Here is a 72,089-nt window from a genome sequence, read left to right as displayed (position 1 = left end):
GTAGTGAGGCGGATGAACCTAGAGTCTGTCATACAGAGTGAAGTAAGTCAGAAAGAGAAAAACAAATACCGTATACTAACACATATATATGGAATCTAAGAAAGAAAAAAAAATGTCATGAAGAACCTAGCGGTGAGACGGGAATAAAGACACAGACCTACTAGAGAATGGACTTGAGTACATGGGGAGGGGGAAGGGTAAGCTGTGACGAACTGAGAGAGTGGCATGGACATGTATACACTACCAAACGTAAAATAGATAGCTAGTGGGAAGCAGCCGCATAGCACAGGGAGATCACCTCGGTTCTTTGTGACCACCTAGAGGGGTGGGATAGGGAGGTTGGAAGGGACGGAGACGCAAGAGGGAAGAGATATGGGAATATATGTATATGTATAGCTGATTCACTTTGTTATAAAGCAGAAACTAACACACCATTGTAAAGCAATTATACTCCAATAAAGATGTAAAAAAAACAGGTTTTGGCTAAATACACTGAGCAGTTTTGTTCAGTACAACTATCTTCTCAATTTAAAATATTATCATCCATTTATGATAGATTTATCACTTAAATTCAGTGTGGTACAATTAACTTTTTCATACTAAGATCAAGATAGAATCAAACAAAAATACCTTTCTATATACAGAAATTTAAAAGGATTTTCAAAATAATTGTTGAAAGCCTAATTAGTTAGAATCTCTAATTGAAATCCTGTGTTTTAATTGAGGGTTTTTTTCTCCGTCCTTCTAAAATCATTCCTTTTATGTGACTATTAATGTAGCAAAAAAAAAAAAAAAAAAAGTCAGGGCTTCCCTGGTGGGGCAGTGGTTGAGAGTCTGCCTGCCGATGCAGGGGACACGGGTTCGTGCCCTGGTCCGGGAAGATCCCACATGCCGCGGAGCGGCTGGGCCCGTGAGCCATGGTCGCTGAGCCTGCGCGTCCAGAGCCTGTGCTCCGCAACGGGAGAGGCCACAACAGTGAGAGGCCCGCGTACCGCAGGAAAAAAAAAAAAAAAGTCAAACATTTGTCATTTAAGTTTGATTATCTATTAAGAAAAAACTTTGTATATATTTCTCTAGGTTTCACAAAATTAAAGTTTTTACTCAAAAAGCTTACATCTTTCCTCAGAACTTCAAATGAGTTTTTTTAACACATAAATTATTTGTAACTCAATTTCTAGTCTCAGTTACATGGCTGAAAGATTGAAAGTTCATTTTACTCAATGAACATCAAAGCAATACCAACAAAATGCTATAAGGAAAAAAAATTTCTAATTGCTATACATTAGAATGCCTTTGGAAGCAGCCATGAAAATGGAGGCATACATATGACCTATACAATTTATACACTTAAAACATTAATATTTAATTTCTCTAAATGACTACTCAACTATGTAGGTATATACTGATAAAAATAATTTTAGCTTACTGTACATTAAAGATTGTAGTAATTTTTTTGTTTTTAGAAATGTGTTCATATACACGTTTTTATATAGGGATAGATATAAAAACAGTGATTTTTTTTTAAATCCCATTAGTTTACATAATATATAAAACTTTATTTCTTTTTCCTATGGTCTCGATGTGAACAGTCCAGATTATTGTGGCAGCTCTGCTCCCTGTGGTCATTTAGGGATGCAAGTTTCTTCCATTCTTTAGTTCTGCCATTCCGTCCCTTATCCACATGGCTGAGACTGTGTTGCTACCACTTCTCTGTTGAAGCCAGTGGGCAGGGGGGAAATGAGCTTGAAAACTCAGTCCCAGAAAGGCCACAAATGAGTTTCTCAGTCCATTGATAAGTACTTAGTTACATGGCCTTACCTAACAGAACAGCAAGGCAGTGGCTCTAACGCTGTAGAAGAAACAGAACGTAGGGAACTCCCTGGCTGTCCAGTGGTTAGGATTTGGTGCGCTTTCACTGCCGGGGCAGGGTTTGACCCCTAGTCGGGAAACTAGATCCCGCAAGCCACCCACAACCCCATGGTTTTTATTTTGTTCTTATTTTTAAAAATTACAAAAAAAATTATTTTGGCCACCCGGCACAGGATGCAGGATCTTAGTTCCCCAACCAGGGATTGAACCTGTGACCCCTGCAGTGGAAGTGTGGAGTCTTAACCACTGGACCGCCTGGAAAGTTCCCCCCAATGTTTTTATATTTTGTGTTGTTACTATGGTCATATCTACACATAAACAATATGTAGGAAAACAGAGAATTGGCACAGGCCACTGGCTTCCTTCCACAGCTAAATTCTACAGATGCCAAAGAAATGAGGACAAAGTACATTCTATTTTTGTTGCTAACTTTAATCTTTCATTTCAGCATAACATTTAAGTTTTGTTTTTATTTTCATTTTTGTTTTCTACTATAGAGAAAATAAAACATATAGAAAAGCAGGAAGAACAGTAATCTCCCTGTACCTATTACCCAGTTTCATTAATGATCAATATTCTGCTCTTTTATTTCATCTATTGCACCAAAAATCTGTTTTTTGAGTATTTTAATACAAATTTCAGACATATACCATCTAATGAATATTTTAATATGCATCTCTAACAGATAAGGAAAATTTTCAAATGCAATCATAATACCATCATCATGTCCAATAAAATTATAATTGATCCCAAATGATCTTTCCTACACTTTTTTAAATCAGTAAAGTTTTTTTTTCTTCTTTGTAGCACTCTCATCTATTCTTGGTTAGAGAACAAGTTAGTAATTTTCCTGGAGATATAAACCTATGAATTAGGCAAGTGAGGAGAGGAAGGCATTGAAGACAGTTCATCAGGAAGCATTTTTTATGTTCCAGCCCTCAATACTTTGAACTGGTAGCATTCTTGGTCCCTGCAATGCAACTTAGCTCTTAATTATGAATTGTCTTTTTAATACTTCATCTGGGTGGATTTGTTTTCCAGCTATACAGTAAACTCACTGAAGCTAGGGTTATTTATAATGCCTTATTTTATACGGTACTAAACTCAACTGACCTCTCAACCACTGTTACCTCTTTCCAAAAATTCTTTGAAATCTCTCTTCTTTACTCATAACTATGTTTTCAGTATCATTTCAGGACACATATAAAATTTAAAAAGATAAAATCAAGTATCCATTTTTAACAGCAAGATTTCTGTTTATTTTTATAAACAGGAAAACAACAAAGCTTTCCCATTTGAGGGAAAAGTTTAATGTTTATTTTTCAGTCTGAGTCAAAATGAAAGTATAAAAACTGCAACATCAAAACCCCTATATCAAAATGTCAAGTGACCACTGTAGGATACTAGAGTAGGCAATTACTGAGAGATTGTCGGTTGCATTTCTCTCCCTCTTGTTGAAGAGCAAGGGCAACGAGAAAATCTAGAGTTCTTTTTCCTTAAAGAAACAAAAAAAACTACTCCTGAATAAATATGACAGAGGTCCTTTGTAAGCATCTTTTTATTCAGAAACTGCTGCAGACCAGCCGAATGAGGAAGACTGAGCCGACCAGGGTCAGAAGGGAAGGGGTAAGGAACTGAAATAGCACCGACGAATGGGGTCAGAAGGACCAAGACAACTGTTGGTTGCAAGGCAAATTTTATTGTGCTACAGCTGCAGATTATAAAGACTAGAAAAGGGAAGGTTGCCAGACGGTGGTTTACATTATCTAATCACTGTCTCGGCTCAAGGTTAACTTCCCTGGGAGAAAACCCATAAACCCAGAATCATCAAAAATAACCTGCACATGCAGGGGGGAGACAGCTTTGCTTATCTCATTTTACATTCTTTCTGATCTCTGGGCCCTGGTGATTTATCCCCCATGGAATGGAACAAGGAGGAGAACAAGTAGGGACAGTCCCTTCGAGTAGTGGCGGCATGCCTGGCACGTCCGCAGCCTGCTCTCATGGCTGACTGCTTCCCACAGGTCCCCCTTTTTTATTTTTTAATTTTTGCTGCTAACTTATTCCATGAAGTTTACTGCCGAGAGTAGTATATTGTTGCATGAGGATACGAAACAGACATGAGAAGATTATTAGCCATAATAGGCAAATTATGGCCAGGGTAATAAATCCTGACAACCTTCCAGTAATCCAAGACTGAGCGTTTAACCACTTTAAATGATCCAGTGAAGTTTGAATTACATTTTCTGGCGAAATATCATCAAGATGTGCATTTTGCATATCCTGAATTTCAGCATTTAAGTTCTTAAGATCAAGACTAATATTATTATCTGACCAAACACTCAGCAGATGCATTTTTACTTTCTCCCATTCCCAAATAGAGCCATTATACTTATAAGGAGTAACACAAATCCATGTATACTTTGCATGACAAGCTAAACGCATCCTCAATTTTAATGCTGCCATCTGATCTCCAATCCCCAAAACTGCGTTTTTAAATTCATCTAACTTGTTATTAATCTGTAAATCTATGTGACTTTGTAAAGATAAAGCAAGACTGGTATTTCGAGATAACTGATTAACAAAGTGAGCATCATTAATACTCTGTGAAAGAGCAAGACTGGCAGCAGCCGCGGCAGCAGACAGAGCAGCCAAGGCAAGTAAACTTACTATTAGCCACCCAATAAAGCGTCTCCCTCTCTGCAAGGCTTTAGAGAGTTCCACCCATGCCTGTACTCCAGTATTTTCATACCAAGGTTCTTTCAGATGTACAGGCACCATAACATACATGGGTTGCTTTAGTATAAGCACAGACTGCGTTCCTGCAGAAGGGAACATACAACTGCTAAAAATACAATTGACACAGCTAATATTATACCCTCCTTTGGAAGAATTAACAATGTTAATAGAACCAATCAAAAGTGTGTATGGAGGAGCAACACAAGTTATAACAGGTGTATTGGAATAAGTTAGAGCTAGTTTCCATATATCCCAGTTCTTCTGAAATGTAATAAACCTATCTATGACGGGAATAGAAGAGATAAGAACTGACCCCTTGGTATAATCTATAGTACATCATATTTGGTTATTATTCCAAGATGCAATGCAACGTTCAAAATTGGATTCAGGAAAGTTAACGGTCATAAAAGGAGGAAATTGATTTTTTGATTTTCTGTTAAGAATAGTAACCTTATGTCCAGCTATAAGTATCCCTTGTTCTCTAGGTAAATGCTTCATACAGAAATAATTTCCTGAATCTTCACCTGTAACCTTGGTTATAGTAATAGAGGAATCCCTAAGTGGTGAAGCGTATGAGATTCGACCTCTAATATTAATAGGTTGCCCATTTTTATACCAAATGATTGTATCCTTAAGATCCTCTCGTCGGCTGGTAGCCGGGCATGCAAGAGTAATGTTGGTTCCTGTAAAATGAAGGATGCCTGGAGAGCCTGACAAACCAACTAATTGATCCGTTTCCTCATAAACATCTGTATGCTCATAACTAATAGCCTTTACACATCCAGTTTCCAGATTCAATGGGCTAAGACAGACAGGATAGGTATTAAACCAGTTAGTATAATTTACAGACATATTGATTTGTTTTATATTCCCAATAAGAGGCCCATAAACAGTATCATTGTAAAATACAAGAAACTTTGCTTCAGACCAAGATATGGGTTGTAATAGTGGAGGATCAGGTACATAGGCCCAGTAAGTTGCTGCATTAACAGAGGGAACGCGTGAAATGGTTGCCAACACAGCCAAAAATAAAGTTATAGGTGTAACAGGATTATTCTGTTGTTTCACTAACTCTTGAGCTCGTGAAATCAATTGTTTAACTTGTCCCCAGGTTGGAACATCACTCCCTTGAGTCGTGCTGGCAAGTGGTCTCCTCTTCTTCTTCTTTTTCTCGATTGATACGGTCACTGTTGCTTTCTTTGGAGAAATGTGAAGTTTCTGCATTTTCTTTATCAGTCGGGCGTTGCGATGAGCCATCTATCTGCTTCACTAGACGTTCAGGAAGCCAACAAGGACCAGGCGCAGATCTGGGAAAGATACACAGGTGACCTTGCCCCCAGATCAAGACGGGATCCAGACCATACCAGGTATTGGTCAATGGATCCTGCCAAAGAACTTCTGGAACAGATGTTGTCAATGTTCGCTCAGCCAACAATCTTTCTCCTGCAGAACGGCCAAATTTATCAACAGTCAAAAATTTTTAAATAAATAATGCATGATTCAAAAGGCTGTATGGTGTGGTTTCATATAATTCCCCCTTTTTTATTTTTTCAATAGTTTTAGGGATCTGTGTGCACGTTCTACAATGCCCTGTCCTTGAGGATTATATGGAATACCTGTAATATGAGTAATTTGTAAGGAATCACAAAATTTTGCAAAAGCAGTACTGGTATAAGCAGGCCCATTATCAGTTTTTATAATTTTAGGAATATTCATAAATGCAAAACAATGTAATAAATGAGTAATAACATGTTTAGTAGCCTCTCCGGTCTGTGCTGTAGCACAGAGGAAACCAGAATAAGTATCAATAGTGACATGAACAAACTGTAATTTCCCAAAGGACGGGATATGAGTAACATCCATTTGCCATAAATGACTAGGTAATAATCCACGAGGATTAACGCCATAATGCGGAACAGGAAGGTGAGGTAAACACTGTGGGCATTGCTTAACAATTTGTCGGGCGGCTTCACGAGTAAGGGAAAATTGTTTGCGTAATGCAGCCGCTGACTGATGGTGTAAAGCATGTGATTGTTGTGCTGCTTGTGAAGCAGTTTGATCATAACTTACCATAATATGAGGGTGTCCAGGATATGGACCATGAGTATCAACAGTATGAAGATAATGAATGCAATACAATAACCATTCATGATAAGAGGGAGAATGGAGTGAAGGGGTAGAAGCTTTAGCATCAGGAGAGGAATGGATAGGAAAAAAATTCTATTTAGTACGAGTCAAACTATCTGCAGCTGCATTAAGTTTTGTTAAAGGACCAGGGAGATTAGAGTGTGCACGAATATGTAAAGCTGCAACAGGGCCATCATGAGAGCCTATGAGTTGCTGGAGTAGACGAAAAGAGGATGATAATTAAGGATCATTAGTATGTCCTATGGTTGCAGTCTCCAGAAGAAACAATAAGCTAATAAGATATTTACTATCAGAAGACAAATTAAAAGATACAGAAGGCAAATGTTTAAAAGCCATAATGACAGCATACAGTTCAACACGTTGAGCTGAAGTCAAGGAAATTTGTTCAATTAGTTTTGTTCCGTCGTCAATGATTACAGTAGCCACTCCTGAGGAGGACCCGTCCGTAAAAACCAAAGGTACATGTGGAATAGGGTGTTGTTGCATTACAGAAGGAAAAATGTAAAGATTATTTTTACTGAATTGAATTATGTTATCAGCAGGATAATGACATTCTAGGTTTCCTGGAAATCCTACAAGAGCAAGTCCCCATTCATTACTATGTTGAAAAAACCAATTTTGTTGACTAACTGAATAAGGGATAATAATTTGAGAAGGTTCTATTCCTGTAAGTTGTAAGCATCTAGTTCTACCTTGCATCATTAAATTACTAATACGTTCATAATAAGGATTAATAGCCTTAGAGGGTGTAGTCTTCATGTGACTCCATTCAGTAACTCCAGTAGTCTGCCATAAAACAGCTGTGGGCACATGGGGTGTTGGACAAATAATTAAAGAAACTGGCAGGTGAGTGTGTATTCGAGTTAACTGCACAGAGCTGATAGCTCTATTAACTATTTGTAATGCTTGGAAACCCTCTGGAGTCATGGAGCGTGATGATGAAGGATCTGAATCACCTTTAAGAATATCAAACAAAGGCTGTAGTTGAGCAGTAGTAAGTTTTAAGGAAGGCCTTAGCCAATTAATACCTCCAAGTAATTTCTGAAAATCATTTAATGTTTTTAAATTATCAACTCGAATCTGCAGTTTCTAATAGTAGTGTTATCTATATATTTACCCAAATATAAAAATGCAGATTGTCTTTGAATTTTTTCTGAGGCAATGACCAAGCCAAATGATTGTTAAGGATTGTTGTAAAAATTGAAAAGCAGTCTCTAATAAAGAACTATTATCAGTGGCTAAAAGTATATCATCCATATAATGTATGAGATATAACGCTGGAAACCTTTTTCTCACAGGAGTCAAGGCCTGAGCCACATATTTTTGGCATAATGTAGGACTATTTGCCATGCCCTGAGGCAATACTTTCCATTGAAATCTCCTCATGAGTTCTTTAAAAGTTAAGGAAGGCAAGCTAAAAGCAAAATGTTTTCTATCTTCAGGAAACAAAGGAATAGTGAAAAAACAATCTTTTAAATCTATAACTAAAAGATGATAATTATGTGGTATGGCTGTTGGAGAGGGTAGGCCTGGCTGAAGAGCTCCCATTATTAGCATAGTTTTATTGACAGCTCTTAGATCCTGTTATAACCTATATTTTCCAGATATTTTCTTGATAATAAAAATAGGAGTATTCCAAGGGCTATTGGAAATTTCTAAATGCCATAATTGTAATTGTTCCAGTACTGTTTGGCAGCTTCTGTCTCCTTTGTGAGGGGCCGTTGGTCCACCGATAAAGGGTCATCAGTCAGCCAAGTAATTGGATCAGCAGTGAGTGGAGGAGAATCCAAGGCCCCTAAGAAAAACCCAAACCTTGTCTATCATTTTTTATTTCCACATCAATAGGATAGGCAGTTCCTTGTTGATTTGTTCCCAGCCCTCTTGTGGGAAGAAATCCTTGATCCAACACCATATTAGAGACTTGAGAATTTGGACTGTAAAGCAATACTCCCATTTCTTTTAATATATCTCGGCCCCAGAGGTTTAAAGGCAGCCCAGGCAAAACATAAGGCTGGAAGTATCCTGAATGGCCCTCACTATCTTGCCATAATAATAACTGACTACTTTGCATAGGAGAAGAACTTTGTCCTATTCCTTGAAGTTCTGTAATAGTAGGACTAATGGGCCAACGTTTAGGCCAGTGCATCTGCGTCATAACAGACATCAGCTCCAGTGTCTAACAAACCTGAAAAAAACCTTTCCATTAATGGTTAATTTCATTTCTGGACATTCTTTCCCTATCTTCTGAATCCAGTAGGCAGCATTAGATGATCCAAAGGCCTTTGTTCCTCTCTTTTGATGTTGTAAAATTTGTCCATGAGGTACAAAGGACAAAAGTAGCAACTGTGCAATTTTATCACCAGGAGAAGTAGTTATTATATTTTTAGTAGTTTGTGCCATGATTTTTATTTCTCCTTCATAATCAGAATCTATGACTCCTGGCATAATAGTTAAACCTTTCATGGTGACACTACTTCTTCCCAATAATAGTCCCATCAAACCCTTAGGTAAAGGTCCATAGATGCCTGGAGAGAGGGCCTGAAGACCCATTTCAAGAGTTAATACATATCGGGCAGAGGTACCGAGGTCCAGTGCTGCACTTCCTGGTGTTGCTCTGGAGAGCGAGGATACTGTATGTTTTTGTTCTTGGTTAATATCTGAATGATAATTTGAGGAGGATACACAGACATCGCCCCTATTGTTTGTTGGGGCCGGGGAAGGCCCCGGGAGGAGTTTCCCGACAGTGGTGTCCCATCCTTGTGGGTCAGTGAGCAACAATCTCGTGCCTAATGTTTTCGCCTATTGCATCTAGGGCATAAACCGACCATCTGGAGGTTTTTGAACAGGGAAGGAAGGACTAGGGTTAGAATTAAAAGATCTACATTCTCTAGCAAAATAGCCTGCCTTTCCGCATTCAAAACAAGTCTTTGTTTTCTTTTGACTGTTTTTAAGCCCCACTTTAGTTAGTGCTGCAGCCACAGCAGCACCCTGTATATAAGCAGGCCCAATGTCCGCACAAAGGCGAATATAGTCCTCCAACGTTCCTCGTTTTCTCCAAAGTCGAATCGCAGCCTGACATGCATTATTAGCGTTTTCAAAAGCAAGTTGCTTAACTACAATTGTACCAGTGGGTCCATCCACAATGAAGTCTCCCCACCACCTGTAACAATCTATCTACAAAATCAGCATATGGTTCATCAGGTCCCTGTCTAATTTTTGAAAGATCTTCAGTTTTATGAGCAGAAGGTAGTTTTCTCCAGGCTTGCAACGCCAGATGATTTATTTGAGGATATGCAACAAACGGATAAGTCAACTGATCTTGTAACGATGTATACAGCCCTTCACCCACCAACATATGATAATCCACAGAAATATTATGGGAAGCACCCCTTTCTGCTTGTTCAGCAGCCCGTTCATAAAAATCAGACTTCCATATTAAATCATCTCCACTATTTAAACAAGCTCGTGCAATAGACTTCCAATCAGCGGGGGGAAGAGCTTCTCCTGCTATAGTGTCAACCACAGCAGTAGTAAAAGGAGCAGTGGGCCCATACTGAGCGCAAGCAGACTATAAATCTTTTAATACTTTAAAGGGAAGAGCTTGATGCTCCCTAATAGCTTGTTGAGGATTATTAGGATCAGGTCTTTCTATGACAGGACAACAGAAAATAGGATCTTCTCCTCGTTTTATTGCTCCTTGTACAGCGCGCTGCAAGGGACTGAGCATTTTTATAGATGTAGATTTTTGAGGAAGACAGTCCTTACTAATCTGCTGCTTTTTCACTGACTTATCTGCCATAGCCATTAGAAAATCATCCTGAGGATATTCTTCTCTTTCGTGTTTAAAATCCTCATCTGTTAAGTCGAAATATTCCTCTTCATCTGATACGTTAAAATTAATAAGTTCCCTAGATTTAGGAAGTGGCGGTGCAGAAGCCATTAAGGCAGTTTGATCTTCTGAAGAAGGCTTTTGTTTTTCTGACTTAACATTCAAATCAACACTATCATGAGAAGAATCTAAACATTCTTTTATCAGATTCCACAAACTAAATGTAACAACAGGAGTATGAGTAGGCCCTCGAGACTCATAATAATTTTTTAAATCTTCTCCAACTTTCTGCCAGATTTCTATGTGAACTGAGCCGCCATCAGGAAACCAGGGAGATACATCATAAATATTCTGTAAAAACTCAGTCAACTGTGAGGTAGAAACTTTATTACCCCGAGCTTTAAGCATCAAAAGTAAAACCTGAGCAAATCATGCTCCTTTGAGCCCTTTTGTCCCATCTTATTTTACTTCTGACTATTGCCTTATGCCGGTACTAGTTTCACTTTTACTCGTGGCCACACATGTTTTGCATAAGGGTTCTCTTACCTGCACTTTCTTTTTCTTTTAATTGCCTTCACGCTTCAGGTCCCTGTTTGGGTGCCACTTGCCTGCGGACCAGCCGGATGAGGAAGACTGAGCCGACCAGGGTCAGAAGGGAAAGGGCAAGGAACTGAAATAGCACCGACGAATGGGGTCAGAAGGACCAAGACAACTGTTGGTTAGTTGCAAGACAAATTTTATTGTGCTACAGTTGCAGATTATATAGACTAGAAAAGGGAAGGTTGCCAGGCGGTGGTTTACATTGTCTAATGACTGTCTCGGCTCAAGGTTAACTTCCCTGGGGGAAAACCCATAAACCCAGAATCATCAAAAATAACCTGCACATGCAGCGGGGAGACAGCTTTGCTTATCTCATTTTACATTCTTTCTGATCTCTGGGCCCTGGTGATTTATCTCCCATGGAATGGAACAAGGAAGGGAACAAGTAGGGACAGTCCCTTCGAGCAGTGGCGGCATGCCTGGCATGTCCACAGCCTGCTCTCATGGCTGACTGCTTCCCACAAGAAACCACTATTCACATGTGTGTCTAATTAGTAGAATTAGGAGGATGCATAATTTGTAGTTTTTGAATATCAAGTCCAAGAATAATTCTGCATAATGGATCAAAATAGAAGCCATATAATTAAGGATGACTGTAGCAAGACTACCCTGGAGAGAAGAAGCTTACAAATATTGTTCATAATTACAGATAGTAAAGAATTGTTTTAGCTAAAGCTAATAAATAAAAACATGATTCCCGGTATGGCGGTGCACCAGGAAAATTGGGATTTGGTGAACAGGTGTTCTCAAGAATTATGCACATCCTGAGTATATTATTTGGTATTGCCTGCGTTCTTACTAATTAGAGCTTTCCTTATTGCCTTTCATCCTTATTGCCATCATCCCTAGACTTGGCTACTGATGCTCTCAGCTCCAGCATCAAACCCCTTTCCCTTATTTCCAAACTTTCCAATCCAGTGTCAATCCAAGTAGGAGGCACAGACAAAATTAGCCTGAATCAAGAAATGTCTCAAAAACAATATAGTCCATGGTGAATATTCAGATAGATACTTCACTGGGAATGAAGACCCATATATAGAATGTACTAGTGCGAGAGAATGTTAGATTGGCATCTTCTCTCTCCCTTGTTTAATTCCTTTTCTTTCTTTATTAGGACTCAGGACTTCTCCCATGACTTCATTTGTAGTGAATTGGTTTGCCTCCTGCATAGCTCTTCTCTATCCCAGTATTTTTATATCAAGGGCTATACTGGGAATATCGATGAATGATATATGTGTATTTAATAACAAGCATATAAACATTCCTTGCAAGGCAACCTGGGAAGAAATGCGGATTTTAGTTCTGTTCACCAAGTATTTGCTGAATGACCATTAACTGGTTATCTACCTTCTACAACCCTTAGATTTTTCATCTGTGAAATAAAGGCATTTGACTAAATTGATCCCTAAAATCTATTGTCATTCTAAAAATCCTGAGTCCTTGGAAACTTAGTTTTGGGGGCAGGGGTCGGATTTCTACAAGATTCTTAGTTTGCTCATGGGCCAACAGTCATAAGAGATTAGATTTTCTTATTCATCGAAAGAACTTGATAAACTATGGAGATACAGAGCCACAGCATTAGAACTGCTCAAGAACAGAACTGAAACTCTATACATTATCCGATTTTCTTCAGGGTCTTAAAACACCTTTGTGTACAGAGAATCACACCTAGAGTAATTTGGAAAATCTTCCAATTCATAACTTTCCTTGTTAACTTAAAATGCCAAATGAAAATTGCCAAACTCTATGATTATAAAACACATGAAGCTTGAATGTATATTAATCTTCTGGTCAAAGACCACCCTCATTAGGGTGATATTTTTGGAAAGGTTCTGTCTTGCCAGTATAAAACTACATTTGGTGGCGCAGTGGTTGAGAGTCCACCTGCCGATGCAGGGGACACGGGTTCATGCCCTGGTCCGGGAAGATCCCACATGCTGCGGAGCGGCTGGGCCCGTGAGTCATGGCCGCGGAGCCTTGCTCCGCAACGGGAGAGGCCACAACAGTGAGAGGCCCGCATACCACAAAAAAAAAGTTTTACTTAATTGCTAAAGGACTATGCTAATACCATCAAACTGCCTTTTTATTCTGCTAATATTTAATTTTCACCGGTAGAAAATTTCCAGACTTTAGAATTTTGTTTGTTTTTTGTTTTTTCAAACCCTGGCTGTATTATTTGCCATGAGTCAAATGTTGAGGTAGTGTCAATTTTGAAATTCTGCCAGGCACAAAAAGGCATTCTGGTCTCTGGCTTAATTTACCTGGCCACCGACCGTATAGCTTATCAGCCTCAATCTTGTCATTTTTGGCTGTCATTTTAGCTATATTTATTTTAGCTATATTATCTCCCAACAGAGCTAACTGTTAATTTTTAAAGAGTAGGTAATACTGCAGGTAATACATACGAGCACGATACAAAATTTGAAATACATAAAATGACTTACAATGAAAAGTCAGTCTCTTTCTCATAATAATCCCCCAGCCACCCATTCTCCCACCAGGTCATGTAACCTGGTAGATAGAGATTAACTTATAATTCTTTATAAAAAAGGAAGATCTCACATGCCCTACCTTCGCTTTTCTTTACTGCTATCATCTCACATTATTTCAGTACATTTGTCACAACTGAACACCAACATTGATACTATTAACTAAACTCTACGGTTTATTCTATTTCACTAGTGCTATGGACTGAACGCTTGTGTCCCCCTTAAGTTCATATATTGAAACACTAGTCCCCAATGAGATGGTATTAGGAGGCGGAGGCCTTTGGGACGTAATTAGATCATGAAGGTAGACCTTGTGAATGGGATTAGTGCCCTTTTAAGAGATACAGGAGTGGGACTTCCCTGGTGGTCCAGTGGTTAAGACTCCTAGCTTCCACTGCAGGAGGCACAGGTTCAATCCCTGGTCACCGGGAAACTAAGGTCTCACATGTTGTGCAGTGCAGCCAAAAAAAAAGAAAAGGGATACAGGAGAGATGACTTCTCTCTCCACCATGTGAAAACACAGCAAGAAGGTGGCTGTCTAGAAACCGGTAGAGGGCTTTCACCAAGAACCCAACCTTGCTGACACCCTAATCTCAGACCCCCAGCCTCCAGAACTGTGAGAAATAAATGTCGTTTAAGCCATGCAGTCTATGGTAATTTGTAAAAGCAGCCCGAACTAAAACAACTCGTTTTTCCTTAATGTCCTTTCTCTGCCCCCCGGATGCTGTCAGGATACCACATTACATTTAGTTATCATATCTCCTTAGCCTTCTCTGGTCTGTGACAATTTCTCAGACTTTCCTTGTTTTATATAACGTTGATGGTTTTGAGGAGTAGTGGCCAGGTATTTTGTAGAAAGTCCCTCAATTTTGGTGTGGTGCTCTTCTCATGATTGGATCAGGGTTATGGGTTTTGGGGAGTAATATCACAAAGATGAAATACAATCTTTGTCATATCATATCACGGATACATTCTATGGACATGGCATTGCTGATGATATTGACCTTGATCATCAGGCTGAGAAGCGTTTGCCCAGTTTCTCCCCCTGTAAAATGACTCCTCCCGCCTCCTTTCCATGCCCTACTCTTTGAAAACAAGTCACTAAGCTCAGCCCACACTCAAGGGCAAGAGGAACTGAGCTCTGCCTCTGAGGGGGATGTGGGAGTATCTACATAAATTATTCGGAATTCTTCTCAATGGGAGTTTTGTTTCTTCTCCACTATTAATACACCCTATTTTATGTGTACTACAGAGTTCTTTGTATATATTTATTAGAAAATACTGGCTACATCTAAACATTTTTACCTGAGATATTTCCATTATACCTTTAGATGCAGAAAGTAAAGGCTAACAGTTAACTCTTCATTCATTCAACCAATATTCATTGAACATCTTTACACAGGCACTTGATAAACACAACATGACACACTGAATACTCACAATGGAGCTTATGGCCTAATAGTCAGTTACACTATAGTATGATTGGTGACTGGCTGAATGTAGGTATATACAGAACAGCCCACAAGACTTCTATACAGGAGGGGCTTAGCAAACATCTCAGAAGGAAGTGGATACCAGGTAGTTTAAATTGTATTTGTGTAGATTTTTACATACTGCAAAAATGTCAACTGTATACGCATACATCGATAAACAGAGATATTTTTTAAATAGTGGTGGATAGGAACAGAATAGATCCCTCCTACTATTATAACTGTGTGGTTTGGAGGCATGATTAAAACAAAACAAAACAACCAAACAAAAAAAAAGAGACACAGTCTCCAGTCATTAGAGACTGACGTAAATTGTTTGACACCAGTGCCATCCTCAGGTATTGCTGCCTGATTTTAGATGAATAGCTATAATTCCCTGAGCTTTACTTTTCTTATTTTCTCAGGGGTTTTGTGAGCATTCAAGCTAAGTCGGCAAAAACGGCTACATATATTTTCCATTCTTCATGCACTGCTCTTTGCAATGTGTTCTGCATCTTTGCCCATCAAAGGGGAAGACCATTTTTTTACCCTTGAATCTGGGCCTGGCCTAATGTGACTTGGCTTTTGCTGATAAGAAATTAGCAAACATGATGTAGAGGCTATAAAAGAACATGTGTGTTGTGATTTGCTTCCTTACTCCTTCTGGAATCCTTTTGGCATGTGAACAAATTCGGCTTTTCCTGCTAGAGGATGAGACCAGGGGAGAAGAATTGAGGTACCTTCGCCGATAGCCGCTCCCAAACAGGTGAGTGAGGACATCTGGGTAAACCAGCCCCCAGCTAATTCATGGACTGACCACAGAATCAGCAACTGACCACAAACACATGAGTAAGCCCTGCCAAGAACAGTTGAAAAAGTGTCCTCATCAGTCCAGCCCAAGCCAATGATACAAAGAATCATGTACTAAATAAAGGAGTGTTCTGTTAGGATGTAAAGTTTCAAAACGGTTTATTATGCAGCAATATCTAACTGACAGAATCACATAATGCTGTGTTTTTGTTTTACTTTTTTAAATAGTAATTTTTAAAACTGGAAAACAAATACACAACTTGGAATGGATTTGGTTACAAATTGTACCATAAGCAGATTTCCTTCAACTGGCTAAACAGTTTATTTTTAGTTTTTATGTATTCATTTATTTGGGGCTGCATTGTGCAGCATGTGACATCTTAGTTCCCCAACCAGGGATCAAACCTGCACCCCCTACAGTGGTAGCATGGAGTCTTAACCACTGGACCAATGGGGAAGTCCCGCTAAACAGTTTAAAAAGCAAGTAACAGTAAAAGAAAATGTTTCTGGAACAGGACTTCCAGTACAAAAAATTAGCGTATGAGAACCTGGGTTATACCCGTTTTGTAATAGTGCAACTTGTAAGCCCCTATTGTTGACTGTCCATAGTCCACACAGAGCTACAACTCCACAGTTCAATAACAATATATTTTTAAGAGAGAAGTTAGACTGCAATATCTACTTTGGTTTAAAATGAGTACAGTTTTCTCAAGCAGCCACTAACTTGTCCCCAAAAGCCTCTTCTCTGACCATCTGGTCTTCTACAGAACTCAGCCTAGTGATTTTCACAGTCCAATGACTACCCCATGTTACCTATTTTCCTATCATTGAACAATTGTATGTGTGCATGATGTGGGTAGGGAGTACTTTCACACTCTAAAAAACCCCTTTTCAATGGGAAAAAAAAAAGTATCTGGTTGTTTTTCCCCAGAGATAAAAATATGTTTTTGCTGACCCCAATATAGAGGACAAATGATTCTGACCTTAAAAGCATTATAGTTGGTCACTATCATTAGAACAAGAAAAATGTGATTTTTCTCTGAACAGTAAAGCTGCCTTGTTCTGCAAAATAAAAACCTTTCCAATGTGAGGAAAGAGTACAGTGGGTAATTTCTAGCCCAAAGAATAACACAGATCCAGAAGATAAACGTATCATTCGATGACTCAGCAAACATCACCAGGGCCCCCAATGGGGATACAACAAAGGGCTCAACGCTGACTCCTCTAGAGTTAAATTGAGGGTTCAGGATACAAGCCCCATTGAAAATGGCAGCTGTGGTGTGGCATGGCATGATGAAAAAAATCTATGAACAGAATGGACGGGAATCCATACATCAAATGAGGCTTCAAAGGCTCCGTAATATGTGCCTCATGCTTCCAGCATGGCTGCCATTGCTTCGAATGTTGAGCTCTTCATGGGGAAGACCATTAGGAAGCTGTCTTATGTTACAGGCAGACCTCATAGTGGGAAGTGCACTCAAGATGCAATAAGAGGACTTCCCTAGTGTCGCAGTGGTTAAGAATCCGCCTGCCAATGCAGGGGACATGGGTTTGAGCCCTGGTCCAGGAAAATCCCACGTGCTGTGGAGCGACTAAGCCCACATGCCACAACCACTGAGCCTGCGCTCTAGACCCCATGAGCCAGAACTACTAAGCCTGCGTGCCACAACTACTGAAGCCTGCGTGCCTACAGCCCATGCTCCGCAACAAGAGAAGCCACCGCAATGAGAAGCCTGTGCACCGCAACGAAGAGTAGCGGGGGGCTCACTGCAACTAGAGAAAGCCCGTGTGCAGCAACAAAGACCCAATGCAGCCAAAAACAGAAATAAAAATAAATATTTTAAAAAATCAGTTACTATAATTAAAAAAATACACAGATGCAGTGAGCAAGTAGTTCTACAGAGATCAGTGGCAGAGGAAAGAGATGGGCTTTTTGTCCTCTTACCCACAAAAGGAAGGAAATAATAATTAGTTATCAGAGATTATTATAGTCTTCCTGTCAACTACACTATTCCTTGGTACACCATTTACTCAAAGTATGTTCCATGTCATGCTAATAGGTACTACTTAAACAAACCTTAAAGGAAATAGTTCTGTCACCGGCAAAGTCCGTGAACAATTTCCAGGAAATAAAAATAGAATCCGCATAATAAAGTCTAACTTTTTTCTTTTCCTTTGTACTTGGTCTAGTTTCACTTGCTCATTGGGTACTGCACTGTAGAGGTCTTGCACTGACCGGGCACTTCAGATGAGAGTTCCTAGTGCAAAGTGACTGTGCCCAACCGTTCAGCTTGGGGGCCGTGTACAGAGATGCTGTGCCCAGAACTGCGATCTGGGGCTGTGAGCAGCACAGCTTTCCCACCCCATGAGAACCCCCCTCCTCCCACCTGACAGATCTCTGTAAAGCACCCCTCCCCATCCAGGAGACCTGTGCTCTAGAGCGCAAGCTCACACCTCTCAGCTCACACATCTTGATTCTTTGATCAGAGAATGAAGTCTCCTTTGCTTCTGAACCAAACTTGGTCTCATTCTATTTTCCTGAAGGACACCGGGCAGAAGGACTCTTGTTGGGGAGTGACTTGGGAGGATCAGTAACAAAATTTTCGTGGTCATGAAGAGACAGACTGTGTGGCCTTTTAGCCTGATCTACTAGTCTCTGGGTTTGCCCGGGCTCCAGCGGTAAAGGACGTCAGAGGCTTTGGGAGGTTGGTGTGAGGACAACTGACTCTGATCTTGAGGACACTCTGATAGAGTAGAAGGAGGCAGTCTTCATACAAATTCAGAACAGCTCTGCCCAGCAACCCGAAACCCAGGTGTGGTGGTGTGCACGCAGCGTAGTCCCCAGAGTCATCTGGACTGCGCCCCCTTGAGGGAATCACGCTGTGGCATCCATCTAATTATTCCCCAATCTACACAAAGGAAGAATTAGACAAAGCCTGAAAATGGGGCTTCAACAGAGATCTGGGAGGCCACGAGTGGCTAGTTAATGAATGTGAGCAACACTGCTTCCCCCAAACTGCAGCTTGCCAAGCCGTCAGAGAAGCTCATAAAGGCATTCATTATCCAAGGGAAGCCCTATATAATTGGTTAGCTGAGGTCATGGTAACTTCTGCCATGAAAAGCATAGCTAGTCGGACAGTTGCGTAAAGAACACCCCAACACCAGACCCCCCAGGACCCCCAGATAAGACCCATTCTGACGAGAGTGACACACCCTAGGGAAGACTGGCAGGTTGATTTCACAGTCATGGCTGAAAGTACTGGGCAATTTCAAGTATCTCTTGGTGCTAGTGGACATGTTTTCTGGGTGGACAGAAGCATTCCCCGCTACAACTGCAACAGCAGCTGAAGTGGGTAAGGCATTACTAAAAGAAATAATCCCCAGGTTTGGGCTCCAAGGTTCCCTACAAAGCAATATGGTCCAAGTGGGGAAGGGGATACGAGTACCCTGGGCATAGTAGGCCATGTACTCAGCCTGGAGACCCCAGTTGTTGGGGAAGGTAGACAGATCCAATTAGACCTTGAAATGGGCCTTAGCCAAGCTATGCCAGGAAACTCAAGGAAATTGGATTAAGCTGCTTCCGACTGCCCTAAGGGATAAGTTAGAGTCAAATGCCTTTGAACTCAAGTATGGTAGACACATTCCCCACGCCCAAGAGAAACGACACCTTAGCCCCCTGGAAATGGAACAACTTGGGAATTCCCTAGTGGTTCAGTGGTTAGGACACAGCACTTTCACTGCCAGGGCCTGGGGTTCAATCCCTGGTCAGGGAACTAAGATCCTGCAAGCTGCACGGCATGGCCAAAAAAACAAACAAAAAAAAGGAACAACTCAAGTGTGCCTTCCAGGTGAAAGAAATTGAGAAAGCCCCCAGGGAATATGCCCCCAGGTGCTTCCCACACCCACCGACCTGGCCCTGCACCGCTTTTGGCCAGGAGACGGGCTGCATCCAAAAACCTGGTAAACCGGCAGCCTGCAATCCCAGCTCACTCATAGGCGGAAGGGACCCCACTTGGTGATACTAACCACCCATCTGCCCTGAAATTGCAAGGATCACCCCGTGGGGATATCACACTCCAGTGAAGAGGCCCCCAAGCCTCAAACTCTAGAGAGACAACCTGGAGCAACGGCCCCCTTGACCACTCGTGGGAACCTCTCTCTGACCTGAAGCTGCTCTTCCGAAAAACAACAAAGTGTGACCAGAGACATTCAGGCCCCGGCAGTGAGCCTCCACATCAGGGCACACTTGCCTACAGATGAAAGACCGAGACACCTTCATTTCTAAGGAAAATTTAACATGTGACCATTATTTTCTTGCTGATATATGGGCCACGCATCCCGAAGTGTCTGGTGTCCTTTTTCTCCAAAAGGTTAGACAAACGGGGGTTGCTCAGAGCTACTAACAGTTAAGGCCGAGGCCTGCTGACAACCAAACGCATCTAAACGCGGCTGGGGAAGTTCCGCTCCTCCCCAGGGTCACGACAAGGCCCGCCTCAGCAGGAGGCGGCCACAGAAGCTGCACCTTAGGCCCTCAGCGCCCCTTAAGAATGAGGAGCAGGCCAAAAGGCAGAAAACGGATCTGTCACTGGCAAAGCCCACCAGCAATTCCCACGAAATAAAAATAGAATCTGAGTACGTATACCTAAAACTAAAACAACACTGTAAATCAACTACAATTAAAAAAAAAAAGCTTTTGTGAATAAAATAAAGTCTAACCTTTTTCTGGTCCTTTGCGCTTAGTCTGGTTTCTCTTCCTCCTAGGGGTCGGCGAGCAGAGGCACGCCAGAGTTTTTAGTGCAAAACGGTTGCCGCGCCAACACTTCACCCAGCGGCCTGTGCGCAGAAGCGCTGCGCACAGCACCTCAACTCAAGATGGGGGAGGCAGCGAGCCGTGTGCAGAGACGCTGCCCCCGGCCCTGTGAGGAGCCGGAATAGCGCAGCCTCACCCACTCCGCGAGAACTCCGTCCCGCCCCGCGAGAACTCCGTCCTGCCCCGCGAGAACTCCGTCCCTCCCAGTGGGCGGGAACTGTGAAAAGCGGCCCGCGGGGGCGTTAGCCTTTTCGGGAGAGCTTGTGCTCTAGGGTCAGTGCACACTTCTCCATTCTTTGATGAGAGAATAAAGCTTTCCCTTGCTTCTGAACCGAACTCAGTCTCATTCTACTGGCTTGAATGACATAGGACAGAAGAACTCTTGCTAGGGACCGACTCAGGAGGATCAGTAACAGTTCTACTTCTCTGAATAACTGCTTATGCATCCTCTCTTCCACCTCTGTCCCCACCACGGCGAATACAGAATCACTCAACGACTAACCACAGGTAAACATTATTGAGTTATTCGTAAGACTAAATGGATCAATAGGGTGATAGGATTTAAAACTTAACTTTGCTTCAGAGCTCTTCAATGATTCCCATCCTGTTGTGTGTCTCTATTTTGTGTGAATTTATTAGCTAAAATGAAGTTTATTTGAACTGAAAGGGAGAGGGTTTTTTCTCCCAACCTCAGTTAAAACTGATTAAAATTCATGATGTGTCTAGAGATTAGGGAAAGTGATAAACTGGAGATCTGACTGGCTCTGGAAGGAATGAACTAGAATGGAGAGGGTGGTATATTAAGAATAGTTATGAATGCTCACTCTATCCTGGGTGGTAACTGTACCAATAAGTTATATACTAAAGGCTGGTTGTTCTTCTCCTAAACCTCTCTGAATCTACTTTTATTAAAATATATAACCAAAATACTTGTTAGGTTTTGGGGATAAATAGGTATGATTTTCAAGGTGAACCTAAATTGGAAAAAAAACAAAACCTTAAAAATAATGTTTGAAATATTAGATACAAAAAGAATTTTATACTCTGAAAAAAACATTAATTTTTCAAGCATACATGGAATATTAACACAAAATTTTTAAGAAAGCCTCGATATATTCAATAACATACAGATTATGGTCTGCTGATAAGGCAATAAATTAAAAATCGTTAGCAGGTGATTGACTTAAAGCATTGCCTGGAAAATTAACAACATGCTATTAAAAGCTTCTGAGCAGGGCTTCCGTGGTGGCGCAGTGGTTGAGAGTCCGCCTGCTGATGCAGGGGACACAGGTTCGCTCCTTGGTCCGGGAAGATCCCACATGCCATGGAGTGGCTGGGCCCGTGAGCCATGGCCGCTGAGCCTGCGCGTCTGGAGCCTGTGCTCCGCAACGGGAGAGGCCACAACAATGAGGGGGCCTGCGTACCGCAAAAAAAAAAAAAAAGCTCCTAAGCAAAATGAGAATCGTTTTGAAGAAGTTAGAGTTAAACAACAATAAAAACATCCCATGTTAATATTCGGGTCAAGAAGTAATCTCTTAGTTATCCTGAGGTATATAGTTCATACAAAAAAAGACAGGATAAAATTTTTTTTTCCTTCATTTTTCTTTATTTACTTGACTTCAGAATAATACATTGGATAAATACTAACAATTCTGGTTTCTGGATGATGGAATTATGTGCGAATTTTCACTTCATTTATACTTTTATTTCTGGAATTTTTTTATGTGAAAAATATCTAACCTTATGTTCAGAAAAAATAATAGAACTTTCCTTTTGAAAAAGCAGTCAGGTATTCAAGATACCTTTGCACTCAGTAAAATTCTTCTCCCCTTCTGAAGTATTAAAAGTTCTGTATATACATTTTTAAAAAAATCTTAAGACTGCTCATGAAATCTGACACTGAGGTAGTTTCTGGGTGTTTTTTATGAAAGAGCCTCATACTGAAGTTAAGACCTCTGTTTTATGTCATTTTCAAAAAGATAGCACCTCTTGTGCTGGGGCATTGGTTCAATACTTACTCAGGAATGAACACCACTTCCTGAATCACCAATGCCTTTTTCTATAGGACCTGGATTTTCCCTAAAGGCTTCGAATCCACACACGAATCCACACACAGGCAACACTGACAATACTCAGAGATTATAAAACCTGACAAATCATGCCTTGAGGTAAAAAAAGCTTAAGGACTGAAAAATATCAAGAAGAATTAGAAGTGAAAGGTGAATGCAATTATATTCATTTATTTTATAGCTAAATTATAATAGGAGAAAACCCAAAATAGACATTTTTTAAAGAATCTGAAGACTATGGTGGTAACAATTAGCAATAACATGATGTTGACGTATGTCACATTAAGAATATTCTTTGTCAATGAGACATTACATTTAATAAGTTAGTGAAGAAATAACTTTTTGGAAAATGTAATGGGGGATTTTTTTCATTTTGAATTTCAAATCTGTGCTTCAGTTTTCAGAATATTTTTATTTTAGGGACAGAGGTGTAGGCGGGTTGCTGGTACAAGTAATTTTCCTTTACCAGACTGGGCTGACACATGGAAATTGACTAACACGGTCTAGCTTCTTGATACTTTTTCTTTCCAAAAAAAAAAAAATCCTTTCTATATTATCTTACAAAGCTTGTCTATGTAATTTAGCCACAAGCACATACCAAAATATTTCTGATTCTCAAAACAATTTGATTTTAGAGAAGTATATGGGGACCAGTCAGGTTCTTAATTTTTTCTTCCAACTTTTCATTTTGAAAATGTTCAAACCTACAGAAAAGTTGCAAGAACAGTCTAATGAATATCTATTTCTATGAGCTGAATTGTGTCCCTCCAAAATTCATATGTTGAAGACTTTACCCCCAGTACCTCAGAATATGACTGTTTTTGGAGACAGGGCTTTAAATCAGTTATTAAATGAAAAGGAAGCTGTTAGGATGGGCCCTAATCCAATCTGACTGCTGTCCTTATAAGAAGAGGAAATTCAGACACAGAAAGATGCTAGGGATAAGTGAGGGCAGAAGGAGTACCGTGTGAAGAGGCAGCAAGAGCATGACCATCTGTAAGCCAAGGAGACAGGCCTCAGAGGAAACCAACCCTGCTGACACCTTGATCTTAGACTTCCAACCTGCAGAAAATACGTTTCTGTTTAAGCCACTCACTCACTCCATCTGTGTATTTTATTACGGCAGCCAGCCATAGAAAATGAGTACACCCGTACATCTTTCATACAGATTCACAAATCGTTAACATTTGGCTACGTCTTCATGTCTACACACACACACACACACACACACACACACACACATGCACTTTTGGTAGGGGTAGGGGAAAGGGGTGAGCCCTTTGAGTTTTGCTTGCAGGTATTATCACACTTTTTCTTAAAGACTTCAGTGGGCATCTCCCAAGGACCAGCACATTTTCTCATATACCACATTGACCACACTACAAATTTTACATTCAGAAAATGTAAACTGTGATTCAATACATTTATCAAATATACTGTCATATTTAAATTTCCCAATTTGTCCTAATAAAGCTAGGTTGTTTGCTGTTGTTTTCACCAACCCAAAATTTAATCAAGGCACACAGGTTACGTTCAGTTACCAAGTCTCTTCAATCTGGAATAGTTACCCCACTTTTCTTAGGTCTCTTATGACACTGTCTTTTTAAATAGCAGTTATTTTGCAGAATATCTCTTAATTTGCATTCTTACATGGTTTCTTCATAAATAGATTCAGGTTAAACATTTCTGGCAGGAATATCACATAGGTGATGTGTATGTCACGTCAGGAAGCTTATGTCAGTTTTCCCCATTATTGAGGATGTAAAATTTGGCTATTGAGGATATTAAAATGGGTGTCTTCCAGATCTCATCTTTAAAAAGTACTCTTTTATCTTTGTAATTAATAAGCTATCATTTGACTGATAATTTGATACTGTGTGAATGTCATGCTCCCTAATAATCTTTCACTCAATGGTTTTAGCTCATTGATGATCCTTGTCAGAATCAGTTATAATGGCGGTGGTTATAATATGGTGATTTAAAAAAATATATTAGTTGGAATTTTTCTTCAAAAAATAACTTTCCTTCTTCTTGTTTTAACTTTTTTTTTTCCTGCAGTGTGGACTCATGAATGTATTTTATCAGCTTTTTCTAATATTTTTCTGTCATTGCCCATTTAGGATGCTCAAATTGTCCCAAATTTCACAAGCAGGAATGCTTTCAAGTTGACTTGTATGTCCTTGTGACATGACCCTGTTGTTTTTTTTTATAACCATCTTTATTGGAGTATAATTGCTTTACAATGGTGTGTTAGTTTCTGCTTTATAACAAAGTGAATCAGATATACACATACATATGTCCCCATATCTCTTCCCTCTTGGCGTCTCCCTCCCTCCCACCCTCCCTACTGCAGTGAACATTGTGCTACATGACTCTTTTTGAATTATATTTTTCTCAGGGTGTATGCCCAGTAGTGGGATTGGTGGGTCAGTTGTATGGTAGTTCTATTTTTAGTTTTTTAAGGAACTTCCATACTGTTCTCCATAGTGGCTGTATCAATTTACATCCCCACCAGCAGTGCAAGTGGGTTTCCTTTTCTCTACACCCTCTCCAGCGTTTATTGTTTGTAGATTTTTTTGATGATGGCCATTCTGAGTCCCTGTTGGTTTTTGACCACGTATTTGTTTTCTGGCACAAGAAGATATTTATTTAAATCAAAATACGATAAATGACAAACTTTCTCATTTTGTTATGCCTCTAGGGAGTATTTTAATCTAGAAGAGTAGCCCTTCTTTGTTTTAAAATTATATTGACATATTGAAGAGATAGGTTGAGTTGCTGTAATGTTCTACTTTCTAGATTTGTCCTTATTTCCTCGTATCATTTAATTTTCTTTATCATCTGTATTTCTTGTAATGTGGAAGTGAGATGTAATAATTTCATTAGCTACAGGGTAAGTATTTTTGGCAAGTACATTTTATAAGTTGTACTATACTTTATATTGTGTGACATTAGGAGGCATATAATATTTAGTTGCCCTACTATTAAATTTAATAGCTACACTACTATTAAATTGAAATGTAATTCCATCGTCTGTGTAGACAATTAAATGTTCTTACCATTCATAAAACTCATGTTTATTTTTTATTCAAATGAGTTATTATTAGCGAATGATTGTAAATGAGATTTTACTGGTTTCAGTAAATATATTTAATAGTTTCTTGAGAATACATCCTTAAACACCAGAAAATTGCAAGTAAGAATGAAGTACCAACACATTTTTAAGTCAGATTCTAAAACTTTGGCATTTTCCTTTTGCCTCACCAGTTCTACACCTAGAAATATTCTACAGACAATTGTCAAGTTCATAAATGTAATCTAGAAGGATATTCAAGACAGAATAATTTATAGTCATAAAAATGTAGGAATGGCCAAGGATTTAAGAGGCGACTTGCTGAATTTAATGTGGAACATTCATAATATAAGTACTATGCAGCCATTAAAGACAATTAAGAAGATCTCTGTGTATGCATGCAGAATGTTGGGCAAGATTTATTTAGTGAAGAAGGCAAGTTTCAGAACCCTCAATTCCAATTATGTTTAAAAAGAAAATAATAACTGACCAAATGATTAGAGAATATCTGGAAACATACGCAAGAAACTTTTACAAGAAAATGTTAGAGAACACCTTTGACAAAGTTAGACAAGGATTTCTTTCTTTTAAAAGAAACCGTTGTGAATATGGATTTATTCAGGTTAAGACCTACTTCTGACTCTACATTTATCTGGATTACTTTTTTTTTTTCTTTTTGCGGTACGCGGGCCTCTCACTGCTGTGGCCTCTCCTGCTGCAGAGCACAGGCTCCAGACGCGCAGGCCCAGCGGCCACGGCTCACGGGCCCAGCCGCTCTGCGGCATGTGGGATCCTCCCGGACCGGGGCACGAACCCGTGTCCCCTGCATCAGCAGGCGGACTCTCAACCACTGAGCCACCAGGGAAGCCCTGGATTGCTTTTTAAGAATACATGGCATAAAGTCTCTATGTCTAGCACTTCTCAAATTTTTAAGGATAAGGGACTGTCTTTTGCAGAGTTCAGTATTATTTATTTACTATAAGAAAGGCAAACAAAATGGCCTAAGTTTACATCTGAGTGGGCCAACCTTAATGTATTCCCCTGGCTAATCTATCTAACCACAAACATGACTTCAAAACTGAAGATTGACCTAGGGTACCTGAATTTGTTACAGAAAAACTGAAGCCCAGAAATCAGAAATCTTATATCAAAACACTTGGACTCCACAAAGATAAACAGCACAACCGTAACAACAAAACCAAAACTGGGAACATGGTAAATAGAGGGAGAATAAACAAGCTGACCACTTCAACAGAACAAATTGCACTTCCTTAGAGGAATAGTTTATACTGAATAGCTACCATCAGAAACAACAACAATTTATTAAATTAGTAGCATAGCTCTGGATAAGTGATTTCCCGAAAAACATGATCTACGTTGCATAATTTTTTTTTTACTGGTTTATTCTATTTTGGAGATTCCCTAATTTAAGATCAGCTATATATGATATATATACTGACTGACTAACAACTATTCAATTTCAGGAGAACACTCTTTCAGGTTTGTATATTCTCGTAGGACATGCTGTGCTTGCCTGCAAGAAAGTTTAGGTCCTTACATTTCCCAGCAGTGGTTTGTCCACTTCTCTTTGGGAAGCACTTACTAAGCCATGCTCTGCTGGAAGTGAAAAGAGAACACACAAGGGCCTCTGGTCCTGCCCACAAGTAGTTTCCATTGCTCCTGATGGCTTTTGGTTTTCATGCTTGAATTCACTTCACCTTTAATTAAAGAAAATGAGATATTGTTTGTTTGCTTTTGATTTTCGTCATCTTCTTCAAATTAAGTTAAGGCTCTGTCTCACAGACAAAAAGTTAACATTTATTCAAGTTAGGAACGTGGGAGTAGGCTTTTTATGTTTGCAGATATTCTTAAGATAAGTGGCAAAACCTGCAAAACCACCCGCATTCAAAGACTGTTGTTTTGTTTATGTGGTTTTAAAAAACTGATCAATTAAGTAATCTCTGGCCATCTTCAGATACGATGAGCACAGCCATCTTCCTTGTTCATAGATATTGGCAGGAAAGTCACCTGCCATTTCGGTAAACAAAGAATGTTGTGGCCATCAGGCCATCGGCCACTGCAGCTGCTCCCCAGCAGTGCACCCCTATGGGATTCAGGATGGAGAAAAACAGGATACTGCCCCTAGATAGTTAGGGTGCATATCAAAGGAATAATTTCAATAAGCACAGACTCTTGTATCTTCCCTTATGTAGAAAAGCTCTAAATTCATTAACTTGAGATGTCTGACTTTTCTTTAATTAGCAGTAATCTTTTGATATTCAACTACCTGGGTTTTGGTTTTTATTGTTTGTTTTTTTGCAAAATCTCCTATATATCTTGGCTCCTCCGTTACCTCTTTGGACAGTTCCTCAGGGCTTTCTGAGAGTCTGTATCCCAGGCTTACATCCTCAGTAAGTCCACCAAATAAAACATAATTCTCAACTTTTAGGCTGTACATTTTTTTCAGTCACGAATACAATTCTTAGAGTTAGCAATAGACAAAAAGTGTACCCTCCTTTTATGTTATATTAGCTCAACTGCATAGGCAACCCAATGCCCCCAAGCTTTCCAAGGACTGTAATGTTAAGGACACTAATGATTCTGGTCACTTCACGGCACTTCCCCAGTTTTGCTGTGCCTCTCTCCTCTCAGACTTCAGCATACAATTGGAAAGTCTCCTAACATTCCCTCCATCCATATTCACGTACCTGCTCTGTGGTTTAGTTTAATAGAAGTCACCTCCGTATCCAATCTAAATTATAACAAAAATAAATACATTTCGACTTCAACTATAAGGAGGATAATACACCTATACTTTGCTTATCTCTGTGGGCTACTTAACTACTTTCTATCATAAAGAAACTAGTCTTTGGGGGACTCCATAGAAATTATAATGGAGCAATTAGACAGCTCAATAAAATAAAAAGGAGTTTAATTCAATCAACCAAACAAGAAGAACAATCATGGTAAATATAGTACTAGTGTATAGTGTATGGAATGCTGTCTCTTGATACACCACAAAGCATATTCACGTTAAGGTATTTTAATGGCCTTAATTAGCTGATCTGAAAGAAATGTGTGAAATGAACATCCTAGGTCATTTCTATTTTGACCTCATAATAATCTATAGTTCTACTTTAATTTTGTCTTCTCTTGTAGCTTACTATTTAAGTTCTAAAAAAATACCCTCTAGCCTCAGAACACTTCCAAAATTGCCTTTCTAAAGGGAATACCTCACTTGTCACAACTAGTGGCTGACTTTCTCTTTATCTACCTGCTCTTTACCCCGCAAAATGCCCTCATTAAGTATGTTATCCTTATGAAACTCTTCTCCCTGGTTGCTTTGTCTCTCAAGTCCTTCTCTCCCCTTAATCCATTTATTGCCCTTTCTATCTTCACGGCTCCTCTTATTGATTTTATCCCAAGAGTTGCCTCTTTCCTCAGGCTTGATCTTGGTCATCACATAGTTACCTCGTGTGTGAATAAAACTCTAAAAACAAATTTCAAACCCCAGCCTGTCTGCTTCCTTCTAGTCCTTGATCCTCATTCTCTGCTATTTCTAAATCTGGAAATCATCTGGAACTGAACATAACTGAGTTCAAAATTTTATTCTTCCTCCTATTCTGGAATGTCCTACCTCAAAGTGAAGAAGACTCGAATCTTTAGGATCATGATGGAGACCTTGCCCTTTAAACCTCCAAACCCAAAGCTTGGATCATTCTGTTTGGGCTCTCTCTCTCTTTGCTGCTCTTGCTTCACCTATCCTGTCACTTTCGTTCATTCAGCTTCATAAAACCTGTTAAAAAAAACACTGTAATAATCTTTGACCTTATCCGCCTAATTTGAGACTTCCATTCTTAAACTTGTAAATCTAGTATCCAAACTCTAGCATCCTTTATCTGATCCCTAACTTTTTAACTTTAAGATTTGGCTTTCTAATTGTTAAATGTTTACAGTAAAAATAAGTTTAAATATATAGTTTTACTTGTACTTAAAATTAAAAAGAACATACATTTTAATGCCTTTTATTGTAAAAACTAAAAGAGTTTTAGATTGAGAGAGAGCAAGGGCTAAAATAATTATTTTAGTATTTATATACGGGGTGAAATTTTAAAAATTATATTTATTTTAGCTATATTACATTAAGCATATTCGTCCTATGAGCTTTAAAAAGTTTTTATAACATGTATATGTACAATGTAAATTCCATGAACATAGGTGCTTTATCTCCAAGCAATTACGAAAGTACCCGGAATTTAGTAGGTACTCATAGAATATTTTCTGGCTCAAGGATTATAAAATTCAACAGCTACAGAAGGGTATAAAAGGAAAGTCATTTTCCCTTCTTTCCCTCCAGATAACCAGTTTCTATCCAGAGAGGCAATTACCACTTTACCAATTTCTTTTGTATTTTTCTAGCTATTATAAGCCCACCTAAGCATGTGTGCATTTATGGGATAAGCAGATGTGTGTGTGTGTGTGTGTGTGTGTGTGTGTGTGTGTGTGTGTGTACACACCATAATTATCCTTTTTTCTCCCCTCAAATGGGAACAACTTATACACATTTCCTATACCTTATCTTTTGCATCTACTATATTTTGCAGGTCATTTCACATTAAATTATGGAAAACTCTCTTCTTCATAAAGATGGCATAGGTATTCCTTGAATGACAATGTCCTCAATTTATTTCATTAGTTATCAGTGTATTTAGGGAATACAAGATACCAAGATTTTGTGATTTTAAACAATGTTGCAATAAATGTTCTTATATGGACATCATCGCTCATATGTGCAAGTATATAGAGGATAAAATCCTAGGAGTGGAATTGCTGGATCAAAGAGTAAATGTATTTAAAATTTTAATCAATATTGTCAAATTTCCTTCCAAAGACGTTATACCAATTTACACTTCCATCAACAATGGATAAGAGGACCATTTTCCTTCATGCTAGCCAACACAAAAAATAATAGCACATTGTAACGTTTATGTTCTTTCCTTTAAAATAAATGAAATAAAACATTTCATTAATCATTCTCACATTTTAAAGACAACTGTATTTTCATTTCTATGAATTGTCAAGAACTCTACATAGTATCAACTCATTTTTACTATTTTCTACTCTACTGTAATTTCAGTCATTACATTTTCCTCACTTCCCCACCTCAGTGACTTTGCATTTGCAATTCTCTGTTCCTGACATGACATTTTTTTAGTATTTCCTTAAATCAAATCAGCATTGATACACATGTATTAATAATTCACATCTTTGACTTTTAAGATATAGCTTGAGTGTAATTTTGAGTTGAAAGTAATTTATCTTTATTATTAACACTCATGAAAATTAACTATATATGCATAATATACATATAAAATATATATAACATATATACTTTTATTAAAAAAAAGTATTTCTCCTGTAGTTTATCTTCTTAATTGGGAATCTGTGTCTGATTATTCTTTGAATTCTGCCAACATGCCAAGCACATTCCTTAATCATTGTAGGTACTCTAAAGCTGTTTAATTCATTTAGCAAACATTTATTGAGCTGCTGTTCTGGGAAAGTACCTTGGTAATCACTGGCAATAGAATTTACAGTCACAATCCTTGCCCTTAGAGATCCCAGTTAATGATGAAGATAAACATGGAGATAAATAACTTTAATAGGTGCGATTGAGACATGCAAATAAGAGAAATGATAAACATCAAGTGATTATCTCAGCATTTTCCAAAGATGGAGTCAAGTAGCACCTTCTCATGATGGTTGTTGTTGATCACCAGCAACACTTTTTATTAGATAATGATTTATTGCAGAAAATATATTACAAAAACTAATAGTTTTGTGGATATTAATTTAGCATGAGGTTACAGTTGACACTTAATTTTAAGAAGTCAGACATTTTAAAGAAAAATATTAAGTAAATAAGAGTTTAGACAGAACATAGCTATTGTGACAATAGTGAAGCGGAGATAAGGATGACTGAAGTTTGGCGATTGTTGATCTGTCACGTGCCAACGGGTACACACTGTATTGGTAGTGATAATTGTAATTAAATATTAGAATAGCTTCCCTTTTTTGAGGGTTTTCTTTGTATCAAGCATTATGTACTTTATGGTACCCACCTAATGGTTGAAATATCCCAAAGACACGTGTATTTTCTTGAGGAAATAGAGGTTGAGAAAGGTTAATTAAGTGGCACCCACAACTAAAAGTATACTTTTTAATTGCTATACAGTTATACCTACTAGGTGCCAGGTATTGGAAGAAATAATACTGACCTCACAAATTTTGAATTCAATTGGGAAAAACAAATATTAGATGAATAAATGCCATTTGTGAGAGGTGCTGTGAAAGGGTATTATGAATGCTTAAGGCAGAAGGATACTTAGGGGTGGGAGGTAAGGTCAGAGAAGACTTCCTTCAGGAAGTGAGGTTAAATTTTGCTCTGACAAATGAATAGGAGTTACTGGGCTCTGCACAAAGTGAACTTCAAGTGGAAGTTCCTGAGGAAAGACATGAAAGAAGGCCAGTGTGGTTGGGTATAAAGAACTTCATAGTCTTACAAACAATGGTAAGAGAGTGCCTGTTTCCACAGCCCTGAAAGAGTAGGCTGTCAAATGTTTGGATTTTTGCCAATCTCATGGGTAAGAAGTGGTATGTCAAGATAGATTTATTTCACAAAGCCTTGGCTGTTACTTTATTGTACATTTAAGGCAGGCTCTTATTAAGAAGACATTTGTAATACATGTTTTGATATACTAGACAATCAGTGTTCTAAGGATTAAATAAGAGGATCCATTCTATATAAATTGTTTAGCCCAGAATTCTCAATACATATAAACTTAAAAGTTTTTCTGGAAGTTGCTTTCATCGCTTTGCTCAAAATATATTTCAGAAATCTTTTCCTTACTTCCATCCTTCCATCCATCTCCTATTTAACAATCACATAAAGTTTCATAATTTATTTCAGCATTCCCCTACTGACATTTTCCCTTCTTATAACAATGTTAAAATGAATGCCTTGTAATCCATATTTGTACACCTGTCCAATTATTTCCATGGGTTAAGTCCTAGAAGTGGACTTGCTGGATCAAAACCAATGCATTTAAATCGATTTTTTCCCCAGGGTTCCCCATAAAGAGGTTGTACTCACATACACCATCTCCAAGCAATTACAAGAGTGTCTGTTTCCCCATAACCTTGGCAAAAAGGTGCTATAAATATTTGCACATGTAAAAAAACATTCTTTCCTTAATGCCTGAATTTGTATTTCATGCATTATTAGTGAAGGTAAAAGTATATTTACTGTCTACTTTATCTCTGCCATTGTGAAATACCTTTTCATGTTCTTATTTTTCTATTGGACTCTTTGTCTTTTATTAATTGATTTGTTGGAGCTCTTTATATTAAGACTATTAATAATACTTTGCCATATATGTTGCAGAACATTTTCCCTAGTTCGCCATTTTGTCTTTAACTTTATGTAGTTTTAAATATTTCAACCTTTATTTTATGGTATCTAGGATTTATGTCTTGCTTAAGAAAGCCTTTCTAGTCCAAAATTATAAAGCTATTTTTTTCTGTAGTGTCCTTTACAGTGTTGGATTAATTTGTTTGCACTTGCCCTTAATCCATTTGGAATTTATTACTGAGTTTGAGGTAAAGTTATATGTTTTATTCCTAAAGGCAGAGCCAACTGTCCCAAACTGTTTACTGAATAATTTATTGTCTATATCTGGTTGGGAGTCCCCATCTCATATTTTCTTTTGGATACTTTTTATTGGCTCTTTTCACATGTTTATTATTCCATATACAGTTTAGAACCATTTGTTGTGTTCCATGAAAATCCTAAAGGGACTATATTTGGAATCGCTTTAGAAATTAGGTGAGAATTGGCATTTGTATGATACAAAATGTTCCATCGAGAAGCATAGTGTATCTTCCCACTTTTAAGCTCTTTAAGTAAACTTCATTATTAACTTTTCCATAAATAAGTCTTTCACATTTCTTGTTAATGCCTAGGTATTTTATAATTCTGAGGGTTTTTTCTCTCAATGAATGAGATTATTTTTTCCTTTCCATTATTTTCCTTAGTTATTGCTAATGTTACATCTACAAAATGCTATGGATCTTTGTAGCATGCATGTGTACACACACACAGCATGCAACAAATAATAAAACTCAAAGATGTGAGATATACATAAAATTTTGGATGCATTATTTTATTTGCACATGTTTCAGAACTCTGTGGCCCAGCAACTGCACTTCTAAATATATACCCAAGTGAAATCAATACATGCGTCTACAAAAAAAGTGCGCAAGAACATTTATAGCAGTTTTGTTCACAATAGCTAAAAACTGGAAATAATCCGAATGTCTGCCAACGGGAGAATAGATAAAAAATGTGATTTGTTTTTACCATGGGGTGCTACAGAGAAATGCCAACAATAATAAAACAATTACCAATACAAGAAACAGCATGGAAAAATCTCATGACCAGTATTTTATCATTTCATTCATACTACATTCAGGAACAGGCAAAACTAATCGTGTAATAGAAGTTAGCAGAGTCGTTACTTTTGGGGAGGTTAGGTATTGTCTAGGAAGCTGCACTAGCTGGTCTTGGGGTATGTCAGAAACCTGAATCTGAACCTTAAGTGGTACTATCACTGGTACATAAATGTGTAAAAGTTAATGGAGCTCTACACTTAAGTTCGGGTTACTCAACATAAATTTTAACTAATTAAAAAACAAAATAGCATCCTAATTGGCCTGTGCATATCCAGTCATTAAAATAAAAGTAAAAAAAGAAGTCAAAATGAAAACAAACAAATCCCCCAAATAAATGACCAAATAAACAAAAACAGACAAAAAAGAGAAAGTAATTGTCTGAGCTGTCTCAAAAATCAACTCTTGACTATAAGACTCATTCTAGGAGCCCATGCTTTGATCTGCTTTATCTGGATAGCCCCCAGTATCCAAGGCAGCATATTCCCAGAGGATCTTGCCTCCTACACCTGCTGTTCCTTATGTGTCCTGTATTTCTCTTCATGACATTTCTATCTCCCAGTCCCCCAAGTTAAAACTTAGAGCATCATGTTTTACACCCTATAATAACTGAACATCATCTCACATCAGTCTCCTTTTCCCTGCTTACTAACGCCATCTTCAAGTGGACTACAAAAATAGCCTTCTGATAGGATTCTTCCCACCCATTCTCTGGCCCCAGTGTATTGGTATTTTGTGAAATATTCTGTTTAATTTTATTTATTTTTTATTTTTTTCAGTTTAATTTTTTAAAACAGTGCTTTCTGTGATGATGGAAATATTCTATAGCTGCACAACTGTCCAATGAGGGGGCCACTGGCCGCAAGCATTAGGTACTTGAAATGTGCCCAGTTTGGCTGAAAAACTGAATTTTTAGTTTCATTTCATTTTAATTAAATTTATATAGCCACATATGGCTATGGCTAGTGTGTTGAACAGTGTAGTTCTAGAAGCACAGCTCTAAGCTGTGTCTCTCTACAGATGGGTCTAGACTTTACATATCACTGACTGGGGGCCTGGGCAGGTCCTGAACCCATATTCGTTCAGTGGTTCCTCCTCATCAAACCTAAACAAGTTGTTTTGCAAAATTGACTTTTCCTAGCTAGATTTGTTCTTTTAACATGAATCAAGTACTTGACTAGAAATGCTTTTTAAATGCAAGAACTTTTCTCATCACTGACCATAAATGCTAGATTATTTTTAAGTGGTCTGACTCTGTTCTGCAGGTATTTGAAAAGTTTCCAATCTCTCTTATCACTTCCACTTGAAAAGCACTTTGGCAGAGTCTTCATCCCAAATAACATAGCTATGTGTGACTGAAACCAGGTTGTATTGCCTATCATATGTACAGATAAGAAAAATTATAAACAACTTAACATCCAATCAAAACTTGGGTAATTCATTTATGGTAAACTGATAGAATGGAGCTATACAGCTATTAAAGTGATTTAGATTTATATTGACACAGAAAGATATTTAGACATTATGATATAAAATCAGCCAGGGATAAAATATTAAATATCCTAACCCTAATTTATTTTTAAGATAAAAATATGTATACATTCATAAAGGAATAAACTGAAAGGAAATATGTTAAAATGTTAACAACATTGGTTTATCTCTAGGTGGTAGAATTTGATGTAGTCAATCCAAATTGTCTATATTAACTGGCGTTAACACTCTTCAAAAATGAAAACAGGGCTTCCCTGGTGGCGCAGCGGTTGAGGGCCCGCCTGCCGATTCAGGGGACACGGGTTCGTGCCCCGGTCCGGGAGGATCCCACATGCCGCGGAGCGGCTGGGCCCATGAGCCATGGCCGCTGGGCCTGCGCGTCCGGAGCCTGTGCTCCGCAGCAGGAGGGGCCGCAACGGTGAGAGGCCCGCGTACCGAAAAAAAAAAGAAAACAGCACATTCAAATCCAGCAGGATTCTTCTAGATAGTCTGCGTAACTGTTTTCTGCAAAATCCGTAGCTACAGCATCAGGTAAACTGAAAACCCCAAGGTTAGATTTTAAATTATTCAACAAAGGCCTCTACTGATATCCATTTTCTGAAAAAGGGAAAATGTAAGATTTCAAATATGGCCCTAAACAATATCAATCTATGTTGGGAATGGTATTGTAAGGAATGATTACCAATTCTAAAATTCAGAAAAGGGTCTATGCAAAGATTCCAGTTGAAAAGAGGAAAAGAAAACTAATCAGAAAAAGGGGATTAAAAAAAAAAATAATGTTCACAGTGGGGAGGGTTGTCCTAAACATAGCACAAAACAGAAAATATAGAAGATTCAGCTACATGGCAAAAACTACAAAAAGCAACATAAAAACAAACAAAACTGGGAGACGTCTGCAACTAATATCACAAAAGGGTAAATTCCTTAATACATAGGTAACTTTTATAAATCAAAACACCCCAGGGGCTTCACTGGTGGCGCAGTGGTTGGGAGTCTGCCTGCCGATGCAGGGGACGCAGTTTCCTGCCCCGGTCCGGGAGGATCCCACATGCTGCGGAGCAGCTGGGCCCGTGAGCCATGGCTGCTGAGCCTGTGCGTCTGGAGCCTGTGTGTCCAGAGCTTGTGCTCCTAAACGGGAGAGGCCGCAATGGTGAGAGGCCCGCGTACCGGAAAAAAAAAAAAAAAAAAAAATGGGGAATTCCCTGGCGGCCCAGTGGTTAGAGCTCTGCGCTTTCACTGCTGAGGGCCTAGGTTCAGTCCCTGGTCAGGGAACTAAGATCTCGCAAGCCGCGTGAAGCAGATGAAGAAAAAAAACCAAACACCAGGGCTTCCCTGGTGGCGCAGTGGTTGCGAGTCCGCCTGCGGATGCAGGGGACACGGGTTCGTGCCCCGGTCCGGGAAGATCCCACATGCCGCGGAGCGGCTGGGCCCGTGAGCCATGGCCGCTGAGCCTGCGCGTCTGGAGCCTGTGCTCCGCAACGGGAGAAGCCACAACAGTGAGAGGCCCGCGTACCGCAAAAAAATAAATAAATAAACAATTAAAAAAAAAAAAAAAACCAAACACCAAAAAACAGACAACAAAAATATACACAAGCTATAAATGCAAAATTTAAAATATTCGTTATTTCGGAGAGGGAGGAAGAGAGAAACAATTAGGGAGAAGTAGCTTCTAAGATACTAGAAAGCTTCTAAGATACTTTGTAAGAATATATAATGTAATATATATATACATTCTTGCTTTAAACTAGATGATGGGTTCATGGGTGTTTTATTATTCTTTAGTCACTCTCTCTCTGTAGATATATGTGTGTGTATATACATACATATATGTATATGTGTGTGTATGTGTATGTATGAAGCAAGACCCACAAAGATCCTGTTGGCAACTGTGAGGATGTCCTCTGCTAGTGATAGCATCCACACAAGACACACACATGCATCCCTGGCCTCCAGTGTTCCCCAGGAGGCCAGCAGACCCCCAGCCTCTTCTGTGGGTCCTTCAGTTCCTGAGCCCAGCAGTCAGGTGCCCCCGTTTGTGGAGTATATCAGAAAACTCAGTTGTCATTTACATGTTTAAAAGGACACATGGTTGTAGAATATATTTGTAATAGAGGTTTATCGATTTGTAAAAAATATATATATATACACACAACACACTTATGCATATCTATATACACATACATTACATATGTATATTTCTAAAAAAATAATTAAATGCATTAAGAAGGTTTGATTATACTGAGTCAAAGGGAAAGAGACAATTGTGAGTGAAAATGTAGGTATCCCTGTGGAGAATTATGACATATATAAAAATTATAAGACATTCTTGATTCTACTATGAATTTCCCTCTAAAATATAATTGAACATGTATTATATGAAATGACGTTATACAGGGCTATTTGTTGTAACATATGTGTTACAGTAAAATTTTGCAAACAGATAAAGAGAATTCCATGATGTATTATTTTGTGAAAAAACATGTGGAAAAGTACTGTAATTAGTTTGTTAAAATGAAATATATTTGTTTGTAAATATACTTGTTTGTATATTTACAGACTCTCCGGAGAGGGATACTTGGTTGGATGATGAGTAGATGTAGGAAAATGTATTATCTACTCAAAAAATAAATTTTAAAAATAAGTTGCCTTATAATTTAGTCATCAAAGCAAATAAAGTGCATTTATAATTTTACATAGTATGATTCCAGTTACACAAATTAAAACCTTAATAGAGGAAGGGGAATTGCAAGAAATACTCTATATTAAATTAATTACAGTTCTCTTTGCGTGATGGAGCTGGAGGGGGTCATTCATATTTCTCCATTTTCATAACAGCTCAGACACATAACAACACGAACTTTCAGTGTTTTCTATGAGCTATCATAAGGAGTTGCTCCTGACAAAATTTGAAGGAAGGTAGTATATTAGTTCCTTCCTTCTGTGTAAGGAAAACATTCAGTTACTGTCTCTTTGCCATTAGCAAAGACCAGAGTCCTGGTTCATAGCATATTAGTGTATCAACAAATCAGCTTACTGGAACCATACGTTTCTGTCCCAAACCCTCTTTGGGAGAACAGAAGAGATGCAAACTTCTCCAGTGAATTGCTTTGTTCCTTGGACGGAGAAGGTGTTAGAACTGTTCTTTTAGTTGACACTTTTCTGCCTTTTGGTGGGATAACCTCAGGTGTTCCAAGAGTAAATGGAAGGTCTCAGTGCCTCAGGCCATCCTGATCTCAGCTTCCTGCAGTAAGGTTATTTCTCAAGACTATTCTTTGGTTGCACTCTGCCACTAGGACACTCTTCCTAAAAGAATCTCGAAGCTCCTCATAGGGGTCAAAAGCTAGCAGAACTAGCAGACCAACTTTTTTTTTTCTCAGTTGTTAGAATTTTAGTTGAATGATTTCATATACTGATTCCTATTTCTCTTGGAAAATAGTGGGAAGATCTGGCAGAAACAGATGTTTCCATCTAGCAACATTTTCTTGGAGTGGAAAGGCTCTCCAGGTCACCCTCGTTAGCTCTGCCCTGCTTCATTCATTTCCTTCTTACACCTGCAGTATTTCAATCCACTGGTCTAAATCTGTGCTACTCTGTAAGATCTGTAGATATGCACCATCAGCATCTGCATTCAGAAATGCAGAATTTCAGGCCCATATTCCTCTCTGCTTAATCGGAGTCTGCATTTTAACAAGAGCCCTAGATGATTTCATAGCACATTAACATTCGAGAGGGCCCAATCACTTCCTGTCTTACCTTTACTCACCACCTACTAATGAGCAATTTTACATTCCAGCAATACTGAACTCCTTGTAATTTTCCTACTCAAAACAGCTACTTTTCTCCTCCTTGACTTTATGGTGCTATTCTTTTTGCCTAGATGACCTTCTCTAGGTCACCCACATGCCCTAGATAACTCATTTTTTAAATTTCTGCTTAGAGGCCACTTGGCCCCCTCTAAGATTTTCCAGCAACTCGCCTCAACTCCAACTATAATGAGGTAAAGCATTCCTCCTCTGTGTTCTGCTAATGCTTGGTTTATGACTCTTCAAGCTTTTAGCTTTCTAGTTATGTGGCTGTCTAGACTGTGACTTCTTGTGAGCTCAGTGAGTGTTTTATTCATTTTTCTAGCACTAAGGCCTATAACTGGGTTGAATGGTGGCCCTCAAAAAGGTATGCTGATGCTTTAATTCCCAGAACCTGTGACTGGGACCATTTGGTAAAAGAGTCCTTGCAGATGTAATTAGCTTAAGAATCTTGGGGTGAGATCAATCTAGGCAATTCTGTGGGCAGTAAATCCAATGGCAAGTGCCCTTAACTGGGACACACAGAGAAGGAGGAGGAGAAAAGGGTCATTTGAAGATGTAGGCAGGAACTGGAGTGATGCAGCCATAAGGCAAGGAACACCTGGATCTATCAGAAGCTGGAAGAGGCAGGGACAGATTTTTCCCTAGAGCCTTCAGAGGGAATACATCCCTACCAAAATGTGAATTTCAGACTTCTGGCCTCCAGAACTGTGAGTGAAGAACTTTGTTGTTTTAAGTCAGTCAGTTTGCAATAATCTATCATAGCAGGTAGTTCTAGGAAACTAAGAAAGTGCCTAACATATAATTTGGCTGTTGTCTAATTGCTAACAACAGTTGCCAATACTGAGCACCTACTAGCTACCAGCATTTTTTCAGGTATTTGTCAGATGTTTTTTACCCCCCGAGTTTTTATTTATTTATTTTAATTTTATTTATTTTTTTGGCTGCTTTGGGTCTTCGTTGCTGCGTGAGGGCTTTCTCTAGTTGCGGCGAGCGGGGGCTACTCTTCGTTGCGGTGCCCGGGCTTCTCATCGCGGTGGCTTCTCTTGTTGCGGAGCACGGGCTCTAGTCGTGCGGGCTTCAGTAGTTGTGGCTCGCAGGCTCTAGAGCGCAGGCTCAGTAGTTGTGGCGCACGGGCTTAGTTGCTCCATGGCATGCGGGCTCTTCCTGGACCAGGACTCGAACCCGTGTCCCCTGCGTTGGCAGGTGGATTCTTAACCACTGCGCCACCAGGGAAGCCCCTGTAGTGGTCTATTTTTATCTGAGTAGCTATAGCGTCTGTTTAGCAGACACTTTATGTGACCTTTGCCCCTAAGGCCAGAATTACTATATTCCATCCATGCAAGAATAAAATGCTGTACGTGTGTAAACAAAGATCATCTGTTCTTGATGACTGAAAAGGCTTAACTCCTCCTCAGTGGATTCTCTTCTATTTGAAGCAAGTGAGTCAGGCCATGCCTTCATCTCTTCTGGATACCTCTCAAGCTTTATACCTGAGCTAGAAAACTAGTCTGCTCTTGGATCAGAATACACTGAGTTCTGATTTTTAAAATAATGTATTCAGAGACATACTTGGTAATACTTGGTCACTGGATCATGATGAAATGACACTAGAGAAGTCTATTTCATTAGGAGCTGTCATCTTTACAAAAAATAAAAACAAGCAAACGAACAGAAAATAATTCTTAGAGTTCCTTTAGACAAAATTGTACTCCAAAGCTCTAAAGTCAGACTCTCATCCACTCATTGATGTCAGGGATCTGTGTTTTGTTTTCTCACGTCAAATACCTAGTGTACAGGGATCACTTAATAAATATTTGTTGGTTGTCTTTTTCACCATTCATTCAAAGCCCTCGCCATGACGTAGTTTACATTTCCAGAGAGGGAAGACAGATAAGTTAAATAATATTAATTCAGGTAATGATCGATGCTATAAAGGAAATACTGTAGAGTGAGAGGTAAGAGAATGAAAGAGGATTAGATAATGTTCAGGGAAGGTTCTTCTTTGTGGAGGGTAGACAGAGGAAGGCAAGAATGAAAGGTACACTTAGAAGGCTACCACACAATCTAAACAAGAAAGAGTTTAGACTAGTATGGTAAGAGGGAAGATAGTAAAAAGTTTGAGTTGGGATATATATTGAAGGTAGAGTTAACAGTACTTGCTGATAGGATGAACATAGAATGGGAGCAAAATAAAGGTGTCAATGATTTCCAAAGTAAGTTGAGACAAAGTGAAACTGTGAAGCTCACATAAAACATGGGATGCCACAGAGGTTGGCACATTTGGGAATGTAGTTGGCTCTGACTGGGGGTGGGGAAGACATTTTTTAAAAAATAAATTTATTTTATTTATCTTTGGCTGCGTTGGGTCTTCACTGCTGTGCACAGGCTTTCTCTAGTTGGGGATAGTGGGGGCTACTCTTCGTTGCGGTGCTCAGGCTTCTCGTTGTGGTGGCTTCTCTTGTGGAGCATGGGCTCTAGGCACGTGGGCTTCAGTAGCTGTGGCACGTGGGCTCAGTAGTTGTGGCTCGCGGGCTCTAGAGCACAGGCTCAGTAGTTGTGGTGCACGGGCTTAGTTGCTCCACAGCATGTAGGATCTTCCCAGACCAGGGATCAAACCCATGTTCCCTGCATTGGCAGATGGATTCTTAACCACTGTGCCACCAGGGAAGTCCCTGAGAAGACATTTGATGGATATTCACATGTATTTTTTGTAAGTTTTTGAAAAGAGGCTGGTATGTCACACACCTCCTCCAGTTCCCCAAATCACTCTAGACCCAGGAAACTAGTATCCCTGCCTTTCCCTCCATAACAAGCCATGTAACTCCATGATGAAGATAAGGATATTCTCAGAGGAAATTCACATTTATAGTCCCTGGACTAAAATTCACTCATGTGTGAAGTTCTGAATCTCAACATCAAACATAGGAATAGCTTTTAGCTTTAGAAATGTCACAGGCCACACAAAGAGTTAAGGAGACTGCAGCCAGTACCCTTAGACCGCTCCCTTTTTCAAATAGAAAACCCACCAGCATCTGGAATCACCGCATAGTTCTCCTATCTGAAACAAGAAACACAAATACAGGGTAGTCTTTAGCTGATTTCATTAGGATGAACACAAAGCTCATTAAAAGTACTCATTTAGGGAAAAAAAAGCTTACATAAGGTTTCAAAATAGTATACAAATAAATAAATACATTTCATGAAAATAATTTTACATTGTCTCCACTGACTGCTTCTTTGGAGAAATGTGAATTTCACTTTCATCTTTACTAGGCCTCAACTTCCCTCACCTTCCCTTCCAGTCAACCTCAGATCTCACTGAATAACTTTAGGGATATATAATCTGGGTGGAAAGAAATGAATAGCTTCGTTTTTCAAGAGTTTGTATCACTATTTGGTGGTTTTTTAGTGTATTTTTGATTCAGTAAAATAAAAAACATCTATCTCTTAGAAGAATCAAATGAGGTAATGCATATAAAGCATTTGGAAGCTTATCTTCCAGATAGTATATGTACAGACTTAAATCTTCATATGTAATATTTAAATTCAGCAACGCTTTTGTCACCCTACCACATTCATTTACTGCTGCAGATAATTCCTCTCACTTGGGGGTAAGTTTCTAATCTCACACTTCGCTCTCTTCAAGGCAAATGTCCCATTCTGTTGCATACTTTCCAATTTGTCAGGACAGCTAAAATGCAAGCTTCTCCAATTTTTTCCATTCCCCATCCATGTGCTTTTTAATTTCAGTTTACCACTGATGGCATTTATCACATTCTAATCAGGGACTCCAAGAAATCAAAGTTTCAAATCACTTGCCCATTCTCCATGAATTCATTATCTCCTCTATCCGAATTCCTTTTCTTTATCCAAAATCAAAAAAAATTAACGGCAGTGAGGCCTTTTCTTCTTTTAGCCCCCAGATTATTTTAGGCAGACTGTCCTGACTCTCAGGGGAAGGTCGCAGGTCTAGACTGGTATGGGCTTAATTCTTAACCCAGAAATGTGTTAGCAGTTCAGCTATAAAGAATCTCACAACTGAAGTATTCTACAAAGGTGTAAAGAAGTCATTTCGAGTTACAACTACAGAATGGAACCGGATTTTTTTACTTAAGTGTTTTGCCCAAGGTACATTTATCACATGCAGTGTTCTAAGGGTAGAGATGTGTCCCCAGTGTGGTGGGATAATCCTCCATGTTCTAAAACACTGGAGGCTCCTCCAATGGCCTAAGAGTTCCTAGGTCTTACTTAGCCCAGTTATCCAAGACATAGTTTCTTAAAGTGACCTCCAATTATACCTTTTACCCAATCAACAATCTTCTAAGACAGCCCGCTGACTGGCAGCCCCATTCATACAAACCACACGTTTACTCATTACTAAAGAAGGCATCCAAGGCTCATCTTAATCTTTGACCTAAAAGCCCACCTCCCCGGCACTATCACCACACATCTTAACCTTTTAAGACTTAAAATTACAAGCCACACAAAAGGCTGGAGTCACTGCCCAAACCAGTTGTTCTCTGTTTGCATTTACTTTCTTCTTAATCTTGGCTCCATGTTGTAAATCACCCACGGAGTTTTGGAAAAGTGATTCCTGGATTCCAGTACCAGAGATCTTGATGTAATTAGTGTGTGTGGGGGTGAAGGGTGATAGGGGGTAAGGGGTGATGATTTAAAAAAAAATCCTCAGGTGCTTACAGGATACACAGAATCTGCAGACCTGCTGCTGTATGTGAAAAACTCTTTTCATACTAACCCATCTGCTATGGGTTAAATTGTGTCATCCCCCACCACCCCCCATGGCCCCCCAAGAGTCCTCACTCCCCGTACCTCAGATGTAACCTTATCTGGAAATAGGGTCACTATTAAGTTAAAATGAACCCATACTGTAGGGTGGGCCCCGAACCCAATGTGACCGATGCCCTTATTTATTTTTAAAAAGGCCATGTGTAGAGACAGAGACACAGGGAGGACACCAAGTGAAGACAGAAGCAGAGAAGGGAGTGATGTATCGATAAGACAAAGAACAGGGCTTCCCTGGTGGCGCAGTGGTTGAGAGTCCACCTGCCGATGCAGGGGACATGGGTTCGTGCTCCAGTCTGGGAAGATCCCACATGCCGTGGAGCGTCTAGGCCCGTGAGCCATGGCCGCTGAGCCTGCGCATCCGGAGCCTGTGCTCCACAATGGGAGAGGCCACAACACTGAGAGGCCCGCGTACTGCAAAATTAAAAAAAAAAAAAAAAAAACCAAAGAACAAAGATTTCCAGCAAACCACCAGAAGCTAGGAGAGAGGCATACAACCATCTTCAGAAGGAAACGGCCCTGCGAACACCTTCATTTCTACCCTTCAGAACTATGAAAAAAGGCATTTCTGTTGCTTAAGCCACCCAGTTTGTGGTACTTCGTTATGGCTGCCCTAACAAACTAAACCACCAGTTCACCTGAATTTATTTACTGACCTTTTCATTTTGACATGGGTGCACCTCCCTTCGAAGACTTTAACCAATAACCATCACCCACCCAGCTCCATAATATACAACACTACTTACTGCTTTTTCCTCACTTTCAATATGTATTTGAGAATTTATGTGCTAAGGACTGTTTAACACAAGATAAAACAATGAACAGAAACAAGCACAGTCCTTACTCTCATGGAATTTAGTCTAGTGGGAAAGGCAATCAAAGAATCGTCCAAATAAATATAAAATTGCAAATGTGCTTTGCATAAAAGAAGCTGTAACTGGTGCAGTGATGTCCCAGGATTCTCCCTTGTTAAGTTTGTCAAGGAGGGCTGCTTTGAGGAGCAACACTGAAGCTGAATTAGCGAAAAAGGGGAGTGGTGACTGAAGTCAGGGAAGTGTATGTGCAAAGTCTCTGTGACTGGTGGAAGGATACACTAGGCATCCATTTATTCAGAGGGTCAGTAGGCTGTGCTAAAGTATTATTTTCAAAGGCTAAAATTCATGATCCTCATACAAATATTGACAGTGATATGTCAAAGATTTTGCTCAACTCAGTAATTAGTTAGGGAACCAGTTAGAGAGTAAAGTTTGTTGCAAGAGAAATGAGAAGCAGTTTAAATAAAATTGCTTAGGGTAGATCCAAAACTGGTTAATACTCTACATGGTAATAAAACCAAAACCTTTAAGGATTTCTTTTCTACCAGATAATTCTTCGAGTTAACATGTAACTTAAGTGTCTGGGTTCTCATCAGCTGGTAACTACCAAAGTCAATCGCAGATGCATTTTCCTAAATAATTTAAATAATCTTTTTGTGTTGGTTAGACAATGTCTCAGACTGACATTGGTAGGACATGCTGCATTCTCTCTTGGTTTCTAAGTTTGGGAAAATAGTTCTTAAGAGTCAAGTTGTGGAGGCAGGAGAAATTTGAGGTAAGATGAAGGTGAAGATTTAGACTCATATATACAATTATTATTAAATTCTCACATTTCCCTATAAAGTAAATCGTCATCTTTCCCACAGGAAATTGGGAAGGGGTTTGAGAACCATTATTCTGAGTTCTAAATCTCAATGTTTCAAATGATCATCTAACTTCCAGCTCACTCACCTGAGCTAAACCCCACTTCTCAGATCAGGGCTAATTTCCCCTTAAGGCTTGTGATTTGATGTGAAGATATGCAATGACTTTTTCCAGGCTTACATTTGTTACAAATTTGAGACAGAGCTTGCTTTTAAAATGATGATCCAGGTTTAATTCTTTACCCTTGTCACTTACTAGATACTTAACAGCTATGTGACTTTAGGAAAATTAAATCACCTCTGAGCCTCAGCTTCTACATTTGAATAATAAAGATCAATACACACTTATAGGTTGTTAAAAACATAAAGGGAGATACACTATGTTAAACCTTTCATTAAAAGTCCCTCTAGTAAATATTTTTGTTGTCTTTTCAGCATTGTATGACCACCCCTGAACAAGGCTCTAGCAAAAAATTTTCAGTTGATTATCAAATAGAGAAAGTTGAAAGCAAATACAAGACACCACTACAACATTACTTAATGTAATAGCTTTTCAAAGCAGTGAACTATCAGGCTTCTTTTAAGAAATCTAATTTTCCTTGTAAGAGAGAAGTTGGATACTTGAAATATTTTTAAAATACATTTTCTGCAACACCTCCTCCCCACTGAGATAAGGTATCCAGGGAACTTAATTTGTCCTCTATTTGGAGTGATGTTAGAAGTCTTGACAATGTCAGGAATAGGATGTCTCCATTCTACATGTCACTCTGATGATAGCCTCAAATCTAAAGTCTTGATTATACCCAATTCTGTTTTCAGAAATCTCTAGAGTCCTTAACCTAGTCTTAAGGATCCCAGACTATTTCCGTCTCTAATTTCCCAATCTTATGCTGCATAGGCATTTGCTGTTCTAATTAACGTGGAGCCCTTCAGTTATTATCATCCATGATTCAGGTTAAATGTAACCTCTTCCACGAAATGGGGGTTGAAAGCCACATGAATGCAAAGGCTCTGGGGTGTTAACCTGGGTTCCAACTCAAGTGCTAAAAATCTTTTATTGGATTACTTTGTAAAATAATTTATATAAAGTCAGGCTTGTAATATTCTGGCCTCTTGTGGTCTTAGATTTCACACCAAAGAAGATTGAGGGCTAAAAGTACCATTACAGGAAGAAACATGAGGGAGGCAGATGCTCAGAGAGTCTGAATTCATGCCTCCATTTGAAATACAAAGAGAAAATACAGGCCTGAGAGCTCCTTGGAAGGCTAGATCAGAGAAATTATAGATGAGGGATCTCTTTGTCACATCATAGAAGGATATCTGGCCATACTCATAGTCCAGGAAAACTCCAACTCTGCGCATTTGCTCTCTCCAGGAAACCCTTTTTAAAGGGGGAAAAGCCCAGAAAGTATAATCAGTTCCCATAATGGATCCTGTGAATAAAACCTTATCTCCGGAAGCACTTCTGCTGGCAGAGCTTCCGTGTACGCCCAGCTGCCACTGTGTTGCCTTTTCCACATCCACCTCCCAGTAGTGCCGCCCTGAGGTGAAGCTCTCCACACCCAACACAGTGGCGCTGAAGTCAAATCTCTCTGGGTGACTGGGTACATCCTGCTGCACATTTCTGAGTCTCACACTTCTCAGATCCTCAGATAAGACCAGACAGGGATGAGCTGTCTTAGGGTCCAAAGTTATAGGTCCTGCAGGGAGAAAGAAATTTAGTTAACCTAGGGGCTTGTCAGTGCCAGAGACTGATGATTTCTAACATGCAGGGGCTTCCTCATGAGTGGGCATGGGTCTCAGGAACAGATATGGGAGACGCAATCTAGGAGAGCACAGATAAAGGGACCCGGGCTTCCCTGGTGGCGCAGTGGTTGAAAGTCCGCCTGCCGATGCAGGGGACATGGGTTCATGCCCCAGTCCGGGAAGATCCCACATGCCACGGAGCGGCTGGGCCCATGAGCCATGGCCACTGAGCCTGCGCGTCCGGAGCTTGTGCTCTGCAACGGGAGAGGCCACAACAGTGAGAGGCCCGCGTACCGCAAAAAAAAAAAAAAAGAAAGTAAGCAGATAAAGGGACCCCTAAGCTCTGTTTCAAGAAATGGGGGAATTTCCTGGTGGCCTAGTGGTTATGACTCCCGTGCTTCCAATGCCAAAAAAGAAAAAAAGAAAAAAAACAGAAATGGACATCATAGAGGAACAAAGTCAATAAGATAATGGAAGGAGATAAAAATGAAATCTATCTGAGGAAGAAGAACAAAATAATGAGTAATGAACTACGGAGAGGTTTAGAAATACCTCTCAAAACAGAAAGGAATTCTGCCGGGCTGTAAAAATGACCTGATACTCAGTCCTAGCCCAGTATCACCTGAGACCCAACTCTAGTCCCTAAAGATCTTCTCCAAGCCTGGAACAGCCAGAAACATTAAGTCTTCTAATAGAGCAGTTAATTCATGGCTCTATCCTGTGACTGAACTGCTTTCTTCATCTTAAATATCACCAAGATGTGACAGATACTTAGAAACTGCTGCCAGCAGGCCCTTAATGTTGAGTAAATCAAAAGAGAACATATCAGAGGCCAGAAATCCTGTGAGAATCCTCCAGAAAAATCAAGCTGAGATCAAGAACACTCACTGTGATTTCTTATATGTGAATGAAAGTGGTATGTGCCTTCATATCGCTAACTGTTCCTTCTCATTTCTTTCTGTTCAACTTTTAAATATTCTGATTTCTCAGGGATTGGTCCTGGGTCTTACTTTTCACTACTTGTACTCTTTTCCCCTAAGTGCCTTTATATAGCCTCAGTTTTAAATATCTTCTATATGTTCATGACTTACTCCATAAAAAATTGACAAATACCAGTTGAACAAAACGCAGAAATTTCAAACATACTCCATCCAAAATGGAACTCCAAAGCTATCCCTTCCCAGTTTCTACTTTTCAGTAGAACACTTATTGCTTTATAGTTGGTCAAGCCATAAACCTGTAGTAGTCCTTGATTTCTTTCTTTAACATCTAATCCAGCAGCAAGTTTTATGGGCAAATGAACTTAAATCTCTGCACTTAATTCATATCATTATTAAAGTGGTCTTAAAAGCCACAAGCCTTGAATTTTAAATTTCAACTTGTCCCAGGCTCCTAGTATTTCCAGAAGACTGGCAGAAATAAATGCAAAATTTCTCTAGAAGTATGTACACCTTCATTTCTGTCCTCAAAGAACTTCTAAAAATAATATTTAAGGAAAAAAGGAAAGCTTACTATTAAAAAAATCATTAACCACACACTCAAAGTAAAAAAGTACTACTGAGTGAGACTAGCAGAAATAAATCTGAAGGACTTCCCTGGTGGCGCAGTGGTTAAGAATCCGCCTGCCATTGCAGGGGACATGGGTTTGATCCCTAGTCTGGGAAGATCCCACACACCACGGAGCAACTAAGCCCGTGTGCCACAATGACTGAGCCTGCGCTCTAGAGCCTATGAGCCACAACTACTGAGCCCACATGCCACAACTACTGAAGCCTGCATGCCTAGAGCCTGTGCTCTGCAACAAAAGAAGCCACTGCAATGAGAAGCCAGTGCACTACAACAAAGAGTAGCCCCCGCTTGCGGCAACGAAGACCCAATGCAGCCAAAAATAATAAATGAATAAATTTATTTTTTAAAAATCTGAAGAATTTTACATACTGGAATTGCCAGGCACAAACTCTACAATAATTTTTGCTTACTATGCTTAAAAACAAAAAGAAAAACTTAAAAGTATCTACAGAATATAGGAAACTAAAGAAAGCAAGACTAAGTGGATTTGACAAAGAACTAAATACATTATCTAGAAATAGAAATAAAATGTATGAAATAAAGTGCCAATGGATTACAAGAAAGCTACAGAAAAATATGTCTCATTAGCATAAATGCAAAAATTCTTTAAAAACCATTACTACATTGAATCTGGCAATATGTAAAATGGCTAAAACATTATTACCAAGAGTTTATCTTGGGAATGCAAGGGTGGTTCAACATATGAAGCAAATATAATTCACCATATCAATATATAAAGGAAAAAAATAAATATTTTGGTAGATACAGAAAAAAGCATCTAATAAATTCAACATCTGTTCATGATACAAAGTTTTAGTGAATCAGGAGTAGACAGGGAACTTCCTCAACTTGACAAAAGGCAACTATGAAAAACCTACAGCTAACATTAAACTTAAAGGTGAAAAACAATGCTTTCTTTCTTCCTAAGATCAGGAAGAAGGTAGATGATTCTCACCACTCCTATTCACCATCATATTGAAGGCGCTAGTAAGTGCAAAAGGTAAGAAGAATACAGAAAAGGCTTACAGAAAGGAAGAAAAAAATTGTCTATATTTATAGATTACTTGAATATCTTTGTAGAGAATCCCCTCAAAATCTATAAAAGTCACTAGATCTAATAAATCAGTTTAGCACAGTTGTAAGATACAATGTCAATCAATATACACAAATGAATATTTCTATATACCATCGATAAACTAGAAATAAATAAAATTTCAATTAGAAGTTGATATTTAATTCCATGAATAGAACTAAAAAATACTTAGGTATCTAATTAAATATGTACAATATTAGCTGAAAACTACAAAACACTGTTGAGAGAAATCAAAGATGACCTAAATAAATGGAGATATACCACCATATCCCTAAATTGTTCTATAGATTCAGTGTAATACCAATCAAAACCCCAGCAGGTTTTTTGTAGATGCCAACAAGCTCATTTTAAAATTTATGTGAAGAATTTAGAGTAGCCAAAATTATTTTTGAAGGACCAAATCTGAAGAACTCACAGTGCCCAATTTTAAGACTTTTTGTAGAGTAATCAATCAAGCCAACGTGGTATTAGCAAAAGGATAGATACAATGATCAATGGACCTATTAGACTTGACATAGATCTGCTTGTATGTGCCCACGGATTTTTAACAAATGATTTTGGAACAACTGGATACATACATGTACTAAAAGAGGAGGGGAGTTGTACCATATCTAGAATCGTACACTAATATAACTTTAGGGGTCCCACTGGCAGTCCAGTGGTTAAGACCCTGTGCTTCCACTGGTTTGATCCCTGGTCAGGGCACTAAGATTCTGCATGCCACACAGTGCAGCCAAAAAACAAACACACACAACTTTAAATGAACAATAGACCTAAATGCAAAAACTAAAACTGTAAAAATTCTAGAAAGAAATCTTTGTTGGGGTAAAAAAAGATTTCTTAGGACACAAAAAGCACACACCATTTAAAATAGAAAAAGGTAACTTCAAAATCTAAAACTTCTGCTCTTCAAAAGACACTGTTAGACAAATGAAAATATAAACCACAGGAGAGAAATATTTGCAAATAGAGTCGTTTTAAATCCTTAAGCTATCTGGAATTTCACTTATGGTAGGATGTTCATTTTATCCTCAAATACAAATGTAAAGTGTCCTGTGATCATGGACGTGTGTCAACTCACTTTGCAGCACTTCTAGCATTTTGCTCATTCCTGTTATTTGGCATAAACTCAGGTCTGTGATTCGGGCGGGCTCTAGACACTGAAGCAGTAGTGACTCACTCCTGTTAAAGAAAGGACAATCTCAGTTACCTGTGTAGACCTTAGGCCCCTCCATCCAGAGGATGGATCTCATTACATGGCCTTGCTATCCGCACCCCAACATCTCTAACCCCTGTGTGCTCACAAATCAGATTGTGAATCTGACCTAAGTGTTTCCAAAATGAATAACTTACCTTTCCAAAGAATATCTTGCATTCTATGGGGTGAAAAGAGACAAAATTACTAGCGGGTATTTAAGCCAAGCCTTTTGTGAATTGTGCTCATGAAAGTATTTTCTCTTATAATAATGAAACTCGATTTCCATGTAATTTCTTCAGCCTCATGGTGCTAATTCTCAGATACCAAAGTTCGACACTGAATAGGAAAAGTCAGAAAAATGCTTGAAATCACTGTTATATTCCCAAGGGATTTAATCTTCTATACCTCAAATTCACAATGCTCCACATTCAAATTCTGCCCATCTATTTGCTTTCTGTCCTGGGGCTGGCAGGAATTGAGCCTGCTGCCCCGCGTCCTCCGCCCGGGCTTCCTGCAGCCACAGAGACAGGCGTAGCCTTGTGGAGGGGGGGGCAGGGGCGGGCTCTGGGGGTCCCTGCCCCGGGAGTGTCCACCTGTGGGAAGGGTGGACTTTGTTCCCCGAAGAGGGGCCTGCTGAGCCCTGGGTGGCAGGGCGGGGGTACATCTGGGACACCCTGGGCCCCAGCCAGCCCTGTGGTGACCCACTCAGGCCTTGGGCAGAGGCAGGAAGGGGGGGACCCGGGGGCGTATGGGACGGGGCCACTGACCCACGCTGGGTGTGGGAATGGGTCTTTGTGTGGCCGCAAGTGCTTCTGTCCCCTGTGGGTGTTGGGGCGTGGGTGTTCCTGGGCGGGTGGGAACCCAGGGGTGGCCGGTGGAGGGGCAGGGCGCCCTCGGAGACTCCTGAGAGGCAGCGGGTTCAGGACCTGGGGGTGGCGGGCCCAGTGGGCCCAGAAGGAAGCCCCCTGTGGGGAGGGGCTGGGGGGGCCTGGCAGGTGGCAGGGGTGGGAGCCACGGGCATGGTGGGGCACCCAGACCCTGGGGTTGCCGGCTGCCCTTTTCTTCAGCCCCTGAAACAGAGGTTCCCGGACTCCAGGGCCTTGTGATTGATTGAGGCCCCCGGGGCATTTCTGCAATGTGGCTCTGTCTTGCTGTTTATCTTCTTGGAATTTAAAGTTGGAAAGATTTAGAAATTGCTCTTTAGTCATTCATTTAAAACAATAATAAACTCATTAGTTATTAAAAAACAAACAAACAAACAAAAAAGAAAAGAATTGAGCCTGCTAAGCTGGGGATAGTGGCTGGAACCAGGTCAGGAACTGAACATAACTGGGTCACACCTATCTGCACTGTCTGGAACTACGCATGGCTCTAGAACAGAACCTAAGGGTTTATGTGCAGGGGCTTCTCAGAGTACTCATATTGCAAATGTGGGCTTGGCAGAAGGATATAAACAGTCTTCAAAAGATAAAAATTTACTTTTTGAAAATAGTAATGCATGTTACTCAACAAAATTTAAAATACACAATACTGGGAATTCCCTGGGGGTCCAGTGGTTAGGACTCTGCACTTTCACTGCCAAGGGCCCGGGTTCAGTCCCTGGTTGGGGAACTAAGATCCCACAAGCTGCGCAGCCTGGCCAAAAATAAAAAAATAAAAACTACAAAGAATCAAAACAGTTTAAAAAACAAACAATACTATACAAGTAAGTCTCACCCTTGTTTCCCAAGGTTACTGCTGATTACAATGTTTGTGTTTATTTTGCCAGAGGTTGTCTGAATGTTAATGAGCATATATGCTTATACATATTCTCTAAATAACAAAAAGTTTTCTGCATGTTTTTTTCACTTAATGAGATATCCTGAAGATAATCTTTTAGTGCATTTAGAACTGCTTTACTCGTTTTTTTATGGTTGCAGAATATTCTATTGTAGGAATACATCATAATTTGACTAACCAATTATTTACCTTATTGAAGGACATCTCAATTCATATTTACTACTGATCAGTGAAGCAGCTCTATACATACTATGATTTTATAATGAGTCATAATGCTTTTGGTAGCCTTCATGTATGACTGAAGATCACTGGGTACTGTGTTCTAGAACTGGCCCCTAATAAGTACTGTCCACTTCTCATTTCTCAAATACTGTAGTGAAGGTTATTCCCAGAATCTTACCTGGAGCAATGCTGAGGCAGATTGCCCACACTTCTTCTCCAGCTCTGTGGTGATCTTCTGGAGGCCGCAGATCTGTTCAGAGAGCCTGACTTCACTCTCCCTCAGTTTACTCATGTTCTCTCTCCCCAAACAGTTCAGTCTCTGCAGAAGCATCCTTATTACTATTCAACAGCTGACAATTTCTCTTATTCGCTAATTCAACCATCTCTTTAAAAACCTGCTTTACTGCCTGCCACCCCAGAAACAGAAATAATTAGACAAGGCCAGGATATTCCCCTGTGTCAAGCAAGACACCTCAATAGAAACTTAATTCTTTGACACAATATATTTATGTTGATGTGGACAGTATCCACATAGTCTACTTAATCAGTTCACAACCTGGACCTAAAACAGATCACTTTTTTTTGCTCTGCAGTTTTTTCAGGAAGTTTCCTATTTCCTTCATTAAATTAAAACTATGGCTTATTATAATTTAATTAAAAATTAAATTCACTGATGAGAATAAAATAGATACTCAAACCAGAAAGGATACCAGTTTCCTTTCTATCCTTGCAAAGAAGCTCCACCTAGTTAAATACATGAATGTTCCATGTTATTTTTTTCTTAACTCAAGTGATATCATACTCCACTGCTGATCTGACAGCTTGCTTTTTTTCTTAATAAATAATATGCTCTTGGAGAGCATTCCTTATCTATATGTATAGAGCCATGTTATCTTTTCTAAATGCTAAAGAGCATTCCATTGTATGTCCTGTACAATGTAGTTCATGAGTCCAACATTGATGGATACAGGTTGTATCTACTCTCTTCCTATCAACAAATATTATAGTAACACCTAATACTTACATTACACAATAATGTACACACATACAAACACTATTTAAAGAGCTTTATGTAGATTATCACACTGAAGCCTCACAACAATGTTATGAACTAAGGGCTATTATCCTCATTTTACAGCTAAGGAAACCAAGTCAGAGGTTAAGCAACATGTCTAAGGTCACCTAGAGGCTAGTAAATTTCAGAACCCAGATACGAATCTCATCAATCTGGCTTCAAAGACTACCTCAAAGCCACGGCTCTATACTGAAATAATTTTACCGCACTTCCTTACCCACGTGTCTTTTTATATGCATGTAAGTATATTTGCGAGATAAATTATCAGAAATAGAATTGCTAGATGACTATATCCCTTCTTTTAATAGATCCATGGTTGTCAGTGGATGTCTTATTCTAGAATTGACATACTGTTCAGCTCTTCTTTCTCTCATTTCCCAAATATTGTTAGGATGCCATGTTTCACATCTCACCTGTAGTATCTCCTGGAACTTCTCCTTTAGCTTTGTGGCAAACTCCATCAGTTGGTTCTGACTGGCTTCTCTCAAGTTCAGGTTGAATCCGCGCCCTTGTGGACTCTGGAAGTTCACTTTGTTTTCTTCAGTCATCAACCAGAACCTTATCCTATATTCAGACTCAATCATCGCTTTCAAATTCTGTTCTTCTTCCTTCACCATAGATGACAGAATTCAGGTTAAACACCACAGATAAATACCTATGGTTACTTTCCATCTATAATTTTAATATAAAGACAAGGAAATATAAAAGTACAGGGGAAGAAGTAACAGATACATAATACAAAGGACAGAGAGAATTTCAGAGTCAACATCAGCCAAGACATCAATACAATCTTAGAACATGAAATGTAGATGAAGAAATGTTAATTGACTTAGAAAACTGAGGAATCTATACAACCTCAGTGACCAAAAAGGAGACCAGGAAAACGGGAAGGCAGCACCAATGGCTTTTGCTGCTTTGGATAGGGGGTGTGAGATGCTTTGGATAGGGGGTGTGAGAAAAGAGGAATCAAAAGGTGACTCTAAGGTTTTTAGACAAAGAATACAGTTGCCAAAACATAGAAAAGTACGGAAGGGATAGACTCCAGAAGTGGGGAGGGTATCAGCAGCTGAGTGTGGGATATGTCAATTTTGATTAGTCAGTTAGCCATCCAAGGAGAGATGCTAGGCAGGAAGTGGGACATGAAAACCCACCACCGGGAAGTCTGAGCTAAAGACATCCATTGGGAGTAGTCAGCTTAATGACCATATTTAACCTCCTGAGACTCTGTGGAGTCAAGATTTATCAAGAACCTGACTATTCTCACCACGTCTACCACCCCTCCCCCGCAGTTCACCATTACCTGTCCTTGACTATTGCAAAGAGTCCCCTTCAGGTCCCCCCACCTGTGCTCTCACCCTCCTACAGTCTTATTCTCATTCAGCAGCTAGACTATTCCTACGAAAATGGAAGTTAGATCACATTACTGCTCTGTTCAAAAGTTTCCACTGGCTTCCTTTTTTCATTAAAAAATAATAAATTTTTAAAAAGAGAGAAAAAAGAAAAGAAAATCAACTTCCTTATAAGATGTGGCCTTCTGATCTCATCACCTATTAGCCTCCACTTCCTTCATAACCCCAACCAAGGACACACCAGTCTTGAGATCTTTGTACTTGCCCTTCCCTCTGCCTAGAATATTCTTCCCACGACTGCACAGCTCACTTCCTCACCTCCTGGAGTCTTCTCAAAACCAATTTTGGAATGACAAGGTCCTGATCACTTTGTTTAAAAGTACATCCCATCACTCTTTCCTGTTTTTTTTTTAAGAAAATGTACAGCACTTACAATGTAACATACTACACATTTTACTTGTTTACCTCCACTAGAATGTCAATTTCACAAGGCCAGGATTGTTTGTTTTGTTTTTCTTTTCACTACTGAATCCCCAGCACCTAGCATAGCTCCTGGCAAACAGTGGGACCCCAATATTTGTTAATATATGGTGCTTGGAGCTGAAAAAAATGCCTACCATCCTCAACTGGATGAGAATCTAGTATAACTAGCAAAACAGTTACATATGAAGGGAGGGTCTGAAATTAGAAGTGAAATGTGCATAATGGATGGTGATTCCTCAATTTGAATAGTAATTCTTTATTTTTTTTTTATTGAAGTATAGTTGACACAATGTTGTGTTAGTTTCAGGTGTACAGCAAAGTGACTCAGTTACACATATATTTCTCAGATTCTTTTCCCTATATATAAAATATATATATTTATAGATCTAAATATATATATCTGTTTTATATATAGTACTGTATATGTTAATCCCAAACTCCTAATTTATACCCCCCCCCACCCTGGAATAGTAATTCTTAAATTGCCCTTTAAATGGCTTCAGGATTTACATGGCCACCAAAAAAAGTACATAAGATGCTCATTCTCCTATGGCATTGTTATAAACTGTGCTATCAGTCTTTGCCAATAAGGGATGCAAATGCCATCTCACTAACAAATTTAATATAGTTAATTTGTATTTCTCTTACCATGAGCTTATGGACCAATTCAGTATGTTCAAAAGATATCTGCATTTTCTTTTCTGTGAACTCTCATGTCTTTGATCATTTTTCTGTAGAGTTTCTAGTCTTTTGCTCATTGACTTTTTTTTTGGCTGTGCGGCATGTGGGATCTTAGTTCCCCAATCAGGGATAGAACCCATGCCCCCTACAGTGGGAGCCTGGAGTGTTAACCACTGGACCACCAGGGAAGTCCCCTGCTTATTGGCTTTTAAGAGCTTTTTACACATGAAGAAATTAACACTTTTCCTACCTATGGATTTCAAGTAGTTTTTCCTGGTTTGTCATTTGTCTTTTGATTGTGTTTATATTATTTGCTATCCAACATTATGGGTAATTTCCCCCTAAGGATCAAGATAAGCACTGACCTGCATCATCACCATTCTTTCTTGCTCATCAGCCAATATGCTTTTAGCTACTTCAAGTTTCTCCTTCAATGTGTTCAATATCTCCTGGAATAACTTCTGCAGAGAAATATATCACAGAATTCCAGGTAAAGTAATTGCTTTACAACAGATAGATTCCTAACCTTAGACAACTGAAAGGCCAATAGCCCTGACTACAATGTTTTCCTAGCCTTGAAGTTGAAGGTCTAAATATGGTACTTATCTAGTATTCTTTGATAAACATCAACTAAGGGAATGGTCTTGGAGGATCAGAATATCTGTCCCCCAAATAAATAAGGTAATAAATAAGAGGAGGCAGCCAGAATGACAGTGGTCTGGGATCTGCATGAAGCTTACCCTATAATTCTCAGCAGCCTCTTGTACTCCATATACCACGTGATTCTTGTGCTCCAGGGACGTGAAGTATTTGTCACAAAGCGTGATTTGGTCATCATGGCAGAACCGCTGTGGTGGCTCCAGATGTATCTCATAGTGGGCATCTTCTGGGATTTCTTGCTCTAACTGGAAGCGGAGCCTTTTGGACATGCCGGCAGGTGGCCCTAGTTGAAAATTGGGCTGCTTCTGATGTGGAATACACCTCCCCGTACTCTGAAAAGGAAGAGAGTGGCAGTGTTCTGGTGCATACACTTGTTAACCTCAGTCCGCAGTCAAGCGTCAGCAGCTCAGTGCATCCTGGACTCCTCAAATCCAGCAAATCTTTGGCAGCCACGTGCTTGGGAAAGGAGACAGGAGTTACACGAACGATCAAGTTTCCTAAGAATTTCAAGCAATTGGTTGAAAATTATTTACAAGTGACAACACAGCAAGCCACCTCCCTGCAAGTCATTAAAAAAAAAGAGGGACTTCCCTGGTGGTCCAGTGGTTAAGACTAAGCCCTTACACTGCAGGGGGCACGGATCAGGGAACTAAGATCCCACCTGCCATGCGGCATGGCCTAAAAAAAAAGAAAAGAAAAAAAATGGTGCTCAAAGAAGGCACACTGCTGCAAAGAGCATGAGAGGAACTTAGGAGCTTCTGGGACTAAGGGGAGGCAGAGGCAGAGCCTAGCCTCAGGCACTCAGGTCGCAAATTAAAGGAATCACCCACCCAGTGCTAGCACGAGCCAAAAAGCAAGGGCCTCCTTGTATGCCTCCTTAAACCATAGAAAGGTGAGGCAACGGGTTACCACTTTTAAGGAAGGGCTTACTTTCAGATTTCAAGGTGCGCACACATGAGAAGCGCACTTACTTTCAGATTTCAAGGTGCGCATACCTGAGAAGCGCGCCCTTTTGGACTCCCTAAGTGCGCATGCGCCTGAGTGAGGTAAGGCAAGTTTTGCGCCCGAAGCCCAAAGCACGTCTCACTAGAGACTTGGCCATTAAAAGGTGTTCGTTAAAAAAATAAATAGGGCTTCCCTAGTGGCACAGTGGTTAAGAATCCGCCTGCCAATGCAGGGGACAAGGGTTTAAATCCTGGTCCGGGAAGTTCCCACATGGCGCAGAGAAACGAAGCCCGTGCGCCACAACTACTGAGCCTGCGCTCTAGAGCCCGCGAGCCACAACTACGGAAGCCCGCGTGCCTAGAGCCCATGCTTCTCAAGAGGAGAAGCCAACGCAATGAGAAGCCCACGTCCTGCACCGAAGAGTAGCCCCCGGCTCGCTGCAACTAGAGAAAGCACGCACGCAGCAAGGAAGACCCAACGCAGCCAAAAACAAACAAATAAATAAATAAATAAAATATATTTTAAAATAAATAAATAAAACAACCCCCCCAAATAAATAAAACCTTTTCAAAAATAGTAAAGGGAAATTGCACACATTTATATGTACGTATACATATATTTTTTCATATATACATGTATATATATATGTACATATGCACAGATATACATATGTACATACAGATTTTAAGGAAACAGAACAAGGGATCTATAATCTCCTACATCCAGATAATTCTGATTACCTTTGAGCAACAATTCTACCTTTTCACTAGAAACATTTTAATTATATTCTTAAAATGTATTACCTACTGAACTTGGGAATCTCTTTCCCAATAAAGAATTGCCTTAGTTTCCTTGTTTAATCCCATCTCCAGCCGTTGTTGGGTGACACCATAACACCGAGTATTAATTTATCAAAATTCTCTAATTTACATCTGCCCATTCCATCTCATTAGCCAGTTTTTGACAATAGCTCTTGAAAGGAATTGACCTGCCAGAGCGCAGAACTCCCAAACTTCCATTTCTGGATTTATTAGCTTCTTCTGCCTCTCACGCTCTCAATTCCACCCAAACTTGACCATCAACCAATCAATCTCTTCACCCTCTTTTAATTTTTAAGATATGCAAAACTTCAAAAAAAATGTCTGAAGTTGTTACTCTTATATACGTGATGACACTTATTTTTTTAGGGTACATATTAAAGCAGCAGACTTGATTTGCCTTTTCACTGTGTTGACATTTGCACTGATAGTAGATAAAAGTGCTGGTGTCTTACCATTAATCAAGGAAGTAGCACCAAACAGTACCATAGTCATTTATTGTATTTTTTAAATCTCTACCTATTTCCATGCTCCCAGTTTAAAAGAAAAAAAAAAAGCCCGTTTTAAGAACATTCTTATTTCTTGATGCAATAGTAAAGTATTAAATCTCAACCCTGAGTACAAGACTTAGCATTCTGGGTGACAAGATGGAAAATATGTGTAAAGCATTTATGCTGCATATGGAAAAACAATGGTTGTCTCACAAAAAAGCATTTTCTATGATTGTTTGAGTTGTAAGCCATACTAGCGGCGTTTTTTCATAGGTCATTTTTAGTAGAAAGAACAAATGAGACAAACTGTGGTCATTCAGATATAGTGATTTGGAAAAGACATTTTCTCAAACACTGACAGAATGACCCTGTCATTTCAAGGAAACCAAGTGAGTGTATTAGTTCCCAATGATAAAATTGGAGCTTTTAAGCAAAAATGAGAGTTTTGGAAAACTTGTATGTACTATTCTAAGCTTGACAGTTTCCCACTACTTGGTCTTTCCTGATGAAATTGGTAGGAATATTAACAACTGGGGTTTTTTTGCTATTGCATAATGAAATGTGTCAACATTTGGAAAATCTGCAAATTCGGTGAACCAATTGTTTTCCAAAAGACCAATGCATGATGTTACAAGATTATGCAAGGGTAAAGTGAACTCAAAGTATAAGACAGATCAATGGATTTTAATGTTACAGAGGACAAATGTTCATTTATATGATTTCAAAAAAAAAGAAAAAAACAATTATCTGAAAAAGGTATTAGAATGACCTCCCCTTTTCCAACTATGTATTAGTGTGAGGACAGATTTTCTTCCTGTACGTCAACTAAAATAACATTGCAATAGGGCTTCCCTGGTGGCGCAGTGGTTAAGAATCTGCCTGCCAATGCAGGGGACATGAGTTCGACCCCTGGTCCGGGAAGATCCCACATGCCGCGGAGCAACTAAGCCCATGCGCCACAACTACTAAGCCTGCTGAGCCTGCGCTCTAGAGCTCGCAAGCCACAACTACTGAGCCCGCGTGCTGCAACTACTGAAGTCTGTATGCCTAGAGCCTGTGCTTTGCAACAAGAGAAGCCACTGCAATGAGAAGCGCGCGCACCGCAAGGAACAGTAGCCCCTGCTCGCCTCCACTAGAGAAAAGCCCATGCACAGCAACAAAGACCCAATGCAGCCAAAAATAAAATAATAAAATAAATTTAAAAATAAATAAAATAAAAAATATTTATTAAAAAAAAAACACTGCTGGGCTTCCCTGGTGGCACAGTGGTTGAGAATCTGCCTGCCAATTCAGGGGACACGGGTTCGAGCCCTGGTCTGGGAAGATCCCACATGCCGCGGAGCAACTAGGCCCATGAGCCACAATTACTGAGCCTGCGCGTCTGGAGCCTGTGGTCCGCAATAAGAGAGGCCGCGACAGGGAGAGGCCCGCGCACCGCGATGAAGAGTGGCCCCCGCTTGCCGCAACTAGAGAAAGCCCTCGCACAGAAACGAAGACCCAACACAGCCAAAAATAAATAAATAAATATTTTTAAAAAAACTATAAACAGAAAACACTGCAATAGATGGAATGCTGGAGTAGATATAAACCAGAAATTAAAGAGATTTGCAAAATTGTAAAACCATGCCACTTGTCTCGAGAATTATTCAGAAAAGGTTCTTCATAAAAATGTTATATTTATTTTTAATATTTCTTAAAAGTTCTAATTATGAATACAGTAACTATTAATATAAATGCACCTGTAATTCTGGTACATTTTGCCAGATTCTCAACCACAAAGATCATGTAATTTTGCATTTCAAACAACATGAGAAGGTGTCAAACTTCACTTGGTCAGTGAGAAATTGTATCCTTATTTATAGCTTGCATTTATTTTATTATTAATAAAGCTATTATTTTCATATGCTTAAGAGCCATTTTCATTTCTTTTTCTATGAACCATGTTTAAGCCTTTCAGCTGTTTTTTCCTACCAGGTTTTTGGTCTTTTTTCTTAATTTTAAGATATACACTGAAAAGATTATCTGCTTATTATACAAATTGCAAATATTTTCTCTCTATGTATCATTTGGATTTGAATTTACTTCAATTTTTTCTTGCTGGGTCCTTCAAACCCTTGTGGCTTCTCTTGTCTTGCCTCCCTGAACTTGTCCTAGACTGGAAAAAAAAAAACAACAACTGATCAGTTAAAAAAATGAAGAAGTTTAGAAAGTCAGTAGTCACTCCTGGCTTTATCTTACTTGAGCTCTCAGCAGTCAACATAGTTGGCCAGGACCCTCCTCTTGGAATGGTTTCTTCTCTTTGGATTCAAGGTCATGTAAATGACATCCCTCCTATGTTACTCATCTGTTTCCCAGCATTCTTTTTTGGCTTGGAATCCTCTTGAATCCCTAAGTTTGGGTGTGCTTCCAGGGTCAGTTCTTGTCCCTTACCTTATTCTAGTTCCAATGTCTCCCAGGTAATCACATTTACTTCCAAAAGTTTAAGTACCACTCTCCAATTTAAGCTTCTGCCCAGACCCAGAACTCCCAACTCATCTGCAGTTAAATGTCTAATAAGCATCCCACCTATCTATAACATTATTCGGATTTCAATATTCGGAAGCCTTCCCTTCCCCCAACTTACTTTAAAATTTCATCATTAAGTTTAAGCCACCATCATTTCATCATCTCAACTAGTTCATATTCAACCCTGTCCCACTCCTGTCTCCAACTCCTCAGCTTAACAACCAGAATATTAATTTAAAACCTAAATCAGGTTTCTCATCATTTCTAACAACTTTCCATGGCATTTAGGATACAGTCCAAATGACTAACAGTCCTAGATGGTCTGGTCTCCTGCCCGCATTTAATCTCACCTATAGCTTTCCTCCAACCATTGTCCATTCCAACTACGACAAATTTATCTGTGCTCTTTCCACTTCCTCAGCTGGCCATGCTTTTCTCTCAAGATTCTGCCATTCCAGCTCCTTCTTTCCTCCCTACAGTTCTCAGCTCAAACACCACTTCCTCAGAGAGGCCTTTCTGTAACTGCCCAATTTGAAATACCTTCCTATCATTCATAATCATTTTCTTTGTATCTATTTTACCTAATAATATTTTTAGACATATTTTAAATCAAACCAGCACAAAGGGAAATCAGGAGCAGAGAATAGAGATTACATAGTTTTACAGAAACCAAGAGAAAGCAAAGTAGGAGAATAATTTGTCTCATGAGTATAATTTTATCTATGTGCCAAATTCATACCTATCCTTGTTTTTCCCAATTTTATTTATTTTTTGGCCCTGGCTTTCTCACTTACCCTTTTATACCATTCCATGGCATATATATTTTTAAAGCTTCCATAAATATTAAAATCAAGTTTAAGTATTTAAAGAAAACCATGATTAAGGAAATGATCTTCAGAGAAAAGCTTACCTTTCTTTGCAATCCTAGGTATTTCCTTCAGGGAAAACAGCTAGAAAAATGGAGACTGAAGAGCTTTCGTCTGTTCAGCTACTCCCTCAATCCCTCCCTCTCCCCATCAGGTAGAAAACCTGTGAAGTTTCAAATCCTATGCATATAATAAATCTACAACAGTGGTCGTCAGACTTGAGGGAGCAGTAGAATCATCTCAGCTTCATTCAAACAGAGTTCTGCGCCCCACCCTGAGAGTCTCTGTTAGGACAGATCTGAGGTGGAGTCTTAATTTACATTTTAATGCGTTCCTAGAAAATACTGAGTAGCCAGGGACTTTGTTCAGGAGTTTCAGTCTCTGTAGATGGGTGGATATTTTGTTCTTTGCTATATCTCCAAGGTCTTTTTAAGGGGCTACTATCTGGTAGGCACTCGCTATATAAGTTTTTGTTTGTTTTTTGTTTTTCATGAACATCCTGGATACAGTAACAATTTCACAGGAAGAGATTCTTCTCCAAGCCATTACCCTAGAACCTCATAGTGTTCCTTCCTTAGCCATACCATTTAATCTTAAGCTGTTAGATACAATAGTTTCATTAGAAGATGATGCCTGATTTCATTGTTTCCAGAATGTTTGCTGAAAGAAGTGATCACTGCATTATTTGTAGATAGAAAAGAGTAGAGATAACTGCCTCATTGAGGAATGTGTCACAGATGGGAGGTCAGGGGACAATCTCAGATAGTTCACGGTTGACCTCAGTGGAAGGAAAATCTGCACAGCTTCCCAAGGTTTATAATTCTGTCTCTGGTAAGTTTTTATTTTTTATTTGTTTTTGCCTCAGTCAATTCCCTGCTGATCAAACATCAGTGCCTGGTTTTTTGTTGTTGTGGTTTTCAAACTGCTGATGGGATGATGAAAAATTTCTTCTGCTTGCTATCTCACCTTCCAAAACCTGGTTCCACCCTGTGGAATCTTAAGTACCTCCTTTCCCTTTATCTCAAACAACACTCCCCACACACACCCTCTTCTCCTTCAAGTAAATCACATTCTTTTCTGTGTGTCCCTCCCTCCTCAGCCTTCTTCTCTACTCTTTTTCTACTCAGTCTACCTTTTTTATTTTAAGCTTGGATGCAGCCAACTTCTGTGAAGATTATATCAATTACCTGGTCGTTTATTCTTATCATCCTGAGCTTTCGTAATTTATATGATTTCATTCTGGTAGGAAAACATTGTAACCTTTGAATCAAAGGGTTAAACATCAAGCAAAATTCTCATATCTTGGAGTCTTGTAAGGTCCATCTTAGACTTCAAGTAAATAGTAAATTATTCTGGAAGACTGTAGACTGTTTTAACTAAGATAATTCTATAAATAGCACTATGTGACACAGTGTGCTAGGCTCTTTTTAAATCTCTATATTTCCCACAATCCTGTGAGGTATGTGGTGTCAATACATTTTACTGCTGATAAAGCTCATAATTTTGAGGTTAAGTAGTTGATCCAGAGCACTCAGTACAGAAAATTTGAATCACAGCCAAATTTCATAATACTTCCTTACCTCTATTAAATGTTAACTAAAAATTTTGCCAATTTATAAAAGAAAATGCCTCAAATTTAAATTACAGTTTACCACAAGATACTTTCATAGGCCTCCAGTAACAATGGTATAGTCAATAACTTTAATTGTTTGACTTAAAAATCTCCCCTGGGGCTTCCCTGGTGGCGCAGTGGTTGAGAATCTGCCTGCCAATGCAGGAGACACGGGTTCCAGCCCTGGTCTGGGAAGATCCCACATGCCGCGGAGCAACTGGGCCCGAGAGCCACAACTACTGAGCCTGCGTGTCTGGAGCCTGTGCTCTGCAACAAGAGAGGTCACGATAGTGAGAGGCCCATGCACCGTGATGAAGAGTGGCCCCTGCTTGCCGCAACTAGAGAAAGCCCTCGCACAGAAACGAAGACCCAACACAGTCAAAAATAAATAAGTAAATTAATTAATTTTAAAAAAATCTCCCCTAAGCATTAAATTCTTGTGATAAATTAAGCTTATAAAAATAGTAAACCTGGAGTTTTAAAATATTACAGTGCTTTGTATATATTTGGGTCCCCACTTAAAATCACAAATCTTAAATCAGTGACTCAATTGTATATTTCAGATTGGAGTTACATGGCTATTACCATAAGCTATGTACTCCTAAACATTAGGAATGACACTAAGTAGATTTTTACATGTTCAATACCAAAATATTAAGAGTCTGGTTGTGATTGCTTAAAAGGTACTGTACTAACCTACTAGGAAATAATTAGCTTCTAGGTTAAGTGAGGTTACATTTGGCTGGAAACTTCCATTGGGCATGAGCACTGAGGCTGCAGGTATCCAGGGTACCCATCAAGCAAACTGACATCTTGATTCTGATAAATACCTTCCTACGTGATTATTTTGCAGTTCCTTTTCACCCTGCATAGTGTGGTACAGTGACCAGATAGGTCTGCCAGGGTGCTCAGTAGGATCTTGTCAGAGACCCTGGTGGGACTCTGAACATTATTCACTGTGTTAGCAGCCCCATAGCTTTCTGTTCCTGAAACTGAAAACGTGCCTCCCTTCTCAACAACATACACACATTATTTGATAGGTTTTTCCATGAGTTATTTCCTCGATTCAATAGAGTTATCTGTCTTTCATTTAAATCTAGCTTGATCTTGATGGAATGCTGCATTTTTTAATTAGGCATTTCTGCTATGTTGTATGTTTTCTTAAAAATTCAAGACACCTTACATTCTGCCAAATCATGCACTAATAGTGTTTGTATAAGTGTTGGAGCAAAATGCTCAATCACTATACAATTTTTTTTGGGGGGGGCAAGCAACATGCAGGATCTTAGTTCCCCAACCAGGGGTTGAACCTGTGCCCCCTGCAATGGAAGCATGAAGTCTTAACCACAGGACTGCCAGGGAAGTCCCTAATCAGTATACAACTTGAACCAGATATTTATTACAATATTAACAGCCATTAAAAAAAAATGTAGCACAGTCAAAGACAACAACACAAAAACAGTTACCTGTTGAACCAGCTTTTTTAAAGAGTCAAAGTTATTTGGTAGAAGTTTAGCGAAGGATTGAGGGTGTGGAGTTAAGGCAGCAAGGGCAAAATGCACAGAGGAACAGCAAAATAAGCATCTCAAAGATGGTATCTGGTTAAACCGAGCCAAGAAGACTCTAGGGTGAATGGTCATCATGGTAGTGGAGAGGTCACCACACTGATGGCTTGCTGCATTTGGCTATATTAGTGTACTTCACCTTCAACTCTTCTTACCTGGCGCAAAACTTCAACATGATGGGAAAAAGTCACGTTTGAATCAATGTGATTTTCTTGTCACAATTCCTTTTTTTTGTATAATAGAACATGCTATTTCTAGTCCTACAGTCATTTCTAGTCCTAATAAGACAATTCCCAAGGATGTCTGATATCTAATAAAACCTTGAACTTCCCCTGTTTTCTAGGATCATTCCAACCTATATGACTCATTTTACATATTCTTCCTGGGCAGTTATTTGCTCCTTAGTCTTCAGTTACCATCTGTATGCTAAATATTCATCTCTAGTTTAGTTCTTTCTACTGATTTTCAGACTCTCAGGTTTGAGTATGTTGATTGTTGGAAATCTCTGTTCAGAGATCATGCAGGTACCTCAGAGTCAACAAATCCAGAATACGCATATATCCTTCTAGCCCCATTCTCTTCCTATGAAAAAGGCAACAATATCCACTCAGTTGTTCAAAGATATCTGTATTATCGGTGTCTATTTTCTCCATACTTCTATAGTTAAGTCTCAGCTATTGCTATGGCCTAAATATTTGTATCCTCCCCAAATTTATGTTAAAATCCTAACCCCCCAATGTGATGGTATTAGGAGGTGGGGGCCTTTGGGAGGTGATGAGGTCATGAGGGTGAAGCCCTGATGAATGGGATTAGTGCTAAACAAGATCCCACAGAGCTCCCTAATCCCTTCTGTGTGAAGACACAGTGAGAACCAGAAGAAGGTCCTTATTAGACTGTGACCAGGCTGGCACCTTGATCTTGGACTTCCAGCCTCCAGAACTGTGGGCGGTAAATGTTTATAAGCCACCCAGTCTGTGGTATTTTGTTATAGGAGCCCAAACAGACTAAGACACTAGTCTCCTTTACACATCATTAGTAGGTTGGCTTCTCTCCATCCCCACTGCCATTCCCCTGGTTCAGCTTAGCACTGCAACCAACTATCAATATCTGTGACAGTTTTAGCTATTTTGAACCCAGCTTACAGCCAGTCATAGAAAAAGAAAAAATCTGACTATGCTAGTCTTTTAACACTTTAGTTGATATGAATTTACTTCTTTGGAGTCAACTACAATTTCTTTAGATTTATAAGACCCTGCCTATCTTCTCCCAAGTAACTTTAGTTTACTGATGAGTTTGACTTGTTCCTATTTCCAGGTCTTTGTACATAATAATTGTGTCTTCTGGACCTCCCTGTGCTCCCCACGCCCTATTAGAGTTGAAGAAGGGGCCTTTGGGCACAATCCTTATATACTTCCTAGAAACAGTGTCCGAGTTTGTTTTCTTTGTACATCCACTACAGCCACTGCACAATAGGTTCTAGATCATGACTGTCCGATTATTGATACTTTCATGGTTTCTTCATGTGCTAGCTTCTTTGTGGGGATAACTTATTTTTCAGCTTTGTGGTACACTCTAGGTCCTCACATTTGAACAAACTGGTGCTTGTATGCTGTGGTAAAACGTGGAGCTACAACCTACGCGCCTGGACTCACTGAAGACTCGTTGATCTCGTGGTCATCCTTATTCGGCAGACTGCCAGGTATGCGTACGTGTTCATTTTTCTCTTCTAAGGAAGGTCCCTCTCATGAGACTCTAACACCTTGTATAGAAAATCCAGGATTTCTTGGACCTCATTCTGAAAAGGAAAGATCACTATTAACTCCTCTTGGAGGTTGCTATGCTAGATCTATAAGATAGAAGTTATAACACAAACTTAGGGATGAGTTATAAAGTGAAAATTAATTATTCCCATTCAAAATGGGGTCTTTGGGCCTCCCAAATCTCCATAATTGACAGGTCAGGGAGGGAAAAATGATTTAAATATGTATCACTTTGAAGACCCAAGGTATTTAAAGAGGAAAGAATGATTGAGAATGAATCCCTAAAATCTGGAAGACAATTTTGCCTTGAAAATTTTTGCCTTCTTAATGGTAAACACTGTGAGGCTGGTTTTCTCAAGAAAGAAAACAGATCTTGTTACTGAGCCTAAGCTCGTACTGCTCACTGCACGACAGGCCAATAATTGAGAGATGAGTTGTTGGGGCAAGGAATAACAACGTTATTTGGAAAGCCAGCAGACCGAGAAGATGGTGAGCTCATGCCCCAGAGAACCATCCTGCCTGAGTTAGAATTCAGGTTCCGTTTATACTAAAAGGGGAGTAACGTCAAACACTTCCTGGTTCCCATCGGCCTTCAGAGTGTTAATTTCTTCCTCCCTGAAGTCATTCACAGGTGGGCCTGCTCAGGATGTTTCCTGTGAGCTAAACAAAGGTGTCTTAACTTAATACTCATTATTACCTGGGAAGCAGGGTTCCCAGAGATGGGCCATTACGTATAATTTAAGCTTATAGGCAACATCCCTTTAGTGATTAACTTCTAATAGAATACAAAGGTTCTTCCTTATTACAATCTCACAAAAGGGCATCTGCTGTATCTCACAGAACCTCTTCAGTTTTTCTTGGTATATCTCACATATGCTAGTCTTTAAGTCCATCACGTGAAGACTTTGCTATCTCAGCCATCATCCCCAGCTGCAGGTTACACCTTCCATCTCTCTGTTACCAGGGCTTCCCTTCCAATTTCTTAAGAGGCAATCACAGCAAGACTTGTGTCCACGTTCAACGGCAAGTGGTTTGTTCAAATAGTATAAACAGGGCTTCCCTGGTGGCGCAGTGGTTGAGAGTCCGCCTGCCGATGCAGGGGATACGGGTTCGTGCCCCGGTCCGGGAAGATCCCACGTGCCGTGGAGCGGCTGGGCCTGTGAGCCATGGCCGCTGAGCCTGCGCGTCTAGGAGCCTGTGCTCCGCAACGGGAGAGGCCACAGCAGTGAGAGGCCCGCGTACCGCAAAAAAAAAAAAAAAAAAGTATAAACAGATAGAACAAGTAAGCTCTTCCATGAGATCTGGTACATCTGAGGCAGCCATTGTCCTTTTCAGGGAGGCAGAGAAGGATCAAGAAGAAAAAGAATTTTATTTTAACCTGGTCTTTTGCAAGATCAGAGATTGGTCTTCAGAATCAGCTTAAAATCACATTCTTCATCTTCTCAGTCACGTAATGCTATCCTTTTTCCCCATTTTTTTTCACTTTTAAAAATTGAAGTATAGTTGAGGTACAATATTATATAAGTTATAGGTGTACAATATAATGATTCACAATTTTTAAAAGTTATACTCCATTTATAGTTATTATAAAATATTGGCTTTAATTGCCATTCTTACCCCATTGAGAAGTTGTGTGGGACTTTAATTCCTCTACCTTAGACCTCTCTCAGAATGTTATTCTCCATCCACATTTCTGCTGGAAACTCTTGTTTCTAAGAGGAGGGAGACAGATGGCTTTGCTAAAGACAGGATGAAAACATGACCAAGGGGCCAGCCTGCACTGCGGCGGAACCTAGTCTTACAAAGTACTTTTGTTCGTTGGTCCTCAAATTTAATTGCATATTAGAGTTTTCTGAAGAGCTCTAACAATCGTGATGCCTAAATCAGTGGCCTGTAAGCTTTAGAGTACATCAGAGTCACCAGGAGATCTGGTTAAAGCACAGATTGCTGGGCCCCACCCCAGAGAATTTAATTCAGTAGGTCTGGGGTGGGGCTCAAAAGTTTACACTTCCAAAAAGTTCCAGGTGATGCTGAGACACACTCTTCCAATTAGGGCACTAAACCAATCTAATCAGAACCTCTGGAGGTAGGCCATAGGCTTCAGGTATTATTTAACTTATCAGGTGAACACATACAACTAAGTTTGAGAACTACAACTCTAAAAGACTGAAAGGGTTTAAAAAAGAGGCATTTTGGCTTATATGAAACCTCAATGTCCTAGCCTAACTTGTGACCATAAAACGTGCTTTGCATCCCCACTTGCTCTGCCAGCAGAGTTCAACCTTTTGGGGGTGCTCTTCCCCAAGTATTCCTAAAAGTCTTTTTTGTTTGCTTGTTTCTTTAAACTTCCCTTAGTTTCAATCATAATCAGAACAATATTGCCTGGTCCCTCGTGTCACAGCTCCTTAAAGGCATTTAGCATTTAGTACTTATACTTGCAAAAATTTTCCCCAAGCACACTCATACAGTACCTAATTATTAGCATGAATTGCTACAATTCATGAATTCCCAGCTATGCCTAAGACCCCCGTTCTTCTCTAGGGTTCTCTCCAACTATAATTGGCACCCTAGCCCAACAGGTATTTTCTTAGACCTTTTGTACCTCAATGTCCAAGACAATGACAATTCTTTTTTTCTCAAGAGATTCCATGGGCTCTCTTAAGAAGCTGTGTCACAAACTTACCCAGAAGTGCTCTCTTAAGACCTTGACATCTTTGGCTGCAAACAATACATAAACACGGGAGGAGCGCCACCTTCAGTATCTGGCACCAATTACCAGTGGATAGTTGGAGGGGGAGACACTTACCCCATCGACCTTCAGGGCTTGATTTGACTAGATCCTTGCATAACCAGCAAACCTGTTTTTGGTCACAGTTGTAAACCCCTTGAGTTTGATGTTTGTGATTCATTCAGTCCTGTGGAAATGGCAGTATAGCTCTGTGGGTAATAGCGTGGACACTGAAGTTAGGCCACCTCTGTGGATCTAGGGCAAGGTTCATAACTAGGGTTTGTTTTCTCACCTGTAAGTGAGGATAGAACTCATATCTATCTTCTAGGGCCGTTGAGAGGATTAAGTAAGTACATATATAGAAGTGTTGAGAATGGTGCTTGGTACAGTGCCAGAGTTCTCTTTTTGTACTAGCTAGTCTCATGCTCTTGTTTCTCTAAAGATACTGTTTTATGGTGAGAGAATCTTAGGAATAAATGTTAAGATTTCCTTGAGAAAAGCAAAAAGCAGACTTTCCCATTAAAGACGAGGAAGCAACATGTATACACATAAGCATCTGTTTCCTTACCTATAAAATATTTGTGTCCTGTGGGATAATTATTTTTCTAATTTACTGGGTATGGTACACCACCTGGAATGTGAAGATATTTAATAATTCCTGCAGAATTAAGTGATAGGCATCTCATAAAGGGTGTCATATGATAGAAGCAAGACACAAGTGATCCTTGCACTCGAGGTTTTCTTTTTTTAATC

General features: G+C 39.5%; 2 protein-coding genes across 2 annotated transcripts; both read right to left on the bottom strand.

Moving 5' to 3' along the window:
• Positions 1–6,150: 6,150 nt before the first annotated feature.
• On the bottom strand, positions 6,151–6,681 carry LOC114897694 (endogenous retrovirus group K member 8 Pol protein). The gene has a single exon (XM_029226717.1). The coding sequence runs from the start codon at positions 6,679–6,681 to the stop codon at positions 6,151–6,153; it is 531 nt and encodes a 176-aa protein (XP_029082550.1).
• Positions 6,682–21,005: 14,324 nt separating this feature from the next.
• On the bottom strand, positions 21,006–58,315 carry TRIML2 (tripartite motif family like 2). The gene is made up of 8 exons (XM_029226716.1): positions 58,127–58,315; positions 57,752–57,847; positions 55,287–55,481; positions 53,977–54,117; positions 51,953–51,975; positions 51,681–51,781; positions 47,326–47,891; positions 21,006–21,260 (listed from the first exon to the last, which is right to left on the bottom strand). Exons 1-8 carry the CDS (start codon positions 58,313–58,315, stop codon positions 21,006–21,008), a joined length of 1,566 nt encoding a protein of 521 aa, XP_029082549.1.
• Between the last annotated feature and the right edge of the window lie 13,774 nt (positions 58,316–72,089).

Source organism: Monodon monoceros, unplaced genomic scaffold (genome assembly GCF_005190385.1).
Source record: "Monodon monoceros isolate NGI ecotype Baffin Bay Population unplaced genomic scaffold, NGI_Narwhal_1 Super_Scaffold_17, whole genome shotgun sequence".
NCBI classification, from domain to species: Eukaryota; Metazoa; Chordata; class Mammalia; order Artiodactyla; family Monodontidae; genus Monodon; species Monodon monoceros.
Note: the sequence above shows the minus strand (reverse complement) of the source record. Positions and strands in the feature narration are given on the sequence as shown.

What these genes read in the sequence shown, in the direction of transcription:
- LOC114897694 (XM_029226717.1), bottom strand. Translation starts at nt 6,681, where the DNA reads ATGGTAAGTTATGATCAAACTGCTTCACAAGCAGCACAACAATCACAT.
- TRIML2 (XM_029226716.1), bottom strand. Translation starts at nt 58,315, where the DNA reads ATGTCCAAAAGGCTCCGCTTCCAGTTAGAGCAAGAAATCCCAGAAGAT. An exon ending in AAAGAATGGTGATGATGCAG is followed by an intron (nt 55,482 to 57,751) that starts GTCAGTGCTTAT and finishes TCTATGGTGAAG; the next exon opens with GAAGAAGAACAGAATTTGAA. An exon ending in TTAGCCCTCAATCTTCTTTG is followed by an intron (nt 21,261 to 47,325) that starts GTGTGAAATCTA and finishes ACCTGTGGTTAG; the next exon opens with TCGTTGAGTGATTCTGTATT.